The 72,089-nt window shown below is 46.9% G+C and overlaps 3 protein-coding genes across 3 annotated transcripts; 1 reads left to right on the top strand and 2 right to left on the bottom strand.

The window, feature by feature from the left end:
* The first annotated feature begins 23,126 nt into the window (after window positions 1-23,126).
* LOC124676275 (protein kish-like) lies at window positions 23,127-25,615 on the top strand. Its single transcript, XM_047212356.1, has 4 exons — window positions 23,127-23,250; window positions 23,360-23,466; window positions 24,326-24,360; window positions 25,238-25,615. Exons 1-4 carry the CDS (start codon window positions 23,248-23,250, stop codon window positions 25,303-25,305), a joined length of 213 nt encoding a protein of 70 aa, XP_047068312.1. The 5' UTR covers window positions 23,127-23,247; the 3' UTR covers window positions 25,306-25,615.
* A 3,761-nt stretch (window positions 25,616-29,376) lies between these two features.
* On the bottom strand, window positions 29,377-31,196 carry LOC124672309. Its single transcript, XM_047208559.1, has 5 exons — window positions 31,184-31,196; window positions 31,077-31,083; window positions 30,311-30,447; window positions 30,086-30,189; window positions 29,377-29,780 (listed from the first exon to the last, which is right to left on the bottom strand). Exons 1-5 carry the CDS (start codon window positions 31,194-31,196, stop codon window positions 29,712-29,714), a joined length of 330 nt encoding a protein of 109 aa, XP_047064515.1. The 3' UTR covers window positions 29,377-29,711.
* Window positions 31,197-32,392: 1,196 nt separating this feature from the next.
* On the bottom strand, window positions 32,393-33,883 carry LOC124672308 (flavin-containing monooxygenase FMO GS-OX-like 8). Its single transcript, XM_047208557.1, has one exon. The coding sequence runs from the start codon at window positions 33,881-33,883 to the stop codon at window positions 32,393-32,395; it is 1,491 nt and encodes a 496-aa protein (XP_047064513.1).
* Between the last annotated feature and the right edge of the window lie 38,206 nt (window positions 33,884-72,089).

Raw genomic sequence — 72,089 nt, 5'->3', positions numbered from 1 at the left:
GTATGGGAAGGCTGTATTGCCGTTGGGGACTAAGGACAAGGCGTATGGTAAATGGTCTCCAAATTGGCACGGGCCGTACGGGGTTGACCAAGTCCTAAAGGGCAATGCATACATGCTCGAGCGGTTGGATGGTGTGAAGTTCCCGGTGGCCGTCAATGGCCGGCATCTCAAGAAGTATTTCCCAAGTATGTGGGATGATGGGCGATGAAATACGGGGGCCGATTTTAAATCGGCCGGTAAAAAAAAATTTTACATCAACCTAAGCGAGTGGAATATGGGGGCCGATGTATGAAATCGGCCGATAAAAAGAAATCTATGAACAAAGCAATAGCCGATGCACGACCATCGACTTTAGAGCTGAAAAGCCGATGCGGAGCCATCGACTATAGAGGAACAAGCTGTTATAAGCAAGTATCAGGTCACCATTCAATTTTACATTTGATTGTGAGATTGGCCTTGTTGGCGTTTTGGGCAAAGACCGATGTATTGCCATCGGCTTCTCGAGCAATGATTTATTTTGATAATCGGAAGAATTAAGCATGGAATCCTTCTTCATTGATTTAAAAAGGGGATTTTTTACAAGGAGGAGCCGATTGCTCAGGAACGGAGGAACAAAAGGAGGACGGAGTGCTACTACTAGTCCTATGCTAGTGGTCCCTACTCTAAGGACCGTCGCTGTCCTCGTCGTCGCCGTTGTAGCCGCCGCCGGTGCTGCTGGCTGGCGAGCTCCTCGTCGCTACTTGCCGTAGCCCTCAATAGGGGCTTCTTCCTCCTCATCATCGTCGTCTTCGTCGTCATCTGACCAGGCCCAGCCGCGGAAGCGCTTCGCCGGCGGCTCGTCGGAGGAGGTGTCGTCCTCCTCTTCCTTCTCGTTGGAGGAGGCGTCGTCCTCCTCGTCCTCCTCTTCTTCCTCTTCGTCGGAGGGGGTGAAGTTACCCCAGGAGAGGAGGTCATCCTCACTCTCCGCCTCCGGTTCCCCGTCGATGAGGAGCCGGAGGTCGTCCTCCCCATCGGTCGGGGGTAAGTCACCATCGACCCTACGAGGGCCTCGGGTGGGCCATCGGCACGAAGTCGAAGTCCCACTCCGGCTCATCCCATTGGTTGTGCTCGGCATCGGCTCACTTGAGGAAGAAGATTGGAAGGAGAGAGCCGATGCGACGGAGGAGGAGGATGAGTCCATGGTGGAGGAGGGCTTTTCGGTGGCTAGTGCGAGCAAGGGGATGAAGAAGCGAGTTGCTCGACGCGGTTAAATAAAAGGGGATATAGTGGAGATTTAATGTTGTGGCGGTTTCCGAGGACATGGTGCCGAATCTGTCAAATCGTGCGAGAGAAGTCGAGAAGGCAAGGCATCATGATGAAAGATTACTGCGACGGTTACTGCTACGCCACGACGTGACCCTACGAAGCGAGAAAAACGAGTGGTTTTGAAATTATCATTGCCAAAACCGGGGGGCATGTGTTATCACCGAGAATTTAACCAAGTACGGAGATGGGCCGTGATTAAATGGGCTTAGAGGATATGCACGGAAAATATTCCCGAACCGGCCTTGTACAAGAAGTTTGGGCAAGATTGCCCGTGTATCTGTAAATTATAGTAGGTTACGTGTCGGTTAGAATTAAGAGATAGAGTTTAGCTCGTACACGGTTGGGTTTATTCCCAAGTTAGAAAGTCTACGGACTATAAATATGTATCTAGGGTTATTGAGAAAGGAGGACGATCACGTTCACAACAAATCAATCTAGGCGCATCGCCACCCCTTGTTTCGAGGGTTTCTCCCGGGTAAGCAACATGCTGCCTAGATCGCATCTTGCGATCTAGGCGATATCGGTTATTCGTTGTTGGTGTTGCTCGTCGTTGAAGCCTTTTTGATGGCGAGCAACACCCTTATCTTAGGTGTTTTGGGGTTGACGTCGATGCTTTCACGATGTACTTGTTTAGCTACGCTTCCCCTCGATATCTAGCTGCCCTTACACCTATTTTAGGTGTAAGGGCAGCATCTTGCTTGTTCATTATTTAGTAGATCTAATCCGTTATAGTTGCTCCTTGTTCTTCAAGGATTGGTTTGATATCCGTATGGTTAGGCCTTATAAACGGGTTGAACGATCCGGTAGTGCGTAAGGTGTGGTTTATTAAGCTCTAGAGGGATTGTTCGGGGATCAACTTCACGTTGGTTTTTAGGCCTCTTTAGGGCTGGTTTTCCATCATCTTACGTATCTGCTAGGCTCAACTACGCATAGGATGTTCCGATTATACGGTGAAAACCCTAGACTATCGTAGATTAGTTTAGCTTGATATTGATAAAGCATGATCCCCATGTCCTTATAAATCTAACATGAACCATGGGGCAATCGGCTCTTTGAGCCGATCCACGAGAACAACTTAAGAGCCGATCGGGGCTCGTATTTAATGTTTACGTGTTTGCCATGCGAGGAAACTAGTCGAAGCAATCCATCACCTTCACGACCGGGTATAGGTCGGGTGGCACGCCCTCGTAAGCACCGGGACGTGTGCCGGAAGGCATTGCGGGCCGTCGCCCGAGGGATCAGGGTCGGCCGCAATCCTGGGAGCCTCCCGGCTCTCTTGTGTTGCCCGTCGGCCCCTGTCGCGGTGGGTTTTCGACCGCAACACATTCACTGCACGCCCGGTGGGACACTCTGCAACAACATCGGCGTCCGCAGCAACCATGTCAAAAGTCTGCGGAGGAGGTGGTTGAAGCGAACTCGATCACGTACGTAGATCCGCGGAAGAGCGGAAGAAGAAGTATGATGAGATGAAAGCCATCTTGGAAGCCGATCTCATCGTCTCTTTCGTGAGGACCCGTTCACATGGCGTAAGGTGGAAGGGGTTCTCCCCGAAGGTGTTCTTGACTGGAGTGGACCTGTCTACCCCTTCGAAGGAACGTACTCGCGAGCTCGCACCGGGAAATCAATTACATGGCGGCTCATTCTCTACACCGCTATTCCGAGAGCCTCGGTGAATACTCTCGAGCGCGTCGCGGTCCGTGTGGTGCAGGAAATCATGAAGCATCAGTACTCCCCATCAGGACCCACCCTAGGGACTCACCAGGGAGAAGTACCGCTCCAAATCAGGCCGCCGCTACCATTCGCGCTTGCAGCACCAGAGCCACCGGGTTCACCGGCGTACGTCGTCTACAAGGTTGGAGGCGATCCTAGCGATTGCCAGTTCCTATATGAGCCGCCTAAGGAGATCCCACATGGATACGTGTGCACATACGTGCCGGATCATGCAATGCCTTGGCGCGCACAGAGCCGGATCGCACCAACAGGGATTTCCGGAGTAGATGTCGATAAACAAGCATGGCTGGCTAAATATGCTACTCGGAACGAGTCATGAAGGCTCGGTCCCTACAGCTAATACCATGGAGCAGATCGGCACTATCTTGAGAGACCAATTCGGCATCTCGCCGAAGAGGAAGACAATCGGCTATTCCAAGCCGTACCCTGACGAGTACGACCTGATCCCGCTGCCACCCAAGTATCGGCTCCCTGAATTCTCAAAATTCAATGGAGCAGAAGGATCTAGCTCAATAAAGCACGTAAGCTGATATTTGGCGCAGCTGGGCATGATTTCAGCGTCAGACCAGTTACGTGTGAGGTTTTTCGCACAATCTCTGACGGGACCAGCCTTTAGATGGTACACGTCGTTGCCACCAAACTCAGTCCGGACGTGGAAGCAAATGGAGGAGCAGTTTCACGTGCAATATCACTCAGAAGCTACCGAGGCCGGCATTGCCGATCTGACACAGATGCGGCAGAAGCGGGAGAAACGATATCTGAATACATCCAACGTTTCGGGATTGTCGGGAACCGATGTTATTCGGTTCGTTTATCCGAGAAGGAAGCGATCGATCCGGCAGTACTCGGGCCTCGCAACGCCGATCAAGGATCTAACTTCCCAAGCGAGTACGGTTCATTGTCGCACATGGTGCGTGAAACTCACATCGTATGAGCAGCGGCACCCTGAATTGTACCAAGACAAGTTCAAGCGTCCGGTAGGCCTCGTTGAGATGGAAGAAGCCGAAGATCCGGCGCCGGACCTAGAGGTGGCTGTAGCTGAGTGGACTCGGGGGCAAACCCCGTGTCCTGCAAGTGGGTAAAACCACAAGGGCCTCCAAGAGGGTTTGACTTCGATTTGAGCAAGGCTGAGCAGATTTTCGATCTATTGCTTAAGGAAAAACAGCTGAAGTTACCCGAAGGCCATAAAATCCCTACAACACAAGAAATGAACGGGAGGCCGTACTGCAAATGGCATCACTCGTTCACCCATACCACCAATGACTGCAAGGTGTTTCGTCAGCAGATCCAAATGGCGATAGAACAAGGCCGATTGCTCTTCGGACAGTTTGCCATGAAAGTGGACACGCATCCGTTCCCTGGCGTCAACATGGTGGAACCAAACCACTCCGCGAGGCGTCGATTGGATTTCTCGTTTGATGTTAACATGGCAGGGCCTGTGCGCCACCATGGCAAGGATAAAGAGGAAAGCAGTCACTCCCGCAACAAGGAAAAGGAGGAGGCCGATCCACGCGACCGGCCCCGATATGATGACAAACGGTACCTCACCAAGGAACAAGTGAGAAGCGTGCGATACCAAAAACCACTTTCCACGCACCTCCTCAACAAATATGAATATCGAGTATGACCGACGTCGGCGATACGACGAGAACGACGAGAGATACAATCGGTCCGATGAAGACAAAGGGAGGTACCGTTGGCATGACGAGGCGACGAAGGACGTGAGCACCGCGCTAGGGAGAGGTCAAGGGAGCAGGGAGGACATGGATAGACACTCGGGACTGTCCCTTCTTTAAACACCTGCTGGGACTCAGGGATGAGCCGATTGCCTACAATCGACAACTGCCCAGAGTGTAGACGCCGGAAGAATGATGCAGGAGACGTTTCAGTTTTCAAGCGTCTAGGACCTCTCCCGCCACAGAACAAACGTGTTGAGTCCTCTCAAGATGAGGACTTTGAGGAGTCAGCAGATGAAGAAGAGGATAGGTACCACCGGACAAGGTGGTGCCCCGATGGACTCAGCCACTCCCAAAAGCGTAGGGTTCAGCGGCTACGCAGCTTGGAGCAAGCCAAAGCGCGATACTTGCACACGTTGAGGAAAGCGCGGCCGATTTGGCCGTGAAAATTCAGCAGACTTTGGACGAAGAGACTCGTCCACCAAAGAAAGCTTGGCGTCCCAAGCAAGAAAAAGCCGATGAGAGTACATCGGCTGGCACAAACATGGTGTTCTTCCTTCCATCAGAGTTTCGTGCCCCGAGAACCGAAGAAGTGCCGATAGCACAGCTTGATCGCGGTCCACAGCCCGTCATCTTTGAAAAGCCACGGGATAAGGGCTACAAACACATGAAGGCCCTGTACCTAAAGGGTTATATCAATGGGCAGCCCGTCGGCAGGATGTTGGCTGACACGGGAGCGGCGGTCAATATAATGCCTTATTCCATGCTACGGCATTTAGGACGCTCTAGTGCCGATCTCGATCAAGACCAACGTCACACTAAACGACTTCAACGGCCAAGCATCGAGGACGCAAGGTGTCCTGAACGTGGATCTAACCATAGGCCGAAAGACGGTCCCAACGACATTCTTCATCGTCGACAGCCAAGAGCACCTACGCTGCCCTGTTAGGAAGGGATTGGATTCACGCCAACTGCTGCATTCCATCTACAATGCACCAATGCCTGATACAGTGGGATGGAGACGACGTAGAAGTCATGCATGCAGATGACTCGATCGACGTCTCGATAGCCGACATGAACATTTGGGACTCGGAAGACCAAGAACCGCTCTCTGGAATCAGTTTGGACGGCTGTGATCGCATCGAGGTGACAAAAAACGGGGTGAGGCTGGTCTTATCCACCGGCCTGATAGAGTAGCAAGAGCAACATCCATCGACACATGTGGCAAGGCCGATCCCTGCGATCGGCCCCAAAAAATAAAAAGCAATGATCTCACTTCAAACATGTCACGTAGTCGTGGTAGGGAGGCTTCGTCCTGTAAGGGAGCACATACAAGTTGTAAACCTTCTTTGAGCAATTCAATCAACATGGAGGCCGATTCCAGCAATCGGCCAAAATTATCCTCGCCATACGTTCGCTCCGTGTTCAACGTCGATCTAACGGGCGACGGAAAGCTAGGATACGGGTTTACGTCGACTGATGAGCTAGAAGAGATCTACATTGGTCCGTGGGATAAGCTACGACCAACATGCATCAGCAAGAGCCGATATCTTCAATCACTTGAAAGATTCGGCTCGGGGGGCACATAATATGGAATAATGGACGATAACATATGTAGACCGATGCACGAAATCGGCCAGTAAAATTTTTTTTTTAGTGTACAGCCGATGCACAGACATCGACTTTAGAACTAGGGAACAAAGCCGATGCACAGCCATCGACTCTGGAATACAAACTTGTACAAACTTGTTTCTCAGATTACACAGGGAGACTCTACTGAAGGAACATCTCAAGGGCATGGAGGGCATCAGCACGAACACGATCCACCTCGGCGATCTCGGCCTCATCATCTTCGTCTTTGCCCGCTACCAGCTCGCTTGTTCAAGGCGCGGATTTCGGCCGGATCGGTCTTCGGCTTCAGCTTTGAGACCTTCCGCTTCCTCGGGGAGTGGGCGATAAGAGCTTCCTTAGCTTCAATGAGCTGTTTTGTTGCCCGAACCTTCTCTTCAAGGGCCTCCAATTCTTTGCGCAAGGTCGCCAGTTCAGCCGTGCTGTCAGATGTGTCAGTTTTGGCGTCCAAGGCAGCCTTTTTCTCATGAAGTCATTGGCATTTGTCTGCAATATCGGCTTTCAATGGAAGCTGGCGTGGCGCAGGTCGATTCTCTGACGAGCCGATGCCACTCTTGACCTGTAGGCAGACAGAGTTACGACTGGCCAAAGTTTCACTCGCAGCGTCACCGGAAGATGAGGCTGGATATCTTCCAGAATGCTCTTCACTGCCTCGGAGTCTTCAACCAATGTCTCGATGGAGGAGGAGAGCAGGGCCTTGAGATGCTGGAGTTGACCATGTGTAGTGCTGGGTCCTGGCTCTTCGCTTGTTGTAGCAGTAGCCGGCTCGATGGATTCGGGGTCAAATGTTAGCAGGCTTGAAAGGTCATAACCCTGACAGACAACAAGAAAACGTCAGGAGACAGCAAAGGAGTAAGGTAGAGCTAAAGGGAAGGATCGTACCTCTCCTAAGACCAGAGGAACATCCGATGAAGAGGTGATCGGCTCGGTGTTTCGCTGGCCGGCTTGGCTAAGCTAGCCACCTTGTCGGCCTACACTCTTAGAAGTTGCTAGGTCCAGGGTGGCGGATGGCATTGGTACCTCCTCAACTTCCCCACTAGAGGTGTCATCAGTCTGCAAAGGGAATGGTTAGCCGACAAGAACAGCAATGGGTCAGCATGAAATATGAGCCAGGGAGAGTATGGAGGGGATTACGTTCGAGATCTCCTGGTTTGATGAAGAGGCTGTAAACCTAGATGGGTTTTGGAGAAGAGAGGTATGAGAGACAATGACCGGTACCCAACAGGGCCGGCATACACGACATATATATATTGATGACAGAGTTACAAACAACCTCAGCCTAATTACAAGGGATTCTATCTATATATGGTTAGCTCTAAACTAGGTAACCATATATTCTATCAGCCACCCTCAATCTCAACTATCGACAGCATATTGAGATTGCGCTTACATTCCTGGAATAGGGGCAGTGGTAATGGTTTTGTAAAGATATCTGCTAGCTGATCCCTTGACGAAATAAACTGAATCCGAAGCAACTTCCGTGCAACTCGCTCACGGACAAAGTGATAATCAATCTCTATGTGCTTGGTGCGAGCATGAAATACTGGATTGGAGGACAAATATGTGGCTCCAATGTTGTCACACCACAATACCGGAGTAGAGACAGTCGGAACGCCTATTTCCTTCAGAAGCCCTTCGACCCAGATAAGCTCAGCAGTAGCATTTGCAACAGCTTTATATTCTGCTTCAGTACTCGAACGAGAGACAGTATCTTGCTTCTTGGCACTCCAAGCAACCAAGCAACTGCCATGAAAGAGGGCAAATCCCCCCGTAGACCGCCGATCATCGAGACTGCCAGCCCAGTCAGCATCCGAATAGGCGGAGAGAGCATCAGAACGAGACGGCTGAACAAGTAGACCATGAGCAACAGTGCCATGAACATAGCGAAGAATCCTCTTGACAGCCGACCAATGAGAGCTACGCGGAGCATGAAGATACTGACACACTCGATTAACCGAGAAGGACAAATCAGGGCGAGTAAGTGTCAGGTACTGAAGACCACCTACCAAGCTGCGGTACAAGGTAGCATCCTCATCACTGAGAAGATCTCCATCATCAGCACATAGGCGCTCATTAGCAGCCATAGGAGTGGACGCCGAACTGCACTTGAGCATACCAGCCCGAGCAAGGATATCCAGAGCATACTTACGTTGAGTAAGAGACAACCCTGTCTTGAGAGTATGCACCTCAACTCCAAGGAAGTAATGAAGTGTACCAAGATCCTTAATAGCAAACTGTTGACTCAGTCCAGAGACAAGCCGATCCACAGCTGTTGGAGAGGAGCTGATCACAATGATATCATCAACATATACCAACAAGAACATAGTAATAGTGGGCCTTTGAAGAACAAACAGGGAAGTGTCTGCTTTAGATGGAACAAAACCAAGTGCAGCAAGAGCAGATCCCAGTCGATGGTGCCAAGCGCGTGGGGCCTGTTTCAGCCCATAGAGCGCTTTATCAAGACGACAGATGTGTTGTGGACATGTAGGATCCTCAAAGCCCGGTGGTTGCCTCATGAATACCTTTTCCTCAAGAACACCATGAAGAAAGGCATTTTGCACATCCAACTGACGAAGGGCCCAACGTCGATTAACAGCAAGTGACAACAGCAAACGAATAGTGGTAGGCTTAACAACTCGGATCGAACGTGTCTTCATAATCAAGACCATACCTTTGCTTAAAACCTTTGGCAACCAATCGTGCTTTATATCGTTCAATGGAACCATCAGAATGACGCTTGACTTTAAACACCCATTTAGAATCAATAACATTTGCACCAGGAATTGGAGGAACAAGATGCCAAGTATTATTCTTCTGAAGAGCATCAAACTCCTGTTCCATGGCAGCCCTCCAATGTGGTATTCCAAGAGCTGCTCGAAAATGACGGGGTTCAGCACACGGATCAGCAACAGATTGAGCAATGCAGGCAGCGAGCCAGGCCACGGTGCCATCTGTACGCTGCTTGGGACGATGAATGCCATGCATCGAGCGAGTGACTGGACGCTGTGTGGGAGCCGAAGAGGAGCTCGGCTCGCCAGGTGAGTCCGCTCCAGAACCAGGGGACGGCGGCATCACAGGGTCAGGAGCCAAGTGCTGAGCCGAGGCCGGCTCAGCCGAGCCAGCCACCGAGCTGGGAACGCTCGGCACAGCGACCGAGGGCATGCAAGGGCCAGCGCCATGCAGCTGCCCATGATCGACGTGGGGAGGCTGCAGCGCTGCATCCGCTGTATCCGGGAGAAGATGGAGGCGCACGCCCCGACCTGTACCTGCACTGTGAGTAGGGAGCAAAGCAGGTGCATGCACATTATCAACAAATTGGTCAGCCGAGGGTGATGAATGTGAGGTAGATGACTCGGATGGTGTGGGAGATGAATGAGAGAACGGAAAAACATTCTCATCGAAGATCACGTCGCGACTAATATAGACTCTGTTGGATGGGACATGGAGACATTTGTATCCTTTGTGAAGGGGGCTATACCCAAGAAACACACATTTTTTCGAACGATACTGAAGCTTGTGATTATTATAAGGACGGAGGTTGGGCCAACAGGCACACCCAAACACCTTAAAAAAGGTATAGTCGAGCACCTCTCCTAGAAGACGCTGAAGTGGAGTCTGCATAGAGATGACTTTAGTGGGCATACGATTAATCAGAAAGCAAGCCGTAAAGAAAGCATCACTCCAATATGGAAAAGGAACAGACGCATGAGCAAGCAAAGTAAGCCCAGTTTCAACAATATGACGATGTTTGCGTTCAGCAGTTCCGTTTTGTTGGTGAGTGTGTGGGCATGATACACGGTGCATGATTCCAAGCTTATCAAAGAAAGCATTTAACTTAATATATTCACCACCCCAATCAGATTGGACACGAAGAATTTTGTGGCCAAGAAGTCGCTCAACATGGGCTTGAAATTTGAGAAAGATATCAAAGACATCATTTTTACGCTTGAGTAAATAAAGCCATGTAAAACGACTATATGCATCAACAAAGCTAAATTAGTAATTGTGACCACTAACTGATGTCTGGGCAGGACCCCAAACATCTGAATAAATAAGTTCCAAAGGAGCATGAGTTACATGATCTGAAAGAGGAAAAGGCAATTGGTGACTTTTTCCTTGCTGACACGCATCACATACTGTATCTAATTTATTTGAGACTGATGGAAGTTCATGACTACGCAAAATATGTTGCACCACTTGCGAAGCTGGATGTCCTAGCCGAGCATGCCACTGAGCAGAAGACACACGGAGAGTGCTGAAAACTTGCTTGATATGAGGATCACCAAGAGCACTAGCGGAGCGTCATGGAGGTCATCCTGGGCTCCGGCCCGGTCTTCTTCAAGTGTAAATTTCATTCACTACTGCTTTTGCCAAGACCGTCCGGCCGTCCGACGAGTTCTACACGCCTAGCTCCTCGTCCATATGTCTCTTCTCTAGTTCTCCCGTCCGATAAATTTCCCAAGTAAAGGTCCCCCTTCTTCTCTCTAATCCTCAAGGCCCAGTTTTCTATTTCTTTTCCCGCTAGTTCAATCCAGCAAAAAAACTTGCAGCAATCTTAGATTGAAGTAGACACAACTTATGGTGTTGGGCGCCGGGAACACTTGTTGTGCAACATCTAATAGAGCAAGCTATGAAGAAATCAAGACATGGAGTCTTTAATCCTTTGGTATGCAATGATATGAAATAAAAAAAAACCTTAGAGTTTTGTATATTTTTTCCTTTAGAGTATTAAATCTGAATATGTGCTCTAATAGGATTACATTATATATAGTATCACCAGTAGATCTTTGTATGGAGATTATCTGTTCATTTAACGGTTACATTTTCTATAAGACTTGTATTCAAGTGCTCGGTATCATAGGCAATTGGCCCTCCCTTTTTTTTGCGCCACGCTCCGCCACTGATCAAGAGAGTAAAGGCCACCATGATAGCGACCCCTAAGAAGAACCTCCCTGGTAGCCAGATCCTTGACAAAAAACAAGTGTGGGTGAAACTCAATAAGGACACGATTATCTCTAGTAAAACGAGGAACGGACAAGAGATTTTTAGTGAGAGTTGGAACATGAAGGACATTCTTAAGGTGAAGTGGACGTGAGGAGGGAGTCGGCAAAACAGCATGACCAATATGTGATATATGCATACCTGACCCATCGGCTGTATAGACCTTCTCCTTCCCATGATATGGCTCCTTCACTTGGAGCTTGCCCAGTTCGTTGGTGAGATGATCTGTTGCCCCGGTATCCATGTACCAGGCCGTGTCCACAGGGGGAGTCTGCGGGCGACCTCCAGAGACATGGTTCGCCATGGACAGCTGACGAGCAGTGAATCGACCATCATTGCCGATCCCAAGGTACCCCTTCTGGAACCTTTTGAAGCAGGTGGATGAAACGTGACCAAGTTCACCACAGAGCTGGCAGAGGGGACGATTGCCATTGCCACCAGAACGCCCACCACCACTGCCACCAGTGGGAGACGGGGAGTAATTCGGGCGCGGAGCTGCAGAAGGCTGAAATCCGGAGGGGCTAGATGGAGGCTGGTAGGCCGTCCCACCAGGACGGGAGCCACGGCCAGTCTTGACAGCATGGGTAGAGTGCATGCCATCACCAAGTTCACTGCGCCGATTCGACATGCGCTGCTCAGTTTGCATCACCCGTGCAAATAGATCATGAACATGCATTGGAGGATCATGGCCGCGCACCGCCTCGACGAGCCCGTCGTATTCCTCATCAAGTCCATCGAGGACATAGTCCTGGAACTCCTCAGGGCGGAGTGGACGGCCGATGGACGTGAGAGTATCGGAGAGCGACTTGAGTTTGTTGAAGAAGACCTGGGCAGACGAGTCAAGCTTTTTTGTCTTGGACATCAAGGAACGGATCTGTCCAGCCCGCGCCGATGACTGCGACGCAAAGCTGCCTTCAAGGGCAGTCCAGGCTTCATAGGAGGTGCCGGCGAACATCACCATGCCGGAGACCTCAATCGCCATGGAGGAGAGGATCGCAGACAAAATAGCCTGATCTTGTTGTTTCCACGCGCCATACGCGGGATTGAGAACCTCCGTGGGCTGATCATCAGGCTTCGCGTCCTTGGCACGATACGACACCGTCTGGGAGGGACACGGGAACGTGCCATCGACATAACCAAACAGCAGATTGCTGTGGAGGAGGGAGACCACCTGAGCCCGCCAAAACATGTAGGTCTCGGGCTTGAGCTCGACCTTGATCAGATGGCCGATGTGGATGGGGCCGGACGAGGACAGTTGCGACGACGAGGACACGCCGACGGACATGGAGGGCATCGAGGATGTGGTGAGGGCGAGGGAGGTGGCGGTGGAGAGCTGTGCGGAAGACATGTTGATCGAACTAGCTCTGATACCATGTAAACCTAGATGGGTTTTGGAGAAGAGAGGTATGAGAGACAATGACCGGTACCCAACAGGGCCGGCATACACGACATATATATATTGATGACAGAGTTACAAACAACCTCAGCCTAATTACAAGGGATTCTATCTATATATGGTTAGCTCTAAACTAGGTAACCATATATTCTATTAGAGGCTTGCGGTTCCTTGCGGGCTCTTTTGATACATCGGCTCTTTGTGCGACTGCCCTGCCCTGCTTTGATGGGAATTTGGGAGACAGCAGGTTCGGGGGCTGACCTTTTCTTGGAAGCCGACGGTGGCAAGTCTGGCTGGCTCTGCGTGGTGGTTTTCCCAGAGTTACCCAAGCTCGAGTCCCTTCGACTGGACTGGGTGTCCTCACTGGAGTTTTCTTCAGTGGAGGTCTGTAAAAGAAGTATAAGTATGCCTGCGAAGCCTAGAAGGATGAATGAAATCAGCCAAAGCACGGGTCAACTTACGTGCGAACTTTCTTGAGCCGGAGTAGGGCTTTGGCGCTTCAGAGTCTTCCTGGCAGCTACTTTCCTCACTGCTGTTCTCGCCTTGACTGAGGCTCGGGGGGCAGCTGACCTGGAAGACACTCTGATCTTGGAAGCCGATGTTGGTGTCATCGGCTGGCTCTGCATCACAACCTTCTTCAAAGATGGTGAGTTTTTGCAGAAGAGGACCACCGGAGCTGGTGGGAGAAATCTGAAAAGGGAGCCGTCATCATCTACAGGATCTGGACCGTCTTGTTGCTGCAAGGAGGCAAAGCAATGTTATAAAAGGAAATCATTGCAAACCACTTCAAAATGAATTGTGAGTAGTGGTACCTGTTCTGCAGGGATGTCATATTCAGCATCAAGTTGTTTCAGCAATGGTCCCAGAGCTCTCCTGAAGGCATGAGTCTTCCACATTGACCACCAAGTTTCAAAACCATCGGTTGATGAGGTAAAAGAGAGGTTGTGAGGAATTGGGGCTGCTAGAGCGTCAAAGAAGGAATAACACCTTTGACTGGTGAGGACATCAGGTAGATCAGCTCTGCTCTCTGTTAGGTGGTGCAGAAAGAAGTGAGGAGATACCTGTCCAAGACCAAGTTGCCGGGCTGCCACGACCGGCTGATAAGACTCATAACCAGGTTTGATGATCCTGTTTGAGGTGCTCATGCCGACGGGAAGGAAGCAGGGACGGATCATGATGGAATACAACTGCCAAGTGTCAGCATCATCGGCAAAACTATCTAACCTGAAGGAGACTGGATTTTCAAAATTTTCAGACTCCGTATAAGGAAAGAAGAGAGGGTCGTCCAGGCCTTGGTACAAGTTCTGAACCACTCTGATGCTCCCTTAGAGGTCAGTTTGCTGCCTGGGAGGCTATATAGAGCTTGGCCGTAGCTAGTGCATCGGATCTGCCTCCCGTTGGTATCTGGGAAGGTGCAAGTGGCCAAGGGTGGAAGGTTTGGGATCTGGTTTTGGAAGTACAGCTGAGCCCAGAGCTGAATAAACCACCAGGGACCTCCGAGTTTTGACTGTCTTTTGGGAGAACGAGTTTAACGGACATTAGGCTGGAGATATCTATAGACCTCTCCAAGAAACAGTTTGCCAATGCAAGCTGAGTGCCTCTGGCAAGTTCATAGGCCAGGGAAAGATAATTCTTGGTTGGAGCAAGTGAAGGACCACAAAATATGAAGTGTTCCAACCAGAAATTCAGGAAGGCCGTGTGTTCTTTCTGCATTACTTGGGCCTTTGTTTTTCATGTGGCGCCGAAGGTAAGCACCCCGGTTTGTGCACTCTGTTTTGGAAGAAAGCGTGAAGGGGACCTTTGGCAGCCTAAAGGCGGATGGGCTTGGGGATGCAATGTCTAAACCGATGATCATGGCCACATCTAGTAAGGTTGGTGTCATGGGGCCATGACCAAACATGAAGCAATTCATGGCATCAGACCAAAAATAGCCGATGGTTTTCAGAAGGTTTTCATGTTTCTCAAGGGGAGACAGTGATAAAGCTAAAGCATCGGCTATTCCTGCGGTTTCCCAAGTGGCGTGGTGAGTTTTGGAGACTCTATTGTACCATGAAACCCAATCTTCAGGAGGATTAGGCCAGGCTCGTAGGCAGTCGTCCCAAGAAGTCAGATCTAGGTTTTGGTTCACGAAGGGAATTCTATTTGCCTCGCATGAAATCAGATGGGCAGGACTCTCGGTAGAACGAGGGCCAAGACAGAGAGAATTTGGGAGAGAAGGATGTGGCAGTAGAATGTCTGATACCTAGAAATTAATGATGGAACGAAGCATTAATTCAGATGTTTGTTGTTAATTCTAGCACTATGTTCGGACAGCGAGGAGCGGTTGAGGATTACCTTCAGGCCGGAGACCATAGCGTGGGCGTTGGATGATTCCGCCATTGTATCCGTTGCGGGTTCGAGCCTGCGCGATTGAGATCTGAGGTTCGTGTGGCCGTGAGTTGGATCTGTTCGAGCGGCGATTTGGGGATCTGAGTGTTGCTCTTTCGGATAAGTCGCAGGTTACCGTTTGAATAGGCAACGAGGCTGGCCTTGCTCGCATTTTATGGCAAGGGCCGATGCGCTGCCATCGGCTCTTGGTGTGTTGACTTGCTTTGACAATCGGCAAAACTGGTAAAAAGGCAAATCGGCTTGGAAATATTTTCTTCATTAATAAAAGGGATCTTACAGAGAAGAGCCGATTGCTCAAGGAAGAAAGAACAAAAGTCGATTACTACTACTACTAGTCCTATACTAGTAGTCCCTAATCTAAGGACCGTTGCTGCCCTCGTTGTTGTCATCGCTGCCGCCGGCGCAGCTGCTGGTGGGCTCCTCGTCGCTGCTCCCATAGCCCTCTACGGGAGCCTCGTCTTCCTCGTCGTCGTCGTCGTCGCTGTCGTCGTCCGACCCGGCGCGGAAGCGCTTCGCCGGGGGATATTCGTCGGAGGACTCGTCGTCGTCCTCTTCGTCCTCCTCGTCGGAGGAGGTGTAGCCGTCCCACGAGAAGCGGTCGTCTTCGCTCCCCGCCTCCAGCTCCCCGTCGACGAGGAACTGGAAGTCGTCCTCTCCGTCGGTCAAGGACTTGTTGTCCTCGGACCAGACGGAGGAATCATGGGACTCGATGTCCCACTCCTCCGGGGCGCGGCGGTTGTACGCCGCCACCGGGTCCCACTCCGGCGTGGGCTCACGGAGGGGAGAAGATACGTAGGAGAGGCCTGAGGAGGCAGAGGAGGAGGAGGAGGAGGAAGAAGACATGGCTACAGAGGAAGGGGTTTTTTTTGCCGATGGCTAGTACGGAGCAGGAGGGTGAAGAGGCAAACTGCTCGACGCGGTTAAATAAAGGGATATGGGGGAGAGTTAATGTTACAGCAGTTTCCGAGGAAGTGGTGCCACAGAACTGTCAAATCGTGCAGAGAAGTTGAGAAGGCAAGGCATCATGATGAAGGATACTGCGACGGTTCTGCTCTGTCACGACGTGACCCTACGAAGAAAAAACAGAGTGGTTTTGAAATTATCATTGCCAAAACCAGGGGGGCATGTGTTATCACCAGAATTTGACCAAGTCTGGAGATGGGCCGTGATTAATTGGGCTTAGAGGATATGCACGGAAAATATTCCCGAACCGGCCTTGTACAAAAAGTTTGGGCAAGATTGCCCGTGTATCTGTAAATTATAGTAGGTTACGTGTCGGTTAGAATTAAGAGATAGAGTTTAGCTCGTACACGGTTGGGTTTATTCCCAAGTTAGAGAGTCTACGGACTATAAATATGTATCTAGGGTTATTGAGAAAGGAGGACGATCACGTTCACAACAAATCAATCTAGGCGCATCGCCACCCCTTGTTTCGAGGGTTTCTCCCGGGTAAGCAACATGCTGCCTAGATCGCATCTTGCGATCTAGGCGATGATCGGTTTATTCGTTTTTGGTGTTGCTCGTGCTGAAGCCTTTTTGATGGCGAGCAACACCCTTATCTTAGGTGTTTTGGGGTTGATCACAATGCTTTCACGATGCACTTGTTTAGCTACGCTCTCCTCGATATCTAGCTGCCCTTACACCTATTTTAGGTGTAAGGGCAGCACCTTGCTTGTTCGTTATTTAGTAGATCTAATCCGTTATAGTTGCTCCTTGTTCTCCAAGGATTGGTTTGATATCCGTATGGTTAGGCCTTATAAACGGGTTGAAGGATCCGGTAGTGCGTAAGGTGTGGTTACTAAGCTCTAGAGGGATTGTTCCGGGGATCAACTTCACGTTGGTTTTTAGGCCTCTTTAGTGCTGGTTTTATATCATCTTACGTATCTGCTAGGCTCAATTACGCATAGGATGTTCCGATTATACGGTGAAAACCCTAGACTATCGTAGATTAGCTTAGCTTGATATTGATAAAGCATGATCCCCATGTCCTTATAAATCTAACATGAACCATGGGGTAATCGGCTCTTTGAGCCGATCCACAGAACAACTTAAGAGCCGATCGGGGCTCGTATTTAATGTTTACGTGTTTGCCATGCAGGAAACTAGTCGAAGCAATCCATCACCTTCCTGGCCGGGTATAGGTCAGGTGGCACGCCCTCGTAAGCACCAGGACGCGTGTGCCAGAAGGCATTGCGGGCCGTCGCCCGAGGGACCAGGGTCAGCCGCAATCCTGGGAGCCTCCCGGCTCTACTGTGTTGCCCGTCGCTGCTCGCCGGTGGGTTTCTGACCGCAACAGGGTTATACTATTCCGGAAGAATGTGAGAAGGATACTAGTGGTTGGAGGTTCCATGATGGTCTGAATCGTAAGCTCCAAGGATGTGCTAGCTCCTCTTTATATGCATGATAAATGCAAGCTTGGGTACACTTCCCGTCTTCAGCCAATATATGATATCATGCTACGCATCTACCGTGAGATCATTACCGCCAAAGTAGGCAACCTTGATGAGATTCACTTTTTTGTCATTGACTTATTGCTTCAAACACACCTCCGGAGGGGCAAAGGGATGAAGATGGATGTCATGGATTGCTTGTGGAATAAGATTTATTTGCGTATGGTGGAGAAGAGGTCGCCTTCATTTGCTCGTATATCATTAAGTTCATTTGCTCGTCTCATTTCCAAATCTAAGCTGCATGCAATATAAGTTGCATGCCTGGCTGGCCCAGCGGCATCGCTGTTGGACGGCGGATCGAAGGCTGCGTCGCGGTTTGCCCACCCACACGATGTGCCCCCTTTGTAATGTCGTCGACGAAACTCTTGACCACCTCTCGCTCTATTGCTTGTTCGCCCAGGGGGCGTGGGCCGGTTTGGTGGCTCGGCTAGGTCTTCGGGACATCGTTCCCGCCGGGGACGACAGCATCAACGACTGGTGGCTCCGGGCGGTCCATCGGTTCCCGCCGACAGATAGAAAGAAGGCTAACTTGCTCATCATGCTTACCCTACGCATGCTTTCGCTCGAACGCAACGCCAGGGTATTTGGTGGGAAGATGTCGCCGGTGAATATTACTTTGAGCCTAGTCCTTGAGGAGTGGAGGATCTGGTGTGAGTATAGAGGTAGGCGGCTACACTAGCTATGCCCTTGTTAGTTAGGGCGGTATGCGTGGTGGCCTCTCTTCCTTTGTAAGAGACATTTTGGTCCGCTTCTTTATGCTTAATACAATGACACGAAAAAAATAATTCCAAAGCTAATAGCGCCATAATCAAAATAGCTAAATACAAAGAAAGTGTTTATTTTTTTTACAGCAGAAAAATCGAGGTCTAAATACCTGGCGGTAATTAGTTGTTGTGCTCAATAGGCTGAGAGAGCATCCTATGCATGATCGTTTTGGGGTAAAGTCGGTGACACGGCTTAGCTAGTGTGGATTATTATCCATCCAATCCCAATCCTGTGTGGAGTAAAAGTAACTGCCTTCCCCCCTTCTCTGCCCCGACCCCAGAAGAGATTACCCAACATTTCCAAACGTTCCAAACCCTCGTTTCGTCTCGTCTCATCGCCCATCTAAAACCCCAGCGACCGCCGCAGCCCGCAGGAGGAGGAAACCCCACCCCCACGTCTCCTGCCGCCATGGACGCCACCCCCGTCGCCACCCGCCTCCGCCGCTCCATCCACGACCACGACGCCTACACCGTCCGCGTCCTCGACCGCCGCGTCGCCGCCCTCGCCACCGCCCACCCGGGCGACGCGCGCCGCTGGATCTGCAAGACCCGATGGCTCCACTACCCGCTCCTCCGCTCCGCCCGCCTCGTCGTCGGCCTCGGCGTCCAGTGGACCCCTGTCCGCGCCCGCGCCCGCGCCGACACGCCGCCGCCGGCCACCCTGCAGCTCTGCGTCGGCCACCGCTGCCTCGTCTTCCACCTCGCCCAGGTCCACCCCGACGCCGTGCCCGCCGCGCTCCACCGCTTCCTCGCCGACCCGCGCGTCGTCTTCGTCGGGTACGGCTCCGCCTACGACCGCCGGATGCTGCGGGACCACTACGGCCTGCAGGTCGAGTGCGGCCGCGACCTGCGCGCGCTCACCGGGATGGGGAACGCCTCCGTCCAGCTCATGGCGGAGCGCTTCCTCGGATACCACGGGATCACCAAGCCCGTCAGCGTCGCCATGAGCGCGTGGCACGCGCCTAGGCTCTCCGTCGAGCAGGTGGAGTACGCCTGCGTCGACGCCTACATCGCCTTCCGCCTCGGCGTCCTCCTCTGCTCCGCCGCCCGACAGCCCGTCCCCGTGCCTCCCCGCGCGCCTCCACGCACTACCGTGAACGTCCACGCGCCTCCTCGCGCCCCCGCGACCCAGCTCCACCGCGCACCGCCACGCGCGCCTCCACCTGCCCGGGAGATCGTCCACGCGCCTCCTCGCGGCCCCGTGCCCCAGCCCCACTGCGCGCCGGGTCCTGCTCGGGTGCTCCCCCGCGCACCGCCTCCCGCTCCACGCGCTTCGGTGATCGTCCCCGTGCTCGATCTCCACCGCGCGCCAGGTCCTGCTGTGGTATTCCCCCGCGCATCGCCTCCCGCACCACGCGCTCGAGTACGCCCCTGCACGCCGCCTCCCGCTTCCCGCGCTCCGGTCGGGAGCAGCAGCAAGATCTCGGACACGGGCACGGAGCGCGGCGGCCTCAGCTTGGTCCGCTCCAACTACGCTTCCCCAGGGTTCACTCGTCCACTGGACACGGAGACGGGACGCGCCGGCCTCAGTTTGGTACGTTCCAACTACGTTTCGGACGACGACGGCGACCTCTCTTCCGACGACTTCGAGCTGCTGGTCCTGGGACGTGAAGCTGTCACCGACGACGATGAGGAAGAGGAAGAGGATATCTACGACTACGTCGCCAGGACAGGACTTCTCAGCGACGGCGACTACGTCGTCGGGCCCGGAGATCACAGCGACGATGACAAGGAGGGTGCCTACGTCGTCGGGGAGCAGGGCTACGCCTACAAGGAGTACGCCGGGATTGGAATTCTCACCGTCGAGGACGAGGACATCGAGGAAGGCGAGTACATCGGCATTCTCACCGTCGAGGACGACATCGAGGAAGGCGAGTACACCGGCATTCCCACCGTCGAGAACGAGGCCGCGGCTTGCGACAACCAAGTGTTCGTCACCAACGGACCCGCCACGGTTGCTTTCGAGGAGGAAGGCGGCCTGCAGCTCGACGGTCACCATGCACCGCCGGAGCACTTGGTTGGTAAGGACGGCTATGGTCAGGAGGATGACGGCAGCGATTGCTATGATCAGGTGGAGGACGTGTATGTGCAGGACGAGGATGGCTATGAGCCCTATGACGCCTTCTACTAGCTTTGCATTGCATGGCATGGCACCACTTGTTTTGATGTCATCTCGATCGGTGGATCATGGCCTTGTTTTGGAAGGAACTAATTGCGGCCTTTGTGTCTGTGACGGATAGAGTTTGCTTAATTTGCAGTTCTGCAATGAAGACTACTAAGTTCTAGGCGATTTTGGCTGGTAATAGTAATACTAGTTCTCTTACCATTGTTACAGTATCTAGCAATTGTTCATGCTGTTCTTTCATGAAATTCTGCTGTCAAGTTGTGATAATGGCGAGCTCCGGCCTCTGGATAATTTTCATTCAGTTCAGGCGATGTCAGTTTTAATTTGGCGTGTCCTGATTTCTCATGCATGAATGTTGGCTGTCGGTTGTTTGAGCATTTCATTTGCATGCGTAGTTCATGCATGGATCTCTGCAACCTTGGGGATTGGTAATTGAGGAGTACTGTGTAGTATAATTTCGCGTGTTTAGTCTTGGTTTGATTTGCCAACTTAGTATTGTTACCATTGTTTATCTAGCAATCATATATGAATTCTGCTGTCAAGTTTTTTTACGATCATTCTGCTGTCAAGTTGGGATAATAGCTGAGCTCTGGTTAATTTTCGGGCGGTTCAGGTGATGGCAATTTTAATTTGACATGTCCTGATTTCTCACGATGAACGTTGGCTATCAGTTGTTCGACGATTACATTTGCACGCATGGTTCATGGCCCTCTACAACTTCGGGGATTGGTAATTCACAAAGTTTGCATTCCGCTGTACTGTTGATGCAAAAGATATTATTCCGATTTAGTGAAGTTTTTTTTTTTGAGAGAAAGTGCGGCCATTTATTCATAACATAACAACATCAGTATAGAGAATTTGCAGGATGTACTCCGGGATTACATCATGGAAACTTAAAAAAACAAAACTCTCGCAAGAGCGAGCTAACAAGTGAGCCGCACCGTTCAAGCCACGAGAAATATGACGAAAAATACAAGACGATAACGAGGCCGCAATCAACTTGATATCTGATACCACCGCGCCCAACACTGACCGGTCCAACACATTATCAGTAAGATGCTGGATAAGGGATAAATTGTCGGAAACCACCATGATATGTTGATGGCCCTCTTCCTTCGCAAACTGGATCGCCCTCCTCATCACCAAGGACTCAACAAGTTCAGGTGAGGTGACATGATTCGGATGCTCACAAAAACCCGACAGGCAACATCCATGGTCATCAAGAATCACCGAACCAATACCCATCCTTCAAGAGTTCACAAAGATGGCAACATCGACATTAATCACAACAGTGTCGGCTGGTGGTGGAGTCCATCTAAGAGGTGATGTAACTGACCCACACAGAGCAGCACAGGGCTGGTTGACACAGTGCTCGACCACCATATCCACAAGCTCACGTTTTCTCGACAATTCTTTTCGGATGTAGAAAACCTTCATCATTTCTTGCGCCATTCTTTGCCTCCCATAAATGCCAGATTGTAATCGTTAAGGCTCAGCCTAAATACTTGTCTCCAACTGTACTAAAAAAAGAGGCTTGATGGTATCTAATCCATCAAGGTCTAAAATGTAGGTCTGTCAGTATCTCCATGAGCCTTGCACTCCTCATATGACTGTTGTTAAGCGTACTGCTTTGGTCCTCCTCTTCGAATCTACTTTCGACGTTTTCTGATGGTGATTGGGTTGGCAGTACGGATGATCGGCGATCCACTGGGGCATATGCTATATTTTATGGCAGTAATCTGGCCTCCTGGAGTGCTCATAAGCAGTCTACTGTATCTACATCAAGTACTGAATCTGAGTACAAGGCACTTGCTGATGTCACCGCAGAGCTTGTCTGGGTTCAATGGTTATTACAAGAGCTTAGTATAACATAAGCGCAACCTCCAATGTTTTGGTGTGATAACATTGGAGGGACTTACCTGTCATTGAACCCGGTGTTTCATGCAAGGATGAAGCATATTGACGTTGATTTTCACTTCGTTCTTGAGCGCGTTGCTCAGAAACAACTTCAGATTCAAGTTTATCTCTTCTAAAGATCAAGTTACAGATATCTTCACTAAGCCACTCCCGTTGCCTTATATGAGCATTGCAGACGCAATCTCAATCCTTTGTCACCGGTTGAGATTAAAGGAGGATGATAGAATACGTGTTTTCATTGGACACATATTTGTTTTGTACCTTGTATTGTAACTCTGTTATATATATAATAATACAAGAACAGCCGGCCAGTGAGCCGGCCAGTGTGCTGAGCTATCCCGCATAATCTCTTATGTATTCGTTTACGGGGGAGCTAGACTTTGGAGGGGGGCGGCACGTGGGAGATATATGACGAAGGCGGGGGCAGCGAGGGCGAGCTATAGGTGGTGTTCGTCGGCGGAGGGAGAGCAACGCCATGATCCAAGTGCGACGAAGAGAGCGGTGTGAGGAAGAAAGAAGAGCGTGTGGATGGCTCGTTGTGTTGGGAATTCTATGAGTGTGTTTTTGCAAATTCGTCCGTCCCACATCTTCGGTGTGGCGGAGGGAGTAATAAAATCCGCCGTGAAGGCTTTTCCTAAAAAACAAAAATCAAACAAAATCTCCTAACTGGGCTTCGGCTTCAAACTGACTCGTTTATTACAGCCTACACTATTCTAAATAAAAACAATTACAGCCCTACAGGCGCAATAGGCTCGTATCGCCACCTGAACGCCATAGATCCAGCCAGGTTACCGAATCGCGCTCCCCGGCTCGCCGCCCTTTCCTGTCTCGCAGTCGCAGCTCAGCAAGAAGGCCAGCCAGCGCCATGGTGAGGCCCTGAACCCTCTCCCCTCCCCTCCCCGCGTCACATCACCTCCTTCCACTGATTCCGCGGATCTGCCTGCCCATCTAATCGCCGTTTCTTGGCGTGATTTCAGTCGGCGCTCTTCAACTTCAACTCCTTCCTCGTCGTCGTGCTGCTGGTGATCTGCACCTGCACCTACGTCAAGATGCAGTTCCCCGCCATGCTCAACGACCGCACCGGGTAATTTTCTACGCTTCCAGGCATTGGAAAGTAATTTAGGGGTTTCTTCGTGTACGCCAAGGCAGACATATATCTGTACCGTCAAAATCAGCACCAACAAGTGCGCAGGGTACCTGTATGGCTTCCTTTGCACATGGATTAAATGGAATGGTGGGCCTGCGTCCGTCAATGCAACATGTAGTTAATGGGTCTACGGTATTTTAATTTGGATTCGTAAACAGTATGCTGTCCGACGGTTTTTACACTGATTCAGAGTGAACTGCAACTCTGAATGTAGCTTCCGATGAAGCTTGATGTGGAAGAATTCTGAAAACCCTATTCCTTTTTTTTTTGGTATATATAAGATGAAGCTCATTTGCTAATTCTAGGGAATAAGATATTCATGGTCTCTTTTATCCATACGATTCTAGAAAACACATAAATAGGAACAACCTGCGATTATGGTGTTATGCCTTTTTAAAGCTTATTACATGGTGTGACGAACCAAATGAACTTGCATAGTTGGAATCTCTCCAAGAGGTTCTACTCAATGGAAATGTTTCTATGAGACATGGTGACAACGAATCCTGACAAATAACCCCTACTAATTACAGTCCGACGAAAAAAACAACCCTCATGGGTAAAATCCTAAGGATGACAACCTCAAAAAAAGAAAATCAAAGAGGCTCCCGAATGCTATTTTGTATGTTACCATGGTATCTCTGCTGGCAACTATTTTTATATGCAATTTGTTCTTAAATTTGTTAGGTTTGAAAGGCCCTGGCGAAATTCGGTACAAACATAGGTCCTTTTGACAAATTGCAAACACTGCTTTATTATCTACTATTTGCCATTTTCTTACATGAATCTCTTTTGGCAGATTTCGTGGTTTCTTTTGGAAAGCAGCCAGAATAGGTATGCTCCTTTCTCTCCTTCTGGCTCAAATACTCTGCTAGCTCGTTCCATTGCTCACAAACCTGCTCTACCTTAATTCGAAGCACTAGTTTCTGTCAGTGTATGTGCACTTAGTTTCATCTGTCAAAGTGTGTTCTAAATGTTGGCTGAGGATCAAGGTGCTAATTGCTTAAGTTCTGGTACTTTGTGGCTGTTCTTTTTCTTGGTGAAGACTTACTGTTTCTTTCTACAAAAATGCCCTTAAGTGCTTTGTGTTTTGTTTATCTTGTTACAACTTTAAATAAATTATGGAAATGAAAAAGCTTCAATATCTCTACATTCTCTATCCAATGAATGCTCGTAGATCATTTAATCTTGTTAGGTTCTTTTATTCGAAAAATACCTAGAGGCTGAAATGTCTGAACTCGATTCGGCCTGGAAAAATGGAGTTGTATATAATATTAACATGGATCAACTTAAGAACAGTCTTAATCGTCCACAATCAATTACACTTTATTCCCTGCAAGTTTCTATATATTAGCGGAAAACCGGCAGGGAAGGCCATATGGTAGCTGCCATTTGGAAATTCAGAAATCATCACTTGGTTTCTGTTTTTTAATATATTTCAATATGTGTTCATAGGTTATTCGACTGTTTCTATATTAGTAAATTTTCTCTTTAGCTCAAAAGTCAACTTCCCCATGCTTTCATTTGATTCATAGTGGTTTTGTGCAGCAATTGTTGATTAGTGCTTATTATTTACTTACAGACGTTATCAAGCTCATGCGATGAAAAGCAGAAACTACCTATAATCTTTCGAAAGAACAAGATATTCCATAATATTTTTTTATTTTATTTCAAGCATTCAAAATTAATCTTTCTCATGTCGGTTCAACAGGTGAGCGGTTGAGCCCATGGGTAGCATTCGGGTGCTTTGCTATGGGGATATCGACCATCTTCTTCTGAAGAACCGAGCTGGCATCTAGGTTGCTGAGTTATATATGAAGGATCTACGCTGCATTTCTGTTCATATCTTAGGATTAGAGCCCCTGATATGATATGTTGGGATGGAGAGGGGTACTCGTGGCAAAAGCTGCATGCTTGCTAGGGATTGCACTCAGGTCGGTATGTCGAAAAGATAGATATGAACTGTGATTGTACTGTTGTATGATAAGTGTTAAGCTAATACTACTTGCAAATTGTTAGTATCGAACTGATGGTGGATTATGTTGATATGGAATGTTCTTTTGACCCTGTAAAACCAATTTGCGAGTTTCTCGATTTTGTACTTGTTTTATCTTTAACTCCCAGTGCATTTAATGACACGAACAATGCACCACATAGAAGTGCCTGACAGATTAGAGCCCCTGATATGATATGTTGATTCAGATGAACCCATTGTTTGCTTGAAACCTAACATGGCAAACATCGAATCTGTAACATACATGTCTTTAATTTATCACTAGTGGTTGGGGCGCCCCATGGGGCGCCTCCTCGCCGGTCAGGTGCATGCCAATCATGATACCTGATGGCTAATGCTATGCGCGCTTATCACAGAATCATGCTCAAGCATAAGACCAAAAAACAGTCTGAACTTGAACAATTTTTTATACTTACAAATGACACTCTAGGAACAGTGAGATATTTCATTCAAAACATTTCTATTAAGCCATACATAAATGACAAGGAAAACAATAGAGTGCATCGAGAACACATGCTTTTGCCAAAGCAAGAACTATCAATATCTTGATGCAGAACCCAAATATCATCTAATATCATCTCAACATTATTTATGAGGCAAATCAGAGCCAAAACCATACATTTTGATTGACAGAGAAATAAATAAGCTTAGAATTCACATGTTGCAGCATAATACCAATAGTGGCACAAGACATCACCAAACTGTTAGTGAACAAAAACTTCTTAGGCGGCTCAATCATCCACAGTAGACGCCGCGGCTAAGCTTTCAGGTGTAGAAAGCGCGACGCCCGCGCTCCATCGTCGTAGCCTGTTGCATTACTCTACTCGAGGAAATCAGACTCGCAAGTCTTCAATAGACGAGGTGAACTTTTGAGTTCGCCCCTGCTTTTGGATCTGCCGAAAACAAGACTACACTTGCATATAAAGTTTGATCACTGAAATATTCTGCTGACATTAATTGGTTTTGCTGCTGCTGTCAGCAGCTAAGCAACAATTCAGAACAATGCAGAGAAACAAATTATAGATAGATCTCGCTGGTCCTATGCGGTCCAACTTTGCCCAAATGATGTGCTCGTCGCACCAATGTTGCCCAAATTTCCCGCTCCTGCTGTTCTCTCAGTCAGCCGCTTCACCACCAAAGGGTTCCGCTAGGCGGATCTAGGTTTGTTTCGTCTATCCAAGTGGGGAGCGCCCCTCGCAATGTTCATCTCTCTCCTTCCGTTTTCAACATACCGATGTCGACCTCTTCCGCACGCCCTCACTACTGGTGCGCAGAATCCCTACCCTAATCTCTCATTCTTTCAATCTTGATCGACCAGGACGCCGCAATGGCTTATACAATGTACTGTTAACCTGGTTGTAATTAAATCTCCCGTGACAACATAGATGCTATGGTGCCAGGCAAAGTGTTTAGGGGTCACAGTTCCCAAAAACATTCACTGCTACTAAGCCAAATTTTCATACTCCCTCCGATTTATAGAAAGTGTCAAGAAGTTAGTACAAACTTAGTACAAAATTCCCAGCACATTTTATTATGGACCGGAGAATAGATCGGCTAAACATAAGAGTTATTTTATACGTCCTGATAAAAAAAAAGGAGTTACTTTACACTGCACTGCTGGTAATGGTAATGCCAGTGTGAACCTATTAGCTTCCATAGAAATTGTGTATTATCTATCCCTTATACGTGGATCAACTCCAAAGACGCACACATAGGCGAACCTTCCAGGGGGCCGTTCTTAAGTGCTGAAAAGTAGAACCCCACAGATCTTGTTACACGGTACACTCTGCAGCAATATGAAGTCTAGCTTAGCATGAGACCGAACATAAATCTCTAGAAAATTTTAACCACTATGGGAGCCTAGTTGTCTGGAAGATGACAAGAAAGCAATATCAATAAAGCAGCCACTTTATATATATATATAGAACAAGATAGCATTCCACAGTTCTGAAGATCACAAGGTAAATGTGTGTGTGTGTGTGTGTGTGTGTGTGTGTGTGTGTGAGGAAGCAAGGCAAATTTCTTTCACTGACAAGTCAAGTTTCCATATCCCTACCAATTCTATGCTACCACAGATTGACAGATGGGAAGGAACTGCCCAGCTTAATATTTCAAGAGTAAGAATTCACGAATTTGTATTATTTGCATATAGGTTACAAACATATAAAGTGGATAAGCTAAATTATAGCATGTATATAATTACATGGACCTTGTACCATCCATGAATGATTTATTGAACAAGCCCACAATTCAGAGCAGGACAAGCAGCATACTTTCCAATTACAGGCATTGGTAGAACAACTTTCCAATTACACTGAAACTATGCACTCCTGGTTTGTCACTACACATAAATATGGAAAAAAAATTAGCTGCAACCTTGTTTTGCCTTCAAATTAAACACCACATCTGAAGAAAATCTGTTATAAAAATCATGTGTGTCCCTGTCTGAGGCAAACGGTTGGTAGATCATGAGAAATTAACACAAAAGTGATGTATCTCAGCTTCCAAACATCATGTGTGTAAAGAAATAGTCCTGGATCAGTATGTCCAAATCATTTGCACACATAAATGATCTAATGTATGCTAACGATCAAGTCTCAGCTTGCCTAATTATCATATCAGTTATCAATCATTGATCAATTAAAATATGGACATGTAATGACAAACAAAGTCATCACCATTGAATGAAGCAAGTGAAAACACTACAATTCATTTTTCAAGAAAGAGGTTCTATTGATTTTGAAGCAAGTGAGGTAGCACTTTGGTTCATTTCTAAAGGAAAAAACCTCGTCAAATGTCTCTTTGAGATAATTAATGATACCCTGGGCTGGCATGATACATAGCTTAAAAGTGCTTGATATAGTTTTTGTACTGTGCAAGTGCAGCATACAAATGAATATAACCACCCGTTTCCTTTTTACTCTCTGCCTTTGAGGTTTAACAGCTGTCAGCTGCGCCTCTTGAGTCTAGGGCTGAAGTAGTGTTCTATGAAATAGCTTTGCCCACCTCCCGTCATTATCATGTGGAAACATGGTTCTTCCATCTCAGATCTGATTATTTCTCTTGAAGCATCACCAACCATAAAACACAATGTAGAAAACACACTGTGGTAAATCCGCAAAAAGATAAGATATCACAGACAATGCAGAAAACGAGCTATTAAACAAAGGGAACTATATAACAAGGGATACAGATATTTCACATCAGCGAAATTTATTAAACAATTACTCCATGGAAATTCTTAAATGTAAGTTCAGAGTGTAGCAGATATATGTATTAGCGACACTCATATAACCTTAATCAACTTCAGTGCAACTGCAGTTTTCTGGGCTATGAGGAAATGGTTCATCCTAACAAAGTTGACATCATAATCAACAAGGGGACTCCAATCCCAACCTAGCACAAAAGTGAGGATGAAATTACGCACGGAAAGAGACATGATGGTGACTGTTATAACCAATTTAAACAGGAATAAGTGATGAGAACCTCGCCCATCAACCTTAATCATGGAAGGAAGAAATAGCACTAATAGTAAACATATAAAGTGCTTAATTTGAGGGGAAGAAACTGACAAGAAACAAACTTTGGAATCACGGGGATACTTTTTGTTCTCCATCTATGAACAATGCCAACACCTTCATAGAAAACCAAGGGGCTATATTATGGCAGGATCAATCACCCGAGAAAACCAAAACCCTCCAGTATACATATAATATCTAATCAAAATGCACCATTGATAATATAGTAAGTTGGTAATATAAAAATGAAATTTAACATGATCTGAAAATGAGACCTAACTTGTCAAAGTTCTATCGTAAACTTCTGAAGCCGTTCTTTCTCTTGCATGTACCGATAAGTGACAGTTTAAGATACCACATTATTCAACTAACAAAGGGAATATTTATATTAGCGAACATACATGTCATGACCAAGCACTTCAAAGTACACAAACGATCTTGCCATGGAAGACCAACATCTAGATAATGCGGTGCTGATCAACAAGACCAAATATTTCATCATCTAGCTGCAAACTGAAAATACTGAAACCGGTTTTGGGATGTCAATTTTCAAATGTGCTAGTAACTAAATGCTAAATAGGCTACCGTACCATCCCCAACAATGACTCAACGAGACCGTCACGATAGCCTGCTGATTAAAGGCACACTGATTTTTAATTACAATAATCAGCAGATTTAGCAAAATAAATGCTAAATCTGCTGATTGTTCCTCCTTGCTCAACCTGCAAAAAATGCCAACAAAAGAGAAAGAAAATTGTATAAGCAAACAACTCTACAGGAAAAACTATAGTTATAGGCATTAGATTGTCTCGTACTGTCCTACACTGATAGAAAGCGACGGATTTTAACTTTTAAATCACATCCTTGGATCTAAAAGGAAAAGAAAGATACATTGCAAAGCGGAAAGAGATGGTTCCATGGTTTAGTCCAGAACCACCACATCCATCTGTAATGTTTCAAGGGAAATCTGCAATCAACAAGCATTCCGAAATCTGAAATCAAAAGCATCAAAGAAAATTATGCATACCAGAGACCCATCAAGAAGAGAGTGTAGTTCAATTTGGCAGCCACCTCGGCTCTGAACCATCGAGTCAATTTGGCACCCACCTCTGCTTCTGAAGCGTCCAACGGCTGAAAAACAGCGGTACATGAGATGTGGCAAGGGGAGGGTGAGTGCAAGGATGGAGATGGAAAGATAGGAGATATGGGGAAAAGGGTAAGAAGAGAGGTCAGAGGAAGAGATTGGACTTACCTTGGTCCCGCACCGGCGCCGGGGAGCGCCGGCAAACAATGAACACCGCCGCCGCAACCACACTGCGCAGGTTGAAAGTCAGGCCATCGTTGCTTCCCTGTGTTGCCACCGCTGCACTGCTCTCCGACAAGAAGAACCTGCATCGTGGTCCGTGGACCAAACAAACCACGCTCGCCGTTCCCCGCCGCCACTCAGGATCAGATCATGCCGTTCCCCGCCTCCATCCCGTTCCCCGCCATCGGCTGCCGCTCGTCGTGCTACTCCCAGTAGCCGCCGCCGCCGCCGCCGGGAAGAGTGAGACGAGAGAATAGGGTTTGAGAGGGAGAGAGCGCACTGAGAGGTAGGAAAGGTTCGTCAAGTTTCTTTTCATTCGCTCGCAGCTGCAGTACATCAGTCGTGCTGTCTTGCAGTACAGGTGCAGTACAATTAGCCAGGCAGTACATCGACTACCAAAATTTTCGCCCAGCCTGAGCACGCCATGGGGCTATCGTGGAGCACGCAGAGATAGGGCAATGCTACACGCACTTGCTTGTTCTCAATTCATGGTGTGTACTCATTGTCAAGATGTTGAATCAACATCTTCAGTCTACTCTTGAGACTAAGTAAATTTCTGAAGCTAAACCTGACAAGCTACAAGCAGAATCAAGGAATGAAGGGCAAAGAATCAAAATTCACGCATGAGCCATAAAACTGCTCTCGTTCTTCATGTTTTGCACTCTAACGAACTAGCAAGTCCTAAACCAGGGCATCTCTACGCAAGTAATACCTTCTACCTGCAGATCAAATCGTCACATCTGGATGAGTTCTCAAAACTTTAGTTCAGTTTTACAGATTAGCATCATCTAATTGCCGCGAACAAAACATTTTGCTCACTGGACCATTTCATTGAGTTTAACAGTTATTTCCTCCGCCCTTATTTACATGGCGCACACGTATTTCGAGTTTCAGTTTCGACCATCGATTTGGCCAAAGAGACATGATGCGTGAAATTCATCATGCAGAAATGTAGTCAAAAGTCAAAGCATACTAAGTTTGATCAAATATATGTACAAAAATACAAAGAACTACAATATTAAATTGATGCAAATAGATCTACTACAAGATATATTTCCATAATGTGTTTCATGGACGGATCCACCATGGCTCATGGGTGTGCTGATGAACACCCAAATTAAAAAAATTGCATGTATATATTGTATATAGTTCATATATCACTTCTGGTATATTTTTTAGCACATCTAGCTCACACTTTCTCTTTCAAATTGAGATAAAATCTTTAATTAGCAAATACTCTCCATCCACAAATAAGCGTACTTCTAACTCCTGTTCCAAATTAATTCTTGTAAAATTTGATTAACTTTATAGGAGAACATAATATCATTTATGACACTAAATTTTTAAGATGTAGAGTCTCATAATATACCGCTTTGATGTCATAGATATCGCTACTCTTTTCTACAAAGTTAGTCAAATTTAAAAAAAAAGTTACTTATGATCAAAGCTAGAAGTAGGTACAGGTTTTTGTAGAAGGCGTTGCCAACTAGCCGAAAGCAATAAGTTAAAAACGAGTAGAGGCCCAGCTAGACGGCACCCCATGGTTCTAATGTCGCCTACGCCGGGTCGAAGAGGAAGGAAAGCAGAAAGCCGACGAGCCGACAACGGTAGGGGCATAGGGAAGCCGGACCGGGTGGCGTCTAGTTTTGGACAGACGGCTTCCAAGCTATGATAGATTAAATTCTTGTATTGTATTTTTATTTACATTTTTGCATGTTTTTCAACTTTTTGAGATATTGTTGCTACAATGGCCGATTTTATCTTTTAATGGGGTAAAGGCGTGGACCATTTTCAGTTTCTCACCTTATTCTTTTTAATGATTGAAACTTGAACATCCAAAGTTAAATTCCTGGATCCGTCCCTGTTGTGTTTATTCCGCAATTGCAATTGTTGATACTCCCTTGTACTACGTATATATTTGGTCCAACTTATGACTGAATTCCTGTGCCACTACAACCGTTTCTTTTTCTTCGAAATGAGGGTAGCGCCTCAGGCAGTGCAACGATTGATGCACACGCAGCGTGGTCTTCAGTTGACAAGAAGCTTAGTCATGGCCTGCGCATCAACTTGAGTAGCAGCTATATCTTTCCCAGCCACATTTTGATCGTCTTGAGCCTGAGGTGGAGCAGCTAAGCCGAGCCATCTCTGCAGGCCCTTCCGAACGTTGTCGCTGTCGTCGGTTCGGTCGCGGAAGTTCTCCATGTCCTCGTTCATACCCGCGATGCCCGACAGGATCAGCTCCCTCTGCCAGTTCTCGATCCGCGGGAAGTCGCAGTACTTCTCCCCGAACTCGTACATCTTCAGAGGTTCCACGCCGCCGATGTCGTGGGTGTACTTCTTGGGCACGCCGGCGGCCTCCCTGGCGCGGTAATGCTCCTCCACGGACCGCAGCATCTCCTCCTCCGGCGGCAGCGCCCGCCGGCCGGACAGCACCTGCGCGATCCACTTTCCCTGCGCCTCGAAGAACCACGGAATAAGAACCTTCCTCGGCACGCCCACGAAGGAGAGCGACGGCGCCAGGGACGGCGGGAACACGTGCTCGAACAGCGGGCCGACGCGGTTGTCGTCCACGGTCACCGCGCCGCCCGTGTCCAGGAACGGGAACGAGTAGGTGTACCCCGTGCCGTACATGACCGTGTCCGCGACGACGCTTGAGCCGTCCGCGAACACCACGCGCCCGTCGGCGTGCAGCTGGTCTATCTGCGGGTGGAGGTGCAGGTTGGCGTGGTTGGCCAGCATCTTGGACATGGCCGGCGTCATTGCCTCCTCCGTGGACTTGGCGGTGAGGTGCACCTCCTTGGCGACGCGGCGCAGGTCTAGCGCGATGTCCTTGCCGCTGTCCCCGCACCCGACCATCACCACCACCTCGCCGCGGAACGGATCCGGCGTCCGGTACGAGTGGCTGTGCATCTGCCTCCGCAGCCACTCCTCCATGCCTTTGATGCGAGGGAGCTTCGGCTGCGAGTAGTGCCCGGTGGCCACCACCACGGAGTCGAACACCTCCTCCTTCTCTTTTCCATCGCCGAGGTGCACGGATCTCACCGCCCACTGACGCGTCGACGACGAAGACGTCGGCACGGCCTCGGCAACGCGCAGGACACGGGTGCTGAGCCTGACGGCGTCCATGAGCCCGAACGCGTCGCAGAAGTCCCGGAGGTAGCAGTACATCTCCTGGTGGACGGGATAGCGGCGCGGGTCTCGGCCCGCGACACCGTGCCTTGGCAGGAACTGGAAGTCGGAGAACCCCATGGCCTCCCGTGGACTGATGAGGCGGAGGCAGGCGTACATGCTGCCGGGCACGCGCACCGGCACCGTGGCCCCGAGCGGGTCGTCGCCGTCGGTCCTCGGGTCGTACAGCCACTGCCCGCCGACGTCGGCGCTCTGCTCCATGACCGTCACGGCGTGGCCCTCCCGCCGCAGCTCGCGCGCAGCCGCCATGCCAGCCATGCCGGCTCCCACCACGCACACATTCTTGGACTGCAGCTGCAGTGGCTGCTCGCCATCGCTAGCCGAAACCATGGCAGCCACGGAGCGCGCGCGATCGATGGAGCTAATGCAGAGTCGTTGGAGACGAGGAGGATTGTATGTTTTCCGTTTTTTGTTCGAGGTGTAGAACAATAGAGAGAGATTGAGCGAATATGATAATGTTGTATGGAGCCTCTCTCGGGCTAGTATATATAATATGGGCGCGTCTAGCGGGCGGCCGCGTGCCCGATGGTAGTTTCTGGCACACCGCTGATTTTAGGAAAGATTCAGCCACCCCGTTGGAAGAGGTAAGAAAATGAATTGCCTCCTATCTCTATCCGGAATCGGCCACTGCTCCATTTTCCTCTCCGGCCAGGAGAACTGTCCCCGCTGGCCACGCGCATCGTCCGGCCAACCGTGGTCGCCACCGGCCTCCCATCTAGACGAGCGCCCCCGCCGCCAGCCGCACCTCCAGACGCACGCACCCGCCGCCGGCTTCCCTCCAACGCGCATAGGCCACCGTCCAGGTTCCCCATCTCCCACCGCGCGAGCTCCGCGTCTAGCTCCCCGCCGCCGGCCTCCTCCGCCCACCGCCAACTTCCCCACGCGACCGCGCACCCGTAATGTCCCCGCAGCTCGCGGAAACCCGGTGGCCATCCCGCTCCTCTCGGCGCAACTCCCTCCCCAGCCCATGGGCTCGGCTCCGAGCGACCTCCCGATGTGGCGCGCCCTCTCCCGGCCTTGAGCTCGGGCCGGAACCCATGGCGGCCAGAATTGGCGGCGGGGGCAGCATTGATAGGATGAAATTGGGAGGGATGCGTACGAGGAAGAGATAAAGGAGAGAGATGGAGAGTGGTGGGTCCCATGTAAAAGAGAAGCTATTATTTGCCACGTTAATAGTATTTTGTTGCCTAAAATTATATAATTGTTGCTAAAAATGATAGCTTCCTGCCTAGTCGTAGTTTGTTGCCTAAAAGCCACATATATGTGCCAATTTGTTGCCTATGATTACATAATAGTTGCTAAAAATACATAATACTTGCTAAAAATGCTAGTTTGTTGCCTAAAATTATATAATAATTGTTGGCCAAAAAATTACCATAGTTGTAATTTTTTCTAGCTGCAGTAGAGTTACCAAAAATTGAAGTTGTCGTGTAGATGCTATGTAGTTGTTTATAATAAGAAAAAATTGTTGTCCCGCGAGCAACTTTGGTGCCGAAATGAATAACTTTGGTACGAGACGAAGCAACTTTGGTGTCGGAAGGAACAACTTTCGTACTAGACGGAGCAACTTTGGTGCCTAGCAAAGGCAATTTTAGTGCTCGACAGAACAACATTGGTGTCTAATAAAGCTACGTTCGTGCCTGGTGGCGCAACTTTGGCATCGGCGGTGCAATTTTGGTGTCCAGCAGAGCAACTTTTATGTCTCGTAAAGCTACATTCGTGTCCGGAAGCGCAATTTTGGTGTCCCACATAGCAAATTTGGTACTCATCTGAGCAACTTTGGTACACGTCGGAGCAACTTTGGTGCCTGATAGTGCAATTTTGTTGTTTGACGGAGAAGTTGTCTGACAAAGCTACTTACCATCTTCGCAATAATGATATAACAATTTCAAAAATACCGATAGCCATCTTCACACCTGATGAAGGTCGATAATTTTCCGAAAGTCCATAATGGCCCTCAGAGAAGTCCTAAGATGTATTTTCGAGCTCTAGTAGGACACTCGCAGGGAAGTCCGGACCTAATCGGGCAAGGTGCCCTGAAGAATCCATCTTATCATGCGGTCCTACACTAGGAGGAGCTCGAAGCCGGTGGAAGACCTTGAGTCCGGTGATAGGTAGGCAACTTCGTAGAAGCAGTAGTAAATTTCAGAATAGAGAGCAACTTCATTGCAGTTGTAGGCAACTTGACTGCACCTGTAGACAACTTCACATCAGCGTGTAGGCAACTTTTTAGCAGCACAAGGTACTACATTGCTTATTTTTTTTACTAGGTTGTTGCCTAAAAAGAATAATAGTTGCTTAATTCTTTCAATTTGTTGTCTAACACCCTAATTTTTTAATGGTTTTATTTTTAAAAAACAATGGAAAAAGACATTGAAGTAACTTCACGAAGCAATGCACCTTGAAAAAAAACGGGCAGGCTTTGTTGGGCACTAGAATAACGCCTCCAGGCACCAAAGTTGATATGTGGGCACCGAAGTTGCGCCGTCGGGTTCCATAGTTGCTTTGTCATTCACTAAAGTTGCTCCTCCGGGCATCGTACTTGCTCCTCCGGGCATCAAAGTTGCTCCGTTGGGTTCCATAGTTGCTCTACATGGTACGAAAATTGCGTCGTGAGGCACCAAAGTTGCTCCGATGCGAGGCACACAAGGAGCGAGGGTGGAGGGATTAGACAACTATATTCGTCTAATTTTGCGCACCAAAATTGCCCTGTCAATCATTAAACTTGCTAAGTCGTGCACCAATGTTGCGTGGGCACGAAAGTTGGGCAGTATAACACTAAAGTTGCGTCATTGGGCACTAAACTTGCTAAAGCGGTTTTCTTAATTATAGGCAAAAACAAGAGAATTTCACAAAGGCAATAAGCAAATTTGGCAACGGCGAACAAATCAATTATTGTTGGGGCAATTTTAGGCAACAAACTAACATATTTGAGCAACTTTTATTAAATGTAATTAACCAAGGCAACAAAATAATAGGCAACTAACATGCGCAATTAAGCAAATAAATATGACAAAAAAGGAAAACTTTGATCCGAATTTCCTTTCTCTTCTCCACTCCCCTCCGTCTCTTCCAAACCTCAAGCGTCCCCAAGGTTCCGCTTAGGATCTGGACGAACTTCTGAAGGAGATGGCTGGACGCACGAGGAGACGCGTCGTCGCAATCATCCCGGCTATTCCCCTCTCTCGCAGAACCATCATGAGCACGGCCCATCCATGGAGATCCCTCCCATGCGCGGATCAAAGAGGGGAGCCTCGGCGCGGTTCCCTCCGGGATCGCCACGGCAAAGGAGCCTTTCCGGCCATTGCCGCACCAGTTTGGAGCTCCAGATCGATTCGGGCAGAAGAGACTGTCCTGGGCAGCCAACGAAGGAAACTTGCTGAGGCGGCGCGCAGTGGAGTGGAGACCGGATAGGGTGGCGCTCGTGCCGCTCAGGCGTCGTCCCAACCAAGTTCTAGCACAAGGTTGGTGGAGCTCCCAGATCGATTCGGGTGGAGAAGATGGTCTGGGGCGGGGAGGAGATCTGTTGGGTCGGCGCGCGGCGCAGACCGGTCGGGGCGGCGTTGTTGCAGCTCAGTAGAAGGGGCGTTGATCTACCAAGAGGGGGTGGCGGGGAGAACTGTTGCGGCTGCCTCCGGTGTGGGCGCTCTGAGTACCGTCGGAGAGGAAGAGGAACTTGGAATCACGAGGGGTTGGCGGGATAAAGACCAGTGGGTTTTTTCTGTCGTGTAGCGCGCTCGTTCGGTATGCCCGCTCGGAACTTCGGTTTGGCACGCGTCCGCCGGAAAGAATTTAGGATATAATATATACAGAGTACACGTCTTGAATATAAAGAAAGCTCTTCTAGTGATAAGGTAGGTTTAGATTACAATCCTACACTACCAAATATATCTCTAACACTTTCTCGTAGTCGTAACGGTAGTGACGTGAACAATAAAAACTCCACGGCCGGTTAGACTGAAGAGAAACCGAAAGTGGAAACCAATGGGCTACACTCCTCCGTAGTCGTAGCAGGAGTGTCGTGGACGATATCGCGTCGTGGATGCTTTGACTGTAGAGGAAGTCGAGGTGCTCATTGGAGGGGGTAGCCCTTTGTGCCGATGTCGAGGTAGCCGAGAGCATGGGTGCTGGAACCTTGGTCGAGGAAGCCGCCCGAGGGGGTGCCGTGGTCGATGTCGTGATCTGGTGCCGTTGTCGAGGTAGCCACACATGAAGCTGCAGGCGCATAGTGCGCATGGAGAGAGACAGAGACGCGCCGAGGCAATCGTCGAAGAGGGGTGTCGATAAGTCGACGTAGTCCGAGCCGTCGAGGACGAGGTGTTGCCCTAGTTTTGCCAGAACTAGGTGCATGTTGGGGATGAAGACATACTCCGGTTTTGCCAAAACTGAGTACGCAAAGATGAAGTGATGAAGACTAGGCGCCAATCCGGGCTTGCCAGACCCGGGGACGCGTCGAGGACGAAGGCACAGACCGGTGTTGCCAATACCATGCGTGCGAGGGCAGGGACCATAATGGACCGTGCGCCAGTGTCAGGGGACCGCAGAGGAGGCCTCCAGAACGGTGGCGAGTCACAGAGCGGCGAAAAGGGAGAGGTGCCAATGCAGTCCGCGGTTGTCGGAGTAGATGAAGTAGTCAGGGATGAGACGATGATGTTGGCGACGAGCTCGTGGTGGACGGAGACGTAGAAGGCGGTGAAAAACCAGCGGCGGCCTGGAGTGGCCATGCTGGACGCCTAGACTGTCGTAGAGGTAGTCAGCGAGGCCTGCAACGACCAGAAGTGGTCATGCAAGTTACTTGTGCTGGTGCGGCGGCGGTACTCGAAGTAGGTGAGGAAGATCCCGATAGCGTCAAGAAGACCATGCGTGGACGGTGGCGACCCGCGCCTAGGAAGGCGGCGCGGCGGTAGCCTGGGACGTCGTTGCGCAGGGGTGGCGAAGTAGACTGCGTGCGGCGACTTCACGACCCGAAGGGGCGGCGTAACTGCAGAGCACAAGTCGGTGCAGCGGCAGGAGACCACTAGCAACGTACACACCTCAAAAGGCACGTTGGAGGTCAGTAGCGTGGACCAAGGGCGGCGACGCTGCTACCCGAAGGGGCGACCCAACGGCAACCTATAGCTCGCTCGGTGGTAAGCGCATGCTTGGGGACGTGCATGGCGAAGACATGTGCGCGATCGATTGATCAAACTGAGCTTTTAACATCCGGATTAATCTTTAATTTGGTATACAAATAATTTATCATGGCATATTTGTCATAGTCTTGATCTACCGGGGGTCATCCCCCTAACACTCACGGATAATGAAAGCTCTAGGCTTCTTGGTGAAGGAGACCTTGGCGTCACCGGGCTTGGAGGAGAACTTGGAGAATCCTTTGGAGAGGGATTTGAACTTTTCCTTGCGGACGAGCCTTCCACCATTGTCTTCCCTTCTCTCATAGACACAATCCGCAACAAAATGTGACTTTTGTCACCGCAATTGTACCATGTTCTCCTCCTTTGCCCCTCCCTTGGGATCTTGGAGAAATTTCTTGGAGAGTCACGAGGTGAGTATCTTCTTGGTCTTGAGGTTCTAGTCTTGTTCCCATCCCAAAAACTCTTGGTGGCGAGACCCATGTGTTCATGATAGTTGGTCTTGAGATCATCCAGACCCCACTCAATGGGATCCTCATCACTTTCACTTGCTTCATGCTCGTTCATCTTCAAAGCGAGGTTGGGCTTGCGGGTGTTGTGAGCACGTGCAGCAAGATCACCGCATTCTTCTTGGAGATGTCCAAAGCGATGAATTCGCCAAGGACTTCATCGGATGTCATAGCACAGAAGGAGGCATTTTGGCAGATGGTCGTCAACTTTACTTCCTCATAGGTAAGGATGGCAATTTTATCCAGGGATTCGGGTATCCACGGATATTCGACCCACCGGGCACGAGTTTGGAGGGCTAATTATGTCCACAGATTTAATGGAGCGGATATCCAATAATTCATGGAGCGGACGCGGGCAGATTTGCCCCGTGGATATTCGATAGATATCCGGCAGACAAGTGGGATCCACATGTGAGTGACACATGTGATTTTACCTAGGCTTAGCTACCATTTTTTAGGCCCAAATCACCAAATCCATAATTTAAGTCTTAATGATTTTATACTCTAAATACTCACGGAAGATCCATTCACGGATGTGCTGGTTGTGCTTCGTACGTATTGACTCTGACTCTTCATTGATTGCTCCGCCTCCTTGGTAATTGCTTGCCATAATTATGGACTTAGCCAAAATCGAGCCATCTACCCATCCATCTCCTATAGCTAAATACTTCTCGCTTTCGTCCCGCACAAACATCCGTCTCCGAGTATTGATCTGTCCATCGCCGTCAACACGCGGTGAGGGAAGGTGCAGCCGCTGGCCGGTGATCCGTCGGCTCCGTCCCTGCCACCTCTCCAGATCGACGGATCCCCTCAACCTTGGCGGGTGTCCCGTCCCTTCCACCTCTCCGTCTCTCATCCTCCTGCAAGATGCGCCGGGGACCGGCGGCCACCCTTCTTCTTCGTTGGTTACTGGTAAGACGCTGCTCGTCTCTCTGCCTAATCCATCTCATATTCTTGTTGTTCCCTCTTCCTAATCCTCTTTCAATTTATTCCTCATAGGGCTGCCACACGATTTTGATCAAATGCCGCCGGTCGGGAGAAATGGACGTGGGCGAGCGTGAGGACGTGAGATTGAAATGAGACAGCTATTGTATGGTGTGATTGTGTGGGATTTGACATATTATAAGTACTATGTGATTGATATATTGTTGATTTGATATTCCTATGCATTTTCTACATAATTATTGCTGAAATGCTACTAAAATAATGTCATAATGCTGCGAAAATATTCATGTTAGCTTATTAGATGAAATGCAAGTAAAATATTGTTAAAATGCTACTGAAATTTTATGGGCATGGATATCCATGGATATCCGGGTATCTAGCGGATTTGGATTTGGAGCGACATCCATGCTCATGGATACTTCCGTGAGCGGGGCACAGCGAGACTGATGGATCTGGGCATGGATTTGGTATCGCTATATCCATCGAAACCCGCTCCATTACCATCGTGACTCATATGGGAGGAGAGCGTTGTAGAACTTTCTTTTGATCCAATGGTCGTCCACAAAAGTTGCTCCAAGATCTTGCATTTGCATGGTAAGAGCGATGAGGCGACGGTACATATCTTTCGGAGATTCTCCTTCATTCATGACGAAGTTGTCGGCCATGTTGTTCACTTCATCGAAACGAGAGCTTTGATGCTCTCATTTTCGAGGAAGAGCTTGTCGAGTTTATCCCATGCTTCTTTGGAGGTCTTGAGAGAGCGGATGTGAGCGCGGTCCTTGGGTGTGACGGCCATGTGAATCATGTTGATGGCGGTGGCGTTGAGTTGGTCATCCACCACTTCTCTTCTAGTCAATTTCTTCGGGTCTCGTGGTGAATACCCTCCTCGATGATGCGCCAAAGCTCGGTGGTGGCGTTGCGCACATGAGAACGCATTAAGAATTGCCAATTTTCAAAACTATTGGATTCAACTAGCGGTGGTGAACCATGACACAAAATGTGAGGCATAAGAATTGGAACATTTATAGTGTAATCACTTGGTGGTAGCACCGCATGATTACCTCCTAAATGTTCCGCAACCGGTGGTTCATCCTTCCCTTTTGATGAAGTGTCGGCCTCCCCAAGCCCTTCCTCTTGCGGGTATTTTGTCGATTGAGCAACAAAACCAACATGAGGAAATGGATTAGCTTTTGGTGGGGGAGCCCCGGCACTTGCCTTAGGATCTATGGTGGGGGTTGGTTTTGGAGCAACCAACTCCATCATCATAGCCTTCATTTGACTTACGATGGATGACTCCAATTTCTTGAGGTCATCCAACGTAGTCTTTGTGCTATCGATGGTAGATGGTGGAGGTGGTTGCTCACCGGGAAGGGACCCATTCTCAACCGCCTCTTGTTCAGCCATTTCTTAGGCGGTAAAGCCCGAGCAAGAAAACCTTGCTCTGATACCAATTGAATGGATCGTAGCAAACAAGAGGGGGGTGAATGGGCGCTACACAATTTTTATGTCTTTTTCAGTTTTTATCCAATGCGGAAGTAAAGGTGATAGCTTTGGTGATAGGGGTGTTCCTAGTATGATCCTAGGCTAGTGCAACATGCAAAGGAACCAAACAAGATAGTAAAGTTAGGGAGCGGGACAACCGGGGACGCAGAGACGATGCGAGGTTTGTTTCCCGCAGTTCCTCCCACAAAAGGGAGTACGTCTGCGTTGAGGAGGTGCTAGCCACGAAGGCTAGGCGGCCACACATAGCTCGCCTTATTCCTCGAGAAAGCCCCACGAAGGAGCTTCCCCTTCTCCACTAAGTAGTCGGTCGAGGTGGCGGTTCCTTCACGAAGTTGGGGCGAGCTCCACAAACACAGGAGGCTCCCAACACCCTATGGGGATAGCACAACTCCAAGCTAGCCTCCATAGGAGCACTTCCTCCAAGATCCCACAATAGGAACCCTAACTCCAAGATCCACTAAGGACTAGATGGTATTGGTGAAATCTCTCTTGGTAGAACTATAGATCGGGGCCTCCTCCACCACTCCTCAAAGTTTGGGCAAGATTGGTTGGGTAGGTGGGGAGATCCTCAAGGTTTGAGCTCGGCAACAATGGAGGAGAGAGAAGGAGAAGAGATAAAATCGAGTTGGGGAAGAAGGGGCCCTTTTATAGGCTCCCCCAAATCCAACCGTTATTTGCAGATCCCGCACAACCGGTACTACCGCTTGGGCAAGAGGTAGTACCGCTCTGGGTTTGAAATCTGCCCACAGATTCGCCACGTGGGCTCGAAGCGGTAGTACCGCTGGCGGTACCGCCATGGCCTCTGCGAGCCCCGGACTCCATCTGGTACCTTGGCGGTACCGGAGCGGTAGTGATGTAACTCGAATTACGGTACCAAAGCGGTACCATGTCGAAACTACCGCTTGGGAGCAGTACTTCCGCTCGTGCTACCGACGAGGTACCGCACTTCGCTCTGTGGGCTTTTCCACGTGCAATTCCCAGAGCGGTACTTCAGGCCGATACCAATAGGGTAGCGGTACTACCGCTACTGGTACCGGTAGTACCGGTCATGCAGATTCTGCATCTCCTCTTTCCCTCTCCAACCACGTCACCTCGCGACACACACACAAAACCAGAAAACCTATAAGCTACGCTTCTTCCGATCCTGATGTGTTCAGCGAGGGCACCGTGCACCTGCAAATCTATCAAAGACAATCTATGCATACGGTTAAATTCAGTCAAGTGTTGTTATCAAAGACACAAAACACAAGGTATAGACCTTGCTCTTTCAGCGGTACCACCGCCAAACCGCAACCGGAGGATCCGCGGCCGGTACCTCTTGCGGTACCGCTAAGGGAGCTGCAGTATGTACCCAGGGCTTTGGGCGTGCTTGCCGGTACCCGGACCGGTACCAAGGCCGAAGGTTCCGCCCCGGCCCGGTTGGAGGTACCGCTCTCCCTCCGCCGGAGCCTCCGGTCTCCCCCCGGCCCGCGGTTCCTCCCCCAGCATGCCACGTCGACCACGGCCGGTAGTACCGGCCCAACCTGGCCGGTACTACCGGTCACAACACCTCCAATGGCAGGATCCCCTTGAAGGAGATATGCCCTAGAGGCAATAATAAAGTGGTTATTATTTATATCTTTATGTTTATGATAAATGTTTATATATCATGCTATAATTGTATTAACCGAAACATTAGTACATGTGTGATATGTAGACAACAAGAAGTCCCTAGTATGCCTCTTAAACTAGCTTGTTGATTAATGGATGATTAGTTTCATAATCATGAACATTGGATGTTATTAATAACAAGGTTATATCATTATATGAATGATGTAATGGACACACCCAATTAAGCGTAGCATAAGATCTCGTCATTAAGTTATTTGCTATAAGCTTTCGATACATAGTTACCTAGTCCTTATGACCATGAGATCATGTAAATCACTTATACCGGAAAGGTACTTTGATTACATCAAACGCCACTGCGTAAATGGGTGGTTTTAAAGGTGGGATTAAGTATCCGGAAAGTATGAGTTGAGGCATATGGATCAATAGTGGGATTTGTCCATCCCGATGACGGGATAGATATACTCCGGGCCCTCTCGGTGGAATGTCGTCTAATGTCTTGCAAGCATATGAATAAGTTCATAAGAGACCACATACCACGGTACGAGTAAAGAGTACTTGTCGAGAGACGAGGTTGAACAAGGTATAGAGTGATACCGAAGATCAAACCTCTGGACAAGTAAAATATCGCGTGACAAAGGGAATTGGTATCGTATGTGAATGGTTCATTCGATCACTAAAGTCATCGTTGAATATGTGGGAACCATTATGGATCTCCAGATCCCGCTATTGGTTATTGGTCGGAGTGAGTACTCAACCATGTCCGCATAGTTCACGAACCGTAGGGTGACACACTTAAAGTTGGATGTTGAAATGGTAGTACTTGAATATGGAATGGAGTTCGAATATTTGTTCGGAGTCCCGGATGAGATCCCGGACATCACGAGGAGTTCCGGAATGGTCCGGAGAATAAGATTCATATATAGGATGTCATTTTATGTGAATTAAAATGATCCGAAAGGTTCTACGGAAGGTTCTAGAAGGTTCTAGAAAAGTCCGGAAGAAATAAGGATGGAAGGTGGAGTCCCGTAGGGACTCCACCCACCTTGGCCGGCCAACCTAAGGGAGAAGGAGTCCCAAGTGGACTCCCCACCACAGTGGCCGGCCACCCCACCAAGGAAAGGGGGGAGTCCCACTCCCCCTAGGTTTGGACACTTGGAAGGTTTTTGTTGGGGTCTTATTCGGACTCTTTGACCTAAACCTTGGGGTCTCCACCTATATAAAGAGGGGGAGAGAGGGGCTGGCCGGCCACTCAAGCCACCACCATGGCCGCACCCCTCAAGGGTGCCCTAGCCGGCGCCCCTCTCCCCAAACCCTAGCGGTCTCTCTCTCCTCCACCATATCCCGCACGCTTAAGTGAAGCTCCGCCGGATTTCTCCACCACCACCGACACCACGCCGTCGTGTCTGTCGGATTCAAGAGGAGCTACTACTTCCGCTGCCCGCCGGAACGGGGAGGTGGACGTCGTCTTCATCAACAACCGAACGTGTGACCGAGTACGGAGGTGCCGCCCGTTCGTGGCGCCGGAACCGATCGTGATCAAGATCTTCTACGCGCTTTTGCAAGCGGCAAGTGAACGTCTACCGCAGCAACAAGAGCCTCATCTTGTAGGCTTTGGAATCTCTTCAAGGGTGAGACTCGATACCCCCTCGTTGCTACCGTCTTCTAGATTGCATCTTGGCTTGGATTGCGTGTTCGCGGTAGGAATTTTTTTGTTTTCTATGCAACGTTATCCTACAGGTGGTATCGAGCCGTGTCTATGCATAGATGGTTGCACGAGTAGAACACAATGGTTTTGTGGGCGTTGATGCTCTTGTTGTCTTTAGTTTGAGTACTTTGCATCTTTGTGGCATAGTGGGATGAAGCGGCTCGGGCTAACTTTACATGACCGCGTTCATGAGACTTGCTCCTCGTTCGACATGCAACTTGTATTGCATAAGAGGCTTTGCGGGTGCCTGTCTCTCCTACTATAGTGAAGATTCAATTTACTCTTCTATTGACAACACTAGTATCACCGTTGTGGTTCATGTTCGTAGGTAGATTAGATCTTACTCGAAAACCCTAAACCACGTAAAATATGCAAACCAAATTAGAGACGTCTAACTTGTTTTTGCAGGGTTTGGTGATGTGATATGGCCATAATGTGATGATGAATATGTATGATATGATCATTATTGTATTGTGGCAACCGGCAGGAGCCTTATGGTTATCTTTAAATTTCATGTTGAGTAGTATTTCAAAGTAGTTGTAATAGTTGCTACATGAGGTGAACAACCATGAAGACGGCACCATGAACCTTGACGCTACGCCGACGATGATGGAGATCATGCCCGTTGATGATGGAGATCATGTCCGTGCTTTGGAGATGAAGATCGAAGGCGCAAAGACTAAAGGGCCATATCATATCACATATGAATTGCATGTGATGTTAATCCTTTATGCATCTTATTTTGCTTAGATCGCGACGGTAGCATTATAAGATGATCCCTCACATTAATATCAAGATAATAAAGTGTTCTCCCCTCGTATGCACCGTTGCCAAAGTTCGTCGTTTCGAAGCATCTCGTGATGATCGGATGTGATAGATTCAACATTCATATACAACGGGTGTAAGCCATGTTGCACACGCGGAATACTTGGGTTTGCTTGACGAGCCTAGCATGTACAGACATGGCCTCGGGACAACGGAAACCGAAAGGTTGAACACGAGTCATATGGATGATATGATCAACATGTTGATGTTCACCATTGAAGCTACATCATCTCACGTGATGATCGGTTTTGGTGTAGTGGATTTGGATCGTGTACCACTTAACAACTATGAGGGATGTTGTATTAAGTGGGAGTTCATTAGTAATAAGATTAGAACATGAACTAATTATCATAAACATAGTCTCGAGTAGTATTTTGAATTATTTTTTGTAGTATTGGCATCCGTTTTCTACTATGCGCTAGTCTTGTTATTGAGATAGAAATACTGTTAAAATCTGATAAGAAACTTTACGGATTGGTACCGTATTGTTAATGAATCAAGAAATGATTAAGTCCTATTGCAAACTTTTAGTAAACCTCACATTTGTTATTCAAAAAGCTATGGTTTCAATTAGTACCTAAAGTTATCTTGTCTCCGTCAAACTTGAAGTTCAAATTTGTTTGAAAAGTAAGGAGCTGAAAATTTAGTTTTCAGAAATAATCAAGGTATGAGATATATGAGATATCTAAGACCTTATTGCAAGATGATAGAATATTATATGGTGAGACTACATAAACTCATAAGTTTTATGGGAATGTATGAAGGTTGAAGATGCCGAAGCGTCACAATCCTCCAACTATTGGGGCACTAACGATATTCGCATATCCATGAAGTTATCATCCTTAGTATGCACCGTTGCTAAGACTCGTCGTATCGAAGCATCACGTGATGATCGGGTGTGATAGATTCTACGTGTGCATACAACGGGTGCAAGCCAGATTTGCACATGCGAATACCAAGGTTAAAACTTTATGAGCCTAGCATGTACAGACATGGTCTCACAAAGTCATCATGATACAATGGATAAAATTATGAGTGAAATTGTTCATCATATTACAAGGTTACTAATAGTGAAATCCGGAACACTTATCATATGATGATCAACTTCAAAGTAAGAACCTCAAGGTTATTGGTATTTGACCAACAAACCTAGAAGTTAATGATGTTGAAGTGTTTTCTCGAATAATGAGGAAAGCTAAAAGAGAAACTGCAAAAGATATTTTGGCAAAAAGAAAAGAAAAGACTGGAAAGTCTAGCTCAGGTGTATATAAATGATATACATGTTATGGTTGTATTCCTAGTTAAGTCACACTATGAAATTCTTGGGTATTAGTACTATATTGGTTGGTATGAAGTGTCATACAAAACAACGCAATACAAGAATACAATGGCCTAAGTGATCGACAAGGAATATGATAGGAATGCACGTCTGGAACAAAATAAAGTGTTATTATGTTCGTCATTGGCATTCTATCTAGCCCTTAGAATTTATAATAAAGAACTTAATAATTGTTATTTTGCTCTGGTCAAATGAAAACAATGAGTTGTTCAAATTATGACATTACTCCATGTACGATGGATAAGTTATTATAAATCTTAATGGTGAAACACACATACATAACACTGACGCTAAAATGCCATAAGGCAAATGATTTGAATTCCACTTATTTGTGGAACCGCCATTTAGGTCATGTTAGAAAGGAATGCATGAAGGAACTCCATGCAAATGGATTTTTGGAGTCATTTGATTTTTGAATCATTTGGCGCTTGCAAATCTTTTCTAAAAAGAATGACTAAAATACCGTTCATAGGCCAAGAGTTGAACGGGCAACTAACTTAGTGGAAACATACATGCTGATGTATGTGGTTCACCGGGCATAGTTGTGTGCGGGAGATTCTTCTACTTCATAAAAACTTCCAACAATGAATTGAGTATATATATATGGATATATTCAATAAGGAAGAAGTTTGAAACATTTGAATGGATTCAAATAAATTTCAGTATGAAGTGGAAATCATCATAATAGAAATCAAATATCTATGATTGGATCATGGTGGAAATATTTGAATTACGAGTTTTAGCGAACATCTAAGAGAGTTATAAAATTGTTCTACAACTTACGTTTCTTGGAGTATCATAGTGATGATGAAGTATCCAAGAGATATATCCAAACTTTGTTGGATCAATGATGAGATAAAAATATTGATGCCATTATATTTTTGTGGATTATGCTTTAGTGACTACCGCTTTTACACTGAATAGAGCATCATCATGATCCGTTGAAATGACACCATACAAGTTATGGCATGGGTATAAACCCTAATAGTCAACCAAAATCGGATGAATGTCTTTGTTGGTTATCCCGAGAGATTTAATTGGGAATTCTTCCCACGAGACAAAGACAAAAGTGTTTGTCAATGTTTCTTATTTCCGAGAAATTGTTTCGAGTGAAGTATTTGAGTGGGAGGACAATATAATTTGATAAGGTTTATGAACCCGAGCATAATGATCGGAGTAGCGCAGCATCGGAATTGGTTTCGGAAGCGGCCACGACGATCATGGCTCTCATGACTACAAAGTGTTTTAGCCATGGAGATCGAAGTACATATTGAACCTTGTAGGTATGGTTTACTTTGTGATCAAATAAATGATTTGTGGACAAAGGATTGATTTTGAACAATGATAAACCAACTACAAAACAAAGAAGTTATGATGGGCCCTAACTCCGTTAAAATGGCCATGCGCCATGAAATCCAAGATAGATGAATACTTTATGAAAGTAAATGGATCTATGAAATTGATAGATTTGGATGAAATATCCTTGAAGAAAGCTTGACTTATCAAAAAATTGTTTACGACAAAGTTCAAAGAGTTGAATACGATAAGATTAGATCTTCCGTAGCAATGCTTATAGTCTATGTGGATTATTCTAGTAATCACTACATATTTCTTTTATGAGATATGCTAGTAGGATGGCAAAATACACTACTTAACAGAAGTATGTATACAAGATACAACCAAGAGTTTTGCTGGTCCGTGGAATACTAGATAGGTATACAAGCTTCAGTTGGATGAAGTAAGTATCACGGAGTTGAAATCTTCACCAGATGAAATAGTCAAAGAGTTTTTGATTTCATCAGAGACGATGAAGAGGCTTGCATTTGCAAGAAATTAAGTGGGAGCGCTAAGACACATTTATAATACTTTATGTAGGTGACATATAGTTGATTATAAATGATGTAATTATATACTTGATTAAATAGGTTTCATTGAGAATTAACTTCAATGAAAGGATATGGACTGAAACAAATTTAGTGTCAAGATCTATGCAGATAGATTGAAACACATAAATAAGTTTAAGTCAAAGTACATATGATGGATAATGAAGTAGTTCAATATAGAAATATTAAAAAAATGTTCTTGTCATGTGAAGGTTTAACAAGACTTGAGTGTATCTGACACTCAATGAGTAAAAACACATGAGTGATTATAGATCACGAATAATATGTACACAATCAGATATCATGTGCTATAAAGTGTTATGAGCATATACCAGAATGATTCATATGATGATCATTGGACGACAGTAAGAATATCCTTGAGTACTTTAGAAGAACTAAGGATATATTTTTTTTTTTGTATGAAGAAATGACAAACAAATCGCTGTAAGGTGTTACACCGATATTGGTTTTGTCACATATAAAATATAATTTCAATCTCAAATTAGACTAAGTGTTGTTTAAAAGGTAGCACAATGAGCTAGAAGTTGTCTATGCTAGATTTAGAAGAGTTCTAAATATTGTGATGGATTCTACAAAAGAAGACAGAGTATGTCATTATTTTGGTAATGACAAAGGATGTTAAGTCAAGAGGTTCTTTGAGAACTTGGTATAGTTCCGACAGAGTCGGAACTTTGAAGCTATATTGTGTGTGACAATATTAGTGACATATTTCGGACAACGGAATTAAGGTTCCACCGGAAGATCAAACATATTTAATGCCAACTCATTTGGAAATGAGTGATGCGTTGAGACGCAAATGAATTACAAAATACATACGTTTCCGAGCGTGTCGGATCCGATGACTAAAAACCTCTCCCGTGAGCAATACATGATAAAGCACCGAAGGCCAAGGTGTTATATCTTTACAAATGTAAACTAGATTATTGACTCTAGTGCAAGTGGGAGACTCGAAGGAGATATGCCCTAGAGGCAATAATAAAGTGGTTATTATTTATATCTTTATGTTTATGATAAATGTTTATATATCATGCTATAATTGTATTAACCGAAACATTAGTACATGTGTGATATGTAGACAAACAAAGAGTCCCTAGTATGCCTCTTAACTAGCTTGTTGATTAATGGATGATTAGTTTCATAATCATGAACATTGGATGTTATTAATAACAAGGTTATATCATTGTATGAATGATGTAATAGTGGGATTTGTCCATCGCGATGACGGATAGATATACTCTGGGCCCTCTCGGTGGAATGTCGTCTAATGTCTTGCAAGCATATGAATAAGTTCATAAGAGACCACATACCACGGTACGAGTAAAGAGTACTTGTCGGAGACGAGGTTGAACAAGGTATAGAGTGATACCGAAGATCAAACCTCGGACAAGTAAAATATCGCGTGACAAAGGGAATTGGTATCATATGTGAATGGTTCATTCGATCACTAAAGTCATCGTTGAATATGTGGGAACCATTATGGATCTCCAGATCCCGCTATTGGTTATTGGTCGGAGTGAGTACTCAACCATGTCCGCATAGTTCACGAACCGTAGGGTGACACACTTAAAGTTGGATGTTGAAATGGTAGTACTTGAATATGGAATGGAGTTCGAATATTTGTTCGGAGCATCCCGGACATCACGAGGAGTTCCGGAATGGTCCGGAGAATAAGATTCATATATAGGATGTCATTTTATGTGAATTAAAATGATCCGGAAGGTTCTACGGAAGGTTCTAGAAGGTTCTAGAAAAGTCCGGAAGAAATAAGGATGGAAGGTGGAGTCCCGGAGGGACTCCACCCACCTTGGCCGGCCAACCTAAGGGAGGAGGAGTCCCAAGTGGACTCCCCACCATGGTGGCCGGCCACCCCACCAAGGAAAGGGGGGAGTCCCACTCCCCTAGGTTTGGACACTTGGAAGGTTTTTGTTGGGGTCTTATTCGGACTCTTTGACCTAAACCTTGGGGTCTCCACCTATATAAAGAGGGGGAGAGAGGGGCTGGCCGGCCACTCAAGCCACCACCATGGCCGCACCCCTCAAGGGTGCCCTAGCCGGCGCCCCTCTCCCCAAACCCTAGCGGTCTCTCTCTCCTCCACCATATCCCGCACGCTTAAGTGAAGCTCTGCCGAATTTCTCCACCACCACCGACACCACGCCGTCGTGCTGTCGGATTCAAGAGGAGCTACTACTTCCGCTGCCCGCTGGAACGGGGAGGTGGACGTCGTCTTCATCAACAACCGAACGTGTGACCGAGTACGGAGGTGCTGCCCGTTCGTGGCGCCGAACCGATCGTGATCAAGATCTTCTACGCGCTTTTGCAAGCGGCAAGTGAACGTCTACCGCAGCAACAAGAGCCTCATCTTGTAGGCTATGGAATCTCTTCAAGGGTGAGACTCGATACCCCCTCGTTGCTACCGTCTTCTAGATTGCATCTTGGCTTGGATTGCGTGTTCGCGGTAGGAAATTTTTTGTTTTCTATGCAACGTTATCCTACACCCCTCCATAGGGGTATAAAATTCTCTTCTTCTCCATTGGTCTTCACCAACGAAAATAGAAAATCTGAGACCACCATTGTTGAGCAAAAAATGCCTAGATCTCTCTACTCCTCCACTCAAACTCCACCATACTTGAGGATTTGGTAGAGATGACCTAGATCTACTCTTCCACCAAAGGAATTTGTGTTTCATCAACATTCTTAGTGGATCTTTGTGAGGTGACCTCGAAGCTACTCTTCGTGTATAGCTTCATGGTTACATCTTGGGAGCCTCCAATTTGGTTGTGGATGTGTGCCCCAAGCTTTGTGTAAAGGTGTCGGTTGCGACCTCAAGGCAACCGCTTAGTGGAACGTAAGATAGGCCTTTGTGGCGTTGCTCACCGGAGAACTGGGTGAGCCTTCGTGGTGTTGGTTGTCCTTCGTGGCACCACAACCCTCCAAACGTAGACGTACTTCCCTTTACAAGGAAGAAACTACGGGAATCATATCGTCGTCTCTCCGTGTGCTCCACCTCGGTTACCTCTATCCTCTCACCGCCTTTACTACTTGTATCTTGTATTGTTGCTTGTATCTTATCATATAGGTGAATTCACATAGTTTCATATCTAGAGAATTTACCTTTGTGTCAAGCCTATATTGAAAAAGAATTAAAATTTGAGATTACACCTATGCACCCCCTCTAGGTTTCATACGATCCTTTCCATTGGTATCAGAGCCTTGGCTCTTATTCGGGCTTTACCGCCTAAGAGAGTATGGCCGAAGAGGGGGTTGCTAGTTCGGAACCCGCATCCATGGAAGACATCAAGGAGTTGAAATCTTCAATCTCCTCGATGAATGATTCCATGAGTGAATTAAGGGATATGATGATGAGCTTTATACAAGCCAATAAACCTCCTATCCCTCCTACCACCACTACCGAGGTTGGCAATCCTAGTTTGGACAAGACCTCTCTTGGTGCCCCTACGGAGGCCTAAACCAAGGAGGAAGATGGTAGTGGTGAGTCCTCTCTCAAGATTGATCCTAAGACCACCGGAGTGTACTCGACGGTTGCTCCTCCGCTTGTGTACTCTCCGGATCCTCCCATTCCTCACCCTCGCATTAATCCACGAGGAGATCCACCGTCACTTAATCATAATGCATTTTCTTTGTGGCAAACCAAGATGTAGTCTTATTTAAATTCCTCATCTATTGAACTATGGAGAATTGTTGTGGAAGGATACAAGCCTCACAATCCTAATGGTTTGTCTCGTAGGGAAGTGGTTGATTGTCAACTCAACGCCACTGCTTTATATATGATTCAACAAGCCGTTAGCGAGGATGATAGACCATACATCGAGAAGGCAACAACCGCCAAGGATGCTTGGGATATTCTCACCGAAGTATTCCTTGGAAGCTCAAGCATGAGGCAAAATAAGTTCCAAGAGGTTAGCAATAAAGCCGAAGGATTCTACATGGAAGATGGTGAACATCATCGGGATATGTACCGCCGTCTCAAGGATCTTGCTATCTGTTGCGGTCAGAAACCCACCGGCGGGCAGCGACGGGCAACACCGTAGAGCCGGGAATCTCCCAGGACTGCGGCTGGCCCTGGTCCCTCTGAGCGACGGCCCGCAAAGCCTTCTGCACGCACGTCCGATGCTGATGCAAGGGCGTGCCACCTGACCTATACCGGTCGGGAAGGTGTTGGATGATGCCTCGCTTAGTTTCCTCGCATGGCATACACGTAAACGTTAAATACGAGCCTCGATCGGCTCTCGGGTTGTCTCGTGAATCGGCTCAAAGAGCCGATCCACCCATGATACGTACGAGGTGTACGATCAGATGGTGGTCCTGCTTGATCAAGATAAAGCTAAAACGACCTACTACGATTTGGGGTTTTCACCGCATAATCGGAACATCCTACTCGTGATCGAGCCTCGCGGCCACGCACGGTGATCGTAAACCGACCCTAGACAAGGCCTAAAAACCAACACGAAGTTGATCCTCGGAACATCCTGTCTAGGGCTAGCAAACTACACCCTACGCGCCACTGGATCCTTCGACCCGTTTGTAAGGCCTAACAATGCAGATATTAAACTAATCCTTGAAGAACAAGGAGCAATCATAACGGATCGGATCTACTAAACAATGATCAAGCGGGTGCCGCCCTTACACCCGTGATAGGCGTAAGGGCGGCTAGATGCCTAAGGGTTGCACGACGATAGCATATGATACGAAGAACAATGCTAACCCTAAAACATCTATGATAACTACGTTGCTCGCCATCAAAAAGGCTTCGATACGAGCAACGCATGAACGACGAATAAACGCGTGCTGCCTAGATCGCAAGATGCGATCTAGGCAGCATGGTGCTTACCCGGAAGAAACCCTCGAGACGGGGAGTTGGCGATGCGCCGAGATTGGTTTGTGGTGAACGTTGATTGTTGTTTATTTCATAAACCCTAGATACATATTTATAGTCCGGGGGACTTTCTAATTCAGGCGTGCACCTAACCGTGCACGGGTTAAACTCTAACTTCTAACCGACACATATCCTACTATGGTACAGATACACGGGCAATCTGGCCCAAACTTGGTACACAAGGCCGATTCATGTATTTCTTCTATGTATATTCTTCAAGCCCATCTCCAATCGCGGCCCACCTCTGATCCGGTCAAATTTTGGTGATAACACATGCCCCCTGGTTTTGGAAATGACATTTCCGAAATCATTACGCTTTTCCTTCGTCGGGTCATGTCGTGGCAGAGCAGAAACCGCCGCAGAATCCTTCATCATGATGCCTTGCCTCCTCCACTTCTCCGCGTGGCCTGACAATTTATTTTTTCCTTCTGTTGGGAACCACTTCCTCGGAAACTGCTGTGGCATTGAACCTCCACTGTATCCTTTATTTAACCGCGTCGAGCAGTTCGCCCTTTCACCCTCCTGCTCCGTACTAGCCATCGGCAAAGAACCCCCATTCCTCCGTAGAAATGTCTTCTTCCTCCTCCTCCTCAAACCTCTCCGATGTATCATCTCCCTTCCGTGAGCCGACGCCAGAGTGGGGCTCGTTGGCAGCGCACGACATCCTCGCCCCAACGACGTGGGACAAGGAGGAGCACGATTCCTCCATCTGGTCCGAGGATGACAAATCCTTGACCGACGGAGAGGACGACCTCCGATTCCTCGTCGACGGGGAGGAGGAGGCGGAGAGCGAGGACGACCGCTTCTCCTGGGACGACTACACCTCCTCCGAGGAAGAGGTGGAGGATGACGACGACGACCTCGAAGGTTACCCACCGGCGAAGCGCCTCCGCGCCTGGTGGGACGACGACAGCGATGACGACGATGAGGAAGACGAGGCTCCCGTAGAAGGCTACGGGAGCAGCGATGAGGAGCCTATCAGCAGCTGCGCCGGCGGCAGTGACGACGGCGACGAGGGCAGCAACGGCCTTTAGATTAGGGACTAGTAGTAGTAGTCGGCTTTTGTTCTTTCTTCCCCGAGCAATCGGCTCTTTCTTTGTAAGAAATCCCACTATTAATGAAGAGAGTATTCCCCAATTAGTCTTACTTTCTTGTCGACTTTGCCGATTGTCGAAACGAAGTCATCGTACAAAGAGCCGATGACAGGGCATCGGCTTGCACTATAACCGCGATTCGAGGCCAAGCCGTTGCCTATCCACACGGTCCAACAGGTCTAGTTTCCGTCCAAACCATCTCAAACGTGCAGATTGGACTCCTCAACAACCACTAGGATGACTTATCCCAAATATTATGATTGAGCTTGCCCCTCTAGAGTCGATGACAATGCATCGGCTTTTATTATTCTGAAGTCGATGCCCGTGCATCGGCTGTACGCATACTGTTGTCCCTACATGCTTGTATACTGAAGTCGATGTCTGTACATCGGCTGTGATTTTTTTTTACTGGCCGATTTTAAAATCGGCCTCCATATCTCACTGCCCATCCTCCCACATGCTTGGGAAATACTTCTTGAGATGTTGGCCATTGACGGCCACTGGGAACTTCACACCATCCAAGCTGTTCAAGCATGTAGGCATTGCCCTTCGAACACTGGATGACTTTGTAAGGACCGTGCCAATTAGGAGACCATTTGCCGTATGCTTTATCCCTGGTTCCTAGTGGCAACACGGCTTCCCATACTAGATCACCAACTTGAAACTCCTTTGGTCTTACCTTTTTATTGTATGCCCGAGCTACCCTGGCTTTGTTCTCTTTAATCTTCTCTAACGACCAAAGTCTAAGTTCCGTTGCATCCTCAATAGTGTCACTCATCAGGGTTGCATATTCCTCAGGTGTCAGGTCATTCTGAAACGTGACACGTCTTGACCCAGCCGTAATCTCCCAAGGTAATACGGCCTCCTGCCCATAGACAAGCTGGTACGGCGAAGTCTTTATAGCTCCATGGCATGACATGCGATAAGCCCACAAAGCCTCTGATAACGTCTCGTGCCACACCCGGGGTTCTCCTCGATCTTCCTCTTAATCAGCTTGATCGGGCTTTGATTGGATGCTTCAGCTTGCCCGTTGGCTTGAGCGTAGTATGGAGACGATCGGATTAGCTTAATCCCCATGTCATCGCAGAACTTTTCTGAATTCTTTAGAGACAAAGACCGAACCTCCATCGGTCGTGATGGTTTGGGGAATCCCGAACCTATGAATGACATGTTCTTTGACAAACTGGATAACATCTTCCGATTTTACTTTCTTCATGGGCACGGCCTCCACCCATTTGGTGAAATAATCTGTAATGGCCAGAATCCACTCGTGGTTTTTGCTTGACGGAGGATGTATCTTGCCGATCATATCCATGCCCCAACCTCGAAATGGCCAAGGTTTGATGATGGGGTTCATTGCTCGACGCGGTACCATCCGGATTTTCCCGAACATTTGACACGCTTGGCATCCCTTGTAGTAGTTAAAGCAGTCTTCCGAGCATGGTAGGCCAATAAAACCCTGATCGCCTAATTAACCACTTCATCTTATGGGCCGATTGGTGAGTTCCACGAGCGCCTTCATGCACCTCATGTAAGAGCCGATTAGACTCGGTTGGTCCCGGGCACTTAAGTAGTAACCCTTCCAACGTCTCGTAGAACATGTCATCTCCTATAAGGACATATTTCATAGCCTTATATCTTATCCTTTTGGGTGCCCCCGAGCCGAATCCTTCAAATAATTGAAGATATCGGTTCTCCAATCATCCTGTTCCGGGAAGCGCACTTCGAACTTCTGACCCGTCGGGTATGTCCTTGTATCCTGACGCCATCTGTGCGAGATCATTGGCATCGGTATTCTGAGACCTTGGGACCCAATTGAAATTGATGTACCGAAAATGTTGAAGGAGATATGCCCTAGAGGCAATAATAAAGTGGTTATTATTTATATCTTTATGTTTATGATAAATGTTTATATATCATGCTATAATTGTATTAACCGAAACATTAGTACATGTGTGATATGTAGACAAACAAAGAGTCCCTAGTATGCCTCTTAACTAGCTTGTTGATTAATGGATGATTAGTTTCATAATCATGAACATTGGATGTTATTAATAACAAGGTTATATCATTGTATGAATGATGTAATGGACACACCCAATTAAGCGTAGCATAAGATCTCGTCATTAAGTTATTTGCTATAAGCTTTCGATACATAGTTACCTAGTCCTTATGACCATGAGATCATGTAAATCACTTATACCGGAAAGGTACTTTGATTACACCAAACACCACTGCGTAAATGGGTGGCTATGGGTGGGATTAAGTATCCGGAAAGTATGAGTTGAGGCATATGGATCAACAGTGGGATTTGTCCATCCCGATGACGGATAGATATACTCTGGGCCCTCTCGGTGGAATGTCGTCTAATGTCTTGCAAGCATATGAATGAGTTCATAAGAGACCACATACCACGGTACGAGTAAAGAGTACTTGTTAGGAGACGAGGTTGAACAAGGTATAGAGTGATACCGAAGATCAAACCTCGGACAAGTAAAATATCGCGTGACAAAGGGAATTGGTATCGTATGAGAATGGTTCATTCGATCACTAAAGTCATCGTTGAATATGTGGGAGCCATTATGGATCTCCAGATCCCGCTATTGGTTATTGTTCGGAGTGAGCACTCAACCATGTCCGCATAGTTCACGAACCGTAGGGTGACACACTTAAAGTTGGATGTTGAAATGGTAGTACTTGAATATGGAATGGAATTCGAATATTTGTTCGGAGTCCCGGATGAGATCCCGGACATCACGAGGAGTTCCGGAATGGTCCGGAGAATAAGATTCATATATAGGAAGTCATATTCCAAGTTTGGAAATGATCCGGTGCATTTATGGCAGGTTCTAGAAGGTTCTAGAAAAGTCCGGAAGAATGGCACTTTGGAAAGTGGAGTCCCGAAGAGACTCCACTTGCATGACCAGCCAACCCTAAAGGGGAGGAGTCCAAGGTGGACTCCCCTAGGGTGGCCGGCCAACCCACCTCAAGGAAAGGTGGGAGTCCCACCTTGGGTAGGACTCCCTCCTTGAGTAGGTTTCCCACATATGGGAGGTTTTAGTGTTGGGGTCTTATTCGAAGACTTGGACTAGAACTCTTGGGGCTTCCACCTATATAATGAGGGGCATAGAGAGGGGCTGACCACTTGAAGCCTCAGCCTTGGCCGCACCCCTTAGAGGGCCGGCGCCCAACCCCCCTCTCTCCCCAAACCCTAGCGGTCTCTCTCCTCCACCACATCCCGCACGCTTAAGCGAAGCTCCGCCGGATTTCTCCACCACCACCGGCACCACGCCGTCGTGATGTCGGATTCAAGAGGAGCTACTACTTCCGCTGCCCGCTGGAACGGGGAGGTGGACGTCGTATTCATCAACAACCGAACGTGTGACCGAGTACGGAGGTGCTGCCCGTTCGTGGCGCCGGAAGCGATCGTGATCAAGATCTTCTACGCGCTTTTGCAAGCGGCAAGTGAACGTCTACCGCAGCAACAAGAGCCTCCTCTTGTAGGCTTTGGAATCTCTTCAAGGGTGAGACTCGATACTCCCTCGTAGCTACCGTCTTCTAGATTGCATCTTGGCTTGGATTGCGTGTTCGCGGTAGGAAATTTTTTGTTTTCTATGCAACGTTATCCTACAGTGGTATCAGAGCCGTGTCTATGCATAGATGGTTGCACGAGTAGAACACAATGGTTTTGTGGGCGTTGATGCTCTTGTTATCTTTAGTTTGAGTACTTTGCATCTTTGTGGCATAGTGGGATGAAGCGGCTCGGACTAACTTTACATGACCGCGTTCATGAGACTTGTTCCTCGTTCGACATGCAACTTGTATTGCATAAGAGGCTTTGCGGGTGTCCTGTCTCTCCTACTATAGTGAAGATTCAATTTACTCTTCTACTGACAACATTAGTATCACCGTTGTGGTTCATGTTCGTAGGTAGATTAGATCTCTCTCGAAAACCCTAAACCACGTAAAATATGCAAACCAAATTAGAGACATCTAAATTGTTTTTGCAGGGTTTGGTGATGTGATATGGCCATAATGTGATGATGAATATGTATGAGATGATCATTATTGTATTGTGGCAACCGGCAGGAGCCTTATGGTTGTCTTTATATTTCATGTTGAGAGGTTTTTCAAATTAGTTGTAATAGTTGCTACATGAGGTGAACAACCATGAGGACGGCGCCATGGACCTTGACGCTACGCCGACGATGATGGAGATCATGCCCGAAGATGATGGAGATCATGTCCGTGCTTTGGAGATGAAGATCAAAGGCGCAAAGACAAAAGGGCCATATCATATCACATATGAACCGCATGTGATGTTAATCCTTTATGCATCTTATTTTGCTTAGATCGCGACGGTAGCATTATAAGATGATCCCTCACATTAATATCAAGATAATAAAGTGTTCTCCCTCGTATGCACCGTTGTAACAGTTCGTCGTTTCGAAGCATCTCGTGATGATCGGATGTGATAGATTCAACGATTCACATACAACGGGTGTAAGCCATGTTGCACACGCGGAATACTTGGGTTTGCTTGACGAGCCTAGCATGTACAGTACATGGCCTCGGGACAACGGAAACCGAAAGGTTGAACACGAGTCATATGGATGATATGATCAACATGTTGATGTTCACCATTGAAGCTACATCATCTCACGTGATGATCGGTTTTGGTGTAGTGGATTTGGATCGTGTACCACTTAACAACTATGAGGGATGTTGTATTAAGTGGGAGTTCATTAGTAATTAGATTAAAACATGAACTAATTATCATAAACATAGTCTCAGTAGTATTTTGAATTAATTTTGTAGTATTGGCATCCGTTTTCTACCATCCGCTAGTCTTGTTATTGAGATAGAAATACTCGTTAAAATCTGACAAGAAACTTTACGGATTGGTACCGTATTGTTAAAGAATCAAGAATTGATTAAGTCCTATTGCAAACTTTTAGTAAACCTCACATTGTTGATTCAAAGAGCTAAGGTTTCAATTAGTACCTAAAGTTATCTTGTCTGCGTCAAACTTAAAGTTCAAATTTGTTTGAAAAGTAAGGAGCTGAAAATTTAGTTTTCGTAAATAATCAAGGTATGAGATATATGTGATATCTAAGACCTTATTACAAGATGATAGAATATAAATTTGGTGAGACTACATAAACTCATAAGTTTTATGGGAATGTATGAAGGTTGAAGACGCCAGGCGTCACAATCCTCCAACTATTGGGGCACTAACGATATTCGCATATCCATGAAGTTATCATCCTTAGTATGCACCGTTGCTAAGACTCGTCGTATCGAAGCATCACGTGATGATCGGGTGTGATAGATTCTACGTGTGCATACAACGGGTGCAAGCCAGATTTTCACATGCGAATACCAAGGTTAAAACTTTATGAGCCTAGCATGTACAGACATGGTCTCAGAAAGTCATCATGATACAATGGATACAATTATGAGTGAAATTGTTCATCATATTACAAGGTTACTAATAGTGAAATCCGGAACACTTATCATATGATGATCAACTTCAAAGTAAGAACCTCAAGGTTATTGGTATTTGACCAACAAACCTAGAAGTTAATGATGTTGAAGTGTTTTCTGAATAATGAGGAAAGCTAAAAGAGAAACTGCAAAAGATATTTTGGCAAAAAGAAAAGAAAAGACTAGAAAGTCTAGCTCAGGTGTATATAAATGATATACATGTTATGGTTGTATTCGTAGTTAACTCACACTATGAAATTCTTGGGTACTATATTGGTTGGTATGAAGTGTCATACAAAACTACGCAATACAAGAATACAATGGCCTAAGTGACTGACAAGGAATATGATAGGAATGCACATCAGGAACAAAAATAAAGTGTTATTATGTTCGTCATTGGCATTCTATCTAGCCCTTAGAATTTATAATAAAGAGCTTAATAAATTATTATTTTGCTCTGGTCAAATAAAAACAATGAGTTGTTTAATTTATGACATTACTCCATGTATGATGGATAAGTTATTATAAATCTTAATGGTGAAACACACATACATAACATTGACGCTAAAATGCCATAAGGCAAATGATTTGAATTCCACTTATTTGTGGAACCGCCATTTAGGTCATGTTAGAAAGGAACACATGAAGGAACTCCATGCAAATGGATTTCTGGAGTCATTTGATTTTTTGAATCATTTGGCGCTTGCAAATCTTTTGTAAAGAGAATGATTAAAATACCGTTCATAGGCCAAGAGTTGAACGGGCAACAAACTTAGTGAAAAAAAAAATACATAATGATGTATGTGGTTCACTGAGCATAGTTGTGTGCGGGAGATTCTTCTACTTCATGAAAATTTTCAAACAATGAATTGAGTATATATGTGGATATATTCAATAAGGAAAAGTTTGAAACATTTGAATGGATTCAAATAAATTTCAGCATGAAGTGGAAATCATCGTAATAGAAAAGTCAAATATCTATGATTGGATCATGGTGGAAATATTTGAATTACGAGTTTTAGCGAACATCTAAGAGAGTTATGAAATTGTTCTACAACTCACGTTTCTTGGAGTATCATAGTGATGATGAAGTATCCAAGAAATGTATCCAAACCTTGTTGGGTCAATGATGAGATAAAATATTGATGTCATTATATTTTTTGTGGATTATGCTTTAGTGACTACCGCTTTTACACTTGGATAGAGCATCATCATGATCCGTTGAAATGACACCATACAAGTTATGGCATGGGTATAAACCCTAATAGTCAACCAAAATCGGATGAATGTCTTTGTTGGTTATCCCAGAGATTTAATTGGGAATTCTTCCCATGAGACAAAGACAAAAGTGTTTGTCAATGTTTCTTATTTCCGAGAAATTGTTTCGAGTGAAGTTTTTGAGTGGGAGGACAATATAATTTGATAAGGTTTATGAACTCGAGCATAATGATCGAGTAGCGCAAGCATCGGAATTGGTTTCTGAAGCGGCCACGACGATCATGGCTCTCATGACTACAAAGTGTTTTAGCCATGGAGATCGAAGTACATATTGAACCTTGTAGGTATGGTTTACTTTGTGATCAAATAAATGATTTGTGGACAAAGGATTGATTTTGAACAATGATAAACCAACTACAAAACAAAGAAGTTATGATGGGCCCTGACTCAGTTAAAATGGCCATGCGCCATGAAATCCAAGATAGATGAATACTTTATGAAAGTAAATGGATCTATGAAATTGATAGACTTGGATGAAATATCCTTGAAGAAAGCTTGACTTATCGAAAAATTGTTTACGACAAAGTTCAAAGAGTTGAATACGATAAGATTAGAAGTTCCGTAGCAATGCTTATAGTCTATGTGGATTATTCTAGTAATCACTACATATTTCTTTTATGAGATATGCTAGTAGGATGGCAAAATACACTACTTAACAGAAGTATGTATACAAGATACAACCAAGAGTTTTGCTGGTCCGTGGAATACTAGATAGGTATACAAACTTCAATTGGATGAAGTAAGTATCACGGAGTTGGAATCTTCACCAGATGAAATAGTCAAAGAGTTTTTGATTTCATCAGAGACGATGAAGAGGCTTGCATTTGCAAGAAATTAAGTGGGAGCGCTAAGACACATTTATAATACTTTATGTAGGTGACATATAGTTGGTTATAAATGATGTAATTATATACTTGATTAAAAGGTTTCATTGAGAATTAACTTCAATGAAAGGATATGGACTGAAACAAATTTAGTGTCAAGATCTATGAAGATAGATTGAAACATATAAATAAGTTTAAGTCAAAGTACATATGATGGATATTGAAGTAGTTCAATATAGAAATATTAAGAAAATGTTCTTGTCATGTGAAGGTTTAACAAGACTTGAGTGTATCCGACACTCAATGAGTAAAAACACATGAGTGATTATAGATCACGAATAATATGTACACAATCAGATATCATGTGCTATAAAGTGTTATGAGCATATACCAGAATGATTCATATGATGATCATTGGACGACAGTAAGAATATCCTTGAGTACTTTAGAAGAACTAAGGATATATATTTTTTTTATGAGGAAATGACAAACAAATCGCTGTAAGGTGTTACACCGATATTGGTTTTGTCACATATAAAATATAATTTCAATCTCAAATTAGACTAAGTGTTGTTTAAAAGGTAGCACAATGAGCTAGAAGTTGTCTATGCTAGATTTAGAAGAGTTCTAAATATTGTGATGGATTCTACAAAAGAAGGCAGAGTATATCATTGTTTTGACAATGACAAAGGATGATAAGTCAAGAGGTTCTTTGAGAACTTGGTGTAGTTCCGACAGAGTCAGAACTTTGAAGCTATATTGTGTGTGACAATATTAGTGACATATTTCATGCCGCGGAATTAAGGTTCCACCAGAAGATCAAACATATTTAATGCCGACTCATTTGGAAATGAGTGATGCGTTGAGACGCAAATGAATTACAAAATACATACGTTTCTGAACGTGTCAGATCCGATGACTAAAACCTCTCCCGTGAGCAATACATGATAAAGCACCAGAAGGCCAAGGTGTTATATCTTTACAAATGTAAACTAGATTATTGACTCTAGTGCAAGTGGGAGACTGAAGGAGATATGCCCTAGAGGCAATAATAAAGTGGTTATTATTTATATCTTTATGTTTATGATAAATGTTTATATATCATGCTATAATTGTATTAACCGAAACATTAGTACATGTGTGATATGTAGACAAACAAAGAGTCCCTAGTATGCCTCTTAACTAGCTTGTTGATTAATGGATGATTAGTTTCATAATCATGAACATTGGATGTTATTAATAACAAGGTTATATCATTGTATGAATGATGTAATGGACACACCCAATTAAGCGTAGCATAAGATCTCGTCATTAAGTTATTTGCTATAAGCTTTCGATACATAGTTACCTAGTCCTTATGACCATGAGATCATGTAAATCACTTATACCGGAAAGGTACTTTGATTACACCAAACACCACCGCGTAAATGGGTGGCTATAAAGGTGGGATTAAGTATCCTGAAAGTATGAGTTGAGGCATATGGATCAACAATGGGATTTGTCCATCCCGATGACCGGATAGATATACTCCGGGCCCTCTCGGTGGAATGTCGTCTAATGTCTTGCAAGCATATGAATGAGTTCATAAGAGACCACATACCACGGTACGAGTAAAGAGTACTTGTCGGAGACGAGGTTGAACAAGGTATAGAGTGATACCGAAGATCAAACCTCTGGACAAGTAAAATATCGCGTGACAAAGGGAATTGGTATCGTATGAGAATGGTTCATTCGATCACTAAAGTCATCGTTGAATATGTGGGAGCCATTATGGATCTCCAGATCCCGCTATTGGTTATTGTTCGGAGTGAGCACTCAACCATGTCCGCATAGTTCACGAACCGTAGGGTGACACACTTAAAGTTGGATGTTGAAATGGTAGTACTTGAATATGGAATGGAGTTCGAATATTTGTTCGTGAGTCCCGGATGAGATCCCGGACATCACGAGGAGTTCCGGAATGGTCCGGAGAATAAGATTCATATATAGGAAGTCATATTCCAAGTTTGGAAATGATCCGGTGCATTTATGGCAGGTTCTAGAAGGTTCTGGAAAAGTCCGGAAGAATGGCACTTTGGAAAGTGGAGTCCCGAAGAGACTCCACTTGCATGACCAGCCAACCCTAAAGGGGAGGAGTCCAAGGTGGACTCCCCTAGGGTGGCCGACCAACCCACCTCAAGGAAAGGTGGGAGTCCCACCTTGGGTAGGACTCCCTCCTTGAGTAGGTTTCCCACATATGGGAGGTTTTAGTGTTGGGGTCTTATTCGAAGACTTGGACTAGAACTCTTGGGGCTTCCACCTATATAATGAGGGGCATAGAGAGGGGCTGACCACTTGAAGCCTCAGCCTTGGCCGCACCCCTTAGAGGGCCGGCGCCCAACCCCCTCTCTCCCCAAACCCTAGCGGTCTCTCTCCTCCACCACATCCCGCACGCTTAGCGAAGCTCCGCCGGATTTCTCCACCACCACCGACACCACGCCGTCGTGCTCGTCGGATTCAAGAGGAGCTACTACTTCCGCTGCCCGCCGGAACGGGAGGTGGACGTCGTCTTCATCAACAACCGAACGTGTGACCGAGTACGGAGGTGCCGCCCGTTCGTGGCGCCGAAGCGATCGTGATCAAGATCTTCTACGCGCTTTTGCAAGCGGCAAGTGAACGTCTACCGCAGCAACAAGAGCCTCCTCTTGTAGGCTTTGGAATCTCTTCAAGGGTGAGACTCGATACTCCCTCGTAGCTACCGTCTTCTAGATTGCATCTTGGCTTGGATTGCGTGTTCGCGGTAGGAAAATTTTTGTTTTCTATGCAAATTTATCCTACAAATGTGTCATCAGCCCACGACACTCCACCCAATATGGAAAAAGTGATTCACTCTCGCACTTGTATTCTTCCGTGAGTTGAGAGATCACCAACTTCGAGTCTCCAAAAAGCTCCACTCGCTCTCGCCCGGCTTCCAAAAGCAACTCCATCCCCTTGCGCACTGCCTCATACTCAGCAACATTGTTGGTGCAAGGGGCGAATAGCCCGATGGCGAAAGAATATGTTGCTCCCCGAGGCGACACGAGCGGAATGCCGATGCCACAACCATCGTCACAAGCCGATCCATCGAAGAACATAGCCCACGCACGTACAGATAGTGCCGCTATATTAGTGTTAATCCGCTCGGCTATAAGATCGGCCAACGCTTGTCCCTTGACTGCTTTCGCAGGCTGATACCGAAGGTCGAACTCCGTCAGCGCGAACATCCACTTACCAAGCCGGCCTTTCAAAACAGGGGCCGACAACATGTGCTTGACAACTTCCGACTTGCAGATGACGATGATCTCTGCCGTCAAAAGGATGTGGTGGAGCTTGGTGCAGGTGAAGAACAGGCAAAGGCAAAGCTTCTCGACCTCAGGATACCTTGTCTCCGCGTCCAACATCCTTCTGCGAGGTAGAAGAAGACCTTTTCAACACCCTCATAAAGTTGCACCACCACCGAAGCGATGGACGTGTCAGCTACTGACAAGTAGATATAGAACGGCCTGTCTTGTTGGGGTGGGACTAGCACGAGCGGCGTTGTCGGATACCGCTTAATCTCGTCAAACGCCCGCTGCCGTTTCGCCCCCGGTGAAACTCGTCATCAGATTTAATCTTCACCGGCCGCCATGAACGGCTCGATTCGTCCCGACAGGTTAGAGATGAATCGTCGGACGAAGTTGATCTTGCCGATAAGACGTTGGAGCTCTTTCTTCGTGGTGGGCGGCTGCATGGTACTCATCGCCTCCCGACTTTTCGAGCCGATCTCAATTCCCCGTTCATGAACCAGAAATCGTAGGAACCGACCGGCCGTCACACCAAAGGCACACTTCTTTGGATTCATTCTCGGTCCGAACTTCCGAGTTCGGTCTAGGATGCGTCGCAAATCATCCAAGTGTCCCTCCATGGAGACAGACTTGACTACCACGTCATCGATGTAGATTTCCACCAACTTGCCGATCAGATCGTGAAATATATAATTCATGGCTCTTTGATACGTTGCACCAGCATTCTTCAACCCAAAGGTCATGACCACATATTCAAACAAGCCTACTGCCCTCGGCACTCGAATACGGTCTTGTGTATATCTTCTCGGAGCCATAAAGATCTCGGTTATAGCCGGCGTTGCCATCCATGAAGCTTAACACCTTGTGGCCGCAGCTGCATTGATCAATGTTTCCGCCACAGGCATCGGATACTCATCTTTTGGAGTGGCTCTGTTAAGATCTCGGAAATCGATGGCCACACGCCACCGGCCGTCTTTCTTTTCTACAGGGACGATATCGGAGATCCATTCAGCATACCTGCATGGCCTCGATGAACCCAGCGGCCAACATCTTCTCGATCTCTTTCTTGACCTCTTCCAGGATTTTGGCCTTCATCTGACGTGCTCGTTGTTGGAATGGCCGAAACCCTTTCTTAAGGGGAAGCCGATGTTCAATGATGCTCCTGTCCAACCCAGGCATCTCTGTGTAATCCCATGCAAATCAATCTGGGTATTCTTTTAGCAGAGCTATCATCTGACCCCTAAGATGTGGATCTAACTTCTTGCTGATAAAGGTTGGTCGCGGCTTATCCCCAGGACCGATGTCGACTTCCTCTAGTTCGTCGGCCGATGTAAACCCATATCCTAGCTTTCCGTCCCCGTGAGGTCGACACCAAATACAGGGAGAGCGTGTGGTACGGGTAATGCGGGCCGAACGCTGGAATCGGCCTTCATCTTGATTGTAACCAGGATTTTTTGGAGGTGTCGGGGCCGATCGCGTGGAACAACTTCCTCCTTGTCTTCGCTGTGAGAGCAGCTGCCCTCGTCTCTGTCCTTACCAGGGTGGTGCCCGAGCCCTATCATGTTGATGTCGAACGAGAATCTTGGCTGGCACCCTCCAGGGTAAGTGCGCTCCACCATGTTAACGGCGGATGCCGGTGAAATCGGCACTTCTGGTGCTGCCAACGCGAACGGCAGCGGTGGACGGGACTGGAGTGGCATCTCTCCTTGGTAAGTCCCCAGAGCTGGTCCTGACGGAGAATACCGATGGCTCATGATTTTCTGGATCACGCGCAGAGCGACACGCTCCAAAGTGTTCACCAGGCTCTCAGAGTGGCGGTGCAGCGAATGAGCCACCATGAAGTTGATCTCCTGACGCAGCGACCTGGTGCGTTCTTCTGACGGGGAGGACAGGTCCACTCCATCGAGCGTGCCTTCAGGTGAGAACCCTTTCCACCTGATGCCATGTGAGCGGGTTCTGTGAAAAGAGCCGATGAGGTCGGCTTCGAGGACTGCTTTGATCTCGTCATGCTTCTTCTTGAGCTCCTCAGCCAGATCCTCGTACTTGACCGGAGTGCCTTCCGCCATCTCGGATGTAGATGGCGATGCGGTGGATGTCGAAGAGGGTCCCACCGGGCGTGCCGAGAATGTGTTGCTGTCGAAACCCACCGGCGGGCAGCGACGGGCAACACCGTAGAGCCGGGAATCTCCCGGGATCGCGGCTGACCCTGGTCCCTCCGAGCGACGGCCCGCAAAGCCTCTCGCACGCACGTCCGATGCTGATGCAAGGGCGTGCCACCTGACCTATACCTGGTCAGGAAGGTGTTGGATGATGCCTCGCTTAGTTTCCTGCATGGCATACACGTAAACGTTAAATACGAGCCTCGATCGGCTCTCAGGTTGTCCCGTGAATCGGCTCAAAGAGCCGATCCACCCATGATACGTACGAGGTGTACGATCAGATGGTGGTCCTGCTTGATCAAGATAAAGCTAAAACGACCTACTACTATTTGGGGTTTTCACCGCATAATCGGAACATCCTACTCGTGATCGAGCCTCGCGGCCACGCACGGTGATCGTAAACCGACCCTAGACAAGGCCTAAAAACCAACACGAAGTTGATCCTCGGAACATCCTGTCTAGGGCTAGCAAACCACACCCTACGCGCCACTGGATCCTTCGACCCGTTTGTAAGGCCTAACAATGCAGATATTAAACTAATCCTTGAAGAACAAGGAGCAATCATAACGGATCGGATCTACTAAACAATGATCAAGCGGGGTGCCGCCCTTACACCCGTGATAGGCGTAAGGGCGGCTAGATGCCTAAGGGTTGCACGACGGTAGCATATGATACGAAGAACAATGCTAACCCTAAAACATGTATGATAACTATGTTGCTCGCCATCAAAAAGGCTTCAGTACGAGCAACGCATGAACGACGAATAAACGCGTGCTGCCTAGATCGCAAGATGCGATCTAGGCAACATGGTGCTTACCCGGAAGAAACCCTCGAGACGGGGGAGTTGGCGATGCACCGAGATTGGTTTGTGGTGAACGTTGATTGTTGTTTATTTCATAAACCCTAGATACATATTTATAGTCCGGGGACTTTCTAATTCGAGCGTGCACCTAACCGTGCACGGGTTAAACTCTAACTTCTAACCGACACGTATCCTACTATGGTACAGATACACGGGCAATCTGGCCCAAACTTGGTACACAAGGCCGATTCATGTATTTCTTCTATGTATATTCTTCAAGCCCATCTCCAATCGCGGCCCACCTCTGATCCGGTCAAATTCTGGTGATAACACTATCTCCTTTCAAGACCTTGGTGCCACTTATGTTGATGATGATTGGATCAAGAGGAAGTACATCAATGCTCTATTGCCCTTTGAATCGGCCGATCTAAGGATTCTCAAGAACAAGCACAACTTTGAGCAAATGACCTCAATGATGTCATGCAAGAAATGGATGCTTTCAAGGTTGAGTCAAATATTGCGGTTGATAGTCGTGCCCGGGCCATTGGGATGAAGAGAAGTGAAAACCTAGCATTGAAGGCACATGTTTGTGTAGAGGATGAAGAAGATTTGAGGGAAACTAAGTATGAAGGGCACTCCGAAGAACTCAAACGTGATCTACATGGTCACATTGCTCTTCTCACTAAATCTTTTTGGAGAGACCCTTCCAAGTACAAGTTAAAGGGAAACCAAAGAGGAGATGCCAAGGGTCCAAGAGTTAGAACTTGCTACAATTGTGGAAATCAAGATCACTTCATTGCCGAGTGCCCATATGCAAATAGAGAAGATCATGGTGGAAAGCTCATCCTCAAGGACAAGTCAAAGGCCCCTCGCAAGAAGCCATTTGTCAAGAAGAGTGGCTATGACATTTGCAAGAAGCCATCGAAGTATGTGTTGATTGTCCGTGAGGAGTATTCTTCCGGAGAAGAAGAAGATGACAAAGACGACTCAAGAAGTGAGGTGGCCGCCATTTCTATCACCTCCACACCTTCATCATCACTCTTTGAATCTCCCAATGAGGACTCCTCCAACAATGCAAGATGTCTTATGGTCAAGACTTCTCATGTTCTCACTTTTGGAGATGAAGAAGATGTTCACGAAGACACATTAAGTGAAAAGGCCACTAGTACCTCTACCCCTATGACATGTCTCTTCGAATCACCCAATGAGAACCTCTCTTTCAACCTCAACAAGTGCCTCATGGCCAAGACTTCCGAGGTAACTACTTCATCCAAACCCACCTCCAAGACTATTGTTTCGGAGTGTGATGTTGAGAGTCTCAAGATAAAGAGAGAAATTATTAGCTTGTATGAATTTATCTCTAACTTGCAAGGTGAACCCAAAAAGCATGTCCAAGTTATCTTGGATAGGCTTGCACATGCCAATGATCTCCTTGATCTCAAGGAGAGATTTGAGAGAGAAAATGCCGATGAGATTGGTGCATTATCTCAAGCTCTCGGGGAAGAATAAGAGCTTAGAGAAGCTCTAGAGGAAAAGTTGTCTTCCATTGAGGAAATTCACAATGAAACCTTATACAACCTCACTAAAGAGCATAATCATGCTATTGCCTTATCTAATGTGCTTCAAAAGGAAAAAAATTGAATTTGGTGTTGGTCATTGTAAGGGTATATTGCCCCTATGTGTGGTTTTGGTAATTAGTGACGACCCCTATGGACTAATGTTTTCATTGAGTTTATATGAAGGAATATTCCATAGGTACTACTTGTATTCCATGTGTTGGATTCAAGTACGGATGCCACGAAGATAAAGATATACCTTGTGTATTGGCATCAAGATCATCGATTTGAAGATATATATGTGATATGATCAAGAAGAAGACATGAAGATGGAGTTCTTATGTGGAACTCAATATTAGCCATGCTCTAGCTTATGTGATAAGCAACGAATGATCATGATCTTGAGTGCTTGATTCCAAGTGAAGAATTCAAGTTATGACTCTAATTCGGTGTCATCACAGTCTCATAAGTTGAGCTATGGTTGACTAAGATTTAGAGCATGTAAACAAATGAAGAATTCTATATACACCTCAAGATAGTATGATAGAGCATGAGAAGATACAAGGTTGACCAATACAAAGAGTGAAGAATAGATTTAAGATTGGTCAACACATGAAGCATGAAGAATGTGCCACGTGAAGTCATGTGGTATGATAAGCCTTGTCAATTATGCTTTATGAACTAACCCATCATATATGTGCCCTTGTGTTGTCTATGTGGGTTAGTTATCTTTCCATGGGCATGCATCAAAAGTGAGATCTCATATAGCCCATGAGAGGATGACATCAAGTGGTGATCGTCATCAAGGTCGAGTTGGACAAGTTCAAGATGAGCATCTCAAGAGGATCACATGCTTGAAGCTTGCCGTCCATTTGGTGCTAATGGACATGTGAAGATGTGCATCAATGGAGCTTTCCCATCATGGTGTATGGGGGAACATTTGTGAGTCTTCACGAAGCAACAATGATCAAGTGAGGCATTCCGGCTTGAGTGGAGCTTGAAGAGTTATCATCAAGATCAAGCGGGATGCGCAAGGCAAAGGTATGGCCTTGCTAGGTTTTCCTTTTACCGGTCTCAAGGTGGTTGTTGGGAGACCGGATTATAGGATACATAGCCGCACTATCAAGAGGGGCTTTCGGTTGGTTAACTTGATCACATCGTCTTAGAGAGCTCAACCCTTTGCATGCTTTGCATTACATAAATCTTGTTTCTTCTTGGTGTTTCTATGTGTAAGGTTCTTGAGCTTGTTGCTAGCTTTACAACAAGCCCAAGTTCATCGAAAACGGAATTCGTATGCATCTTCTATTGCGTTTTCATGGTTGGAAGTTTTACCGGTTTGATGCTTTTATAGATAGGCAAAACATTTTATATTATGTTTCTTACTTAATAGTTGTACTATGATATTTCTATGCATAATGTTGTAGAGCTCGTTGTCATGATTCCAACGAGCTCAAGAACATCGAAATTGGAGTCTGGATGCAAAAGTTATCGCAGTTTTGGTACACAGCCCGGTCCACCGAGTGCTGCTACCGGGTAGGTCGGTAGTCAGCTCGGTAGGTACCGGGTCCAGTACGGGGTGGCTCGATTCTGCCCCAAACGGTCATATTTTGATGGGCTATAAAAGGGGCCTTCTTCCCCATTGTTCTCAGGGTTCTTAGGCACGTTTTTTA

Source organism: Lolium rigidum, chromosome 7 (assembly GCF_022539505.1).
Source record: "Lolium rigidum isolate FL_2022 chromosome 7, APGP_CSIRO_Lrig_0.1, whole genome shotgun sequence".
NCBI classification, from domain to species: Eukaryota; Viridiplantae; Streptophyta; class Magnoliopsida; order Poales; family Poaceae; genus Lolium; species Lolium rigidum.
Note: the sequence above shows the minus strand (reverse complement) of the source record. Positions and strands in the feature narration are given on the sequence as shown.

Excerpts from the sequence above, each read along its gene's own strand:
- LOC124676275 (XM_047212356.1), top strand. Across the intron at positions 23,467-24,325 it reads ATGCTCAACGACCGCACCGG|ATTTCGTGGTTTCTTTTGGA; the intron begins GTAATTTTCTAC and ends CTCTTTTGGCAG. Across the intron at positions 24,361-25,237 it reads TTGGAAAGCAGCCAGAATAG|GTGAGCGGTTGAGCCCATGG; the intron begins GTATGCTCCTTT and ends TCGGTTCAACAG.
- LOC124672309 (XM_047208559.1), bottom strand. Across the intron at positions 30,190-30,310 it reads GGCGCCGGTGCGGGACCAAG|CCGTTGGACGCTTCAGAAGC; the intron begins GTAAGTCCAATC and ends GCTGTTTTTCAG. Across the intron at positions 29,781-30,085 it reads CTCTTCTTGATGGGTCTCTG|GTTGAGCAAGGAGGAACAAT; the intron begins GTATGCATAATT and ends CATTTTTTGCAG.
- LOC124672308 (XM_047208557.1), bottom strand. The coding sequence starts at position 33,883 with ATGGTTTCGGCTAGCGATGGCGAGCAGCCACTGCAGCTGCAGTCCAAG.